The following is a 58,159-nucleotide window of genomic DNA, read 5'->3' as shown; positions in this document are numbered from 1 at the left end:
ATAATATTTGGTTCTACTAATAAAAAGTCTTGTGAAGAGTTTAGCAGGGTGATGACGCAGAAATTCGAGATGTCAATGATGGGCGAGTTGAACTACTTCCTTGGGTTCCAAGTGAAGCAACTCAAGGACGGCACCTTCATCTCTCAAATGAAGTACACGCAAGACTTGCTGAAGCAGTTTGGGATGAAGGATGCCAAGCCCGCAAAGACTCCGATGGGGACCGACGGACACACTGACCTCAACAAAGGAGGTAAGTCCGTTGATCAAAAGGCATACCGGTCAATGATAGGGTCATTACTTTACTTATGTGCTAGTAGACCGGATATTATGCTTAGTGTATGCATGTGTGCTAGATTTCAATCCGATCCTAAGGAGTGTCACTTAGTGGCGGTGAGGCGAATCCTTAGATATCTAGTTGCTACGCCTTGCTTCGGGCTCTGGTATCCAAAGGGGTCTACCTTTGACTTGATTGGATATTCAGATTCCGATTATGCTGGATGTAAGGTTGATAGGAAGAGTACATCGGGGACGTGCCAATTCTTAGGAAGGTCCCTGGTGTCGTGGAAATCTAAGAAACAAACCTCCGTTGCCCTATCCACCGCTGAGGCCGAGTATGTTGCCGCAGGGAAGTGTTGCGCGCAACTACTTTGGATGAGGCAAACCCTCCGGGACTTTGGCTACAATCTGAGCAAAGTCCCACTCCTATGTGATAATGAGAGTGCTATCCGCATGGCGGAAAATCCTGTTGAACACAGCCGCACAAAGCACATAGACATCCGGCATCACTTTTTGAGAGACCACCAGCAAAAGGGAGATATCGAAGTGTTTCATGTTAGCACCGAGAACCAGCTAGCCGATATCTTTACCAAGCCTCTAGATGAGAAGACCTTTTGCAGGCTGCGTAGTGAGCTAAATGTTTTAGATTCGCGGAACTTGGATTGAATTTTAGCATACATGTGTTTATGCCTTTGATCATGTTCATTCTGCATTTTGTTGCTTATTTTGGTGCTCAAGTTGTACAAACACCCCCTGGACCTCACAAGTCCGTTGCAAAGTGACGCACATGTTTAGGGGGAGATGTGTTACAACTTGACCCTCTGAGACTAACCATGTGCTTGAGTTTTTGATGCTTTAGTCTCAAAGAAGGATTGAAAGGAAAAAGGTGGACTTGGACCATGAAAGACTTCCACTGCACTCCGATGAGAGGGTAACTTATTCCAAGTTCATCTCACGTACTCTTATTGCCTTTGTATTCTTATTGAAGATTTTGGTGAGGCAATGGGGTTATAGGGCCAAAGTTGATCCCGTTTTGGTGCTTGATGCCAAAGGGGGAGAAAATAAAGGCCAAAGCAATAAATGGATCAGCTACCACTTGAGAGATTTGAAAATAGTAGAGTAGAGCTTTTGGTTTGTCAAAACTCTTTCATTGTCTCTTTTGTCAAAAGTTGGCTTCTTGTGGGGAGAAGTAGTGATTATGGGAAAAAGGGGGAGTTTTTGAAATCCTTGATCAATCTCTTTTGGAATGACTCTCTTTATGCTTCAACATGTGTGTTTGACTTAGAGATAGAGATTTGAGTTTGATTTGCAAAAACAAACCGAGTGGTGGCAAAGGATGATCCATATATGCCAAAATTGAATAAAACTCGAATTTATTTGAAGTGATTTTGCACTTGTTCTAGTTGCTTTATGTTGTGTTGGCATAAATCACCAAAAAGGGGGAGATTGAAAGGGAAATGTGCCCTTGGGCCATTTCTAAGTATTTTGGTGATTGAGTGCAAACACAAGTGCTTAAATGTGAATCTATGCCCATGGATGAACAAAGTGCAAATCACAAGTAAAGGTATGTTTCTAAGCCTTAGTACATTGGTTTTGTGTACTAATATACTTGTCTAAGTGTTAGAGACAGAGAGAAGAAGAAAAGAAAAGAGATGGAAAAAGACTTGGCTGTGTACAGCCAAGACTCAGCTCTGTCTGGCACACCGGGTGCACCAGGCAGACTCGGCGTGAAGTAGCCGCTCTCGGGAATTCGCCGACGGCGTACGGCTAAAATTCATCGGACTGTCCGGTGTGCACCGGACTGTCCGGTGAGCCAACGGTCGGCCGGGCCAACGGTCGGCCGCGCGATCTGCGCGAGACACGTGGCCGAGCCAACGGTCGGAAGGGGGCACCGGACTGTCCGGTGCGCCAACGGCTCCCAGATCTGCAACGGTCGGCAGCGCTGTTTAAGGAAAGAAATCGGGCACCGGACAGTGTCTGGTGTGCACCGGACTGTCCGGTGCACCCGACGACAGAAGGCAAAGATGGCCTTCCAAATTTGCTCTCAACGGCTCCTAGCTGCCTTGGGGCTATAAAAGAGACCCCTAGGCGCATGGAGGAGACACACAAGCAACCTCAGAGCATTCTTGATCATCCACACTCAGTCTCTGCGCATTCGTTTGTCATTCTCAGTGATTCGAGCTCCGTTCTAGTGAGAACTTTGAGATAGTCTTTCGAGCTCGATTCTTGGCCGTGTGTGTGCGCATTTTGCTGTGGATTTGTGTGTGTTGCTTCTCTCCCTTACTCCGTGCTTCTTTGTGAACTTCAAGTGTAAGGGTGAGAGACTCCAAGTTGTGGAGATTCCTCGCGAACGAGATAAGAAAGGAAAAGCATAACACTGTGGTATTCAAGTTGATCATTGGATCACTTGAGAGGAGTTGAGTGCAACTCTCGTCCGTTGGGACGCCACAACGTGGAGTAGGCAAGTTTTGTACTTGGCCGAACCACGGGATAAATCACTGTGTCTTCTCTGTATTGAACTTCTTGTGATTATCATATTGTGCAAGTTCTTCGCTCTAGCCACTTGGCATTAACTGTGCTAACGCTTAACAAGTTTTTGTGGCTATAAGTTGAATTTTACAGGATCACCTATTCACCCCCCTTTCTAGGTGCTCTCACCGCATCAGTAGTCTCCCTCTTAAAGATAGAGTTGTGCTCTGAGGGAGACTCTACACCCTAGAGGTCGTCCTCCGAGCGGCGAACCAAACAGGTGGCCTCCTAGCGGTCAGGGTGTCTCTCGTGAATGTACCGGTAGACCATGCCGTGAAACTCGATTGACCAAGTGTGTCGATCAAGAGCTTGGCGCAGCAGGCCGTCAAGCGCCTCGTGGAAGTGACACCAGGGGTGGTGTCACGGGTGATGGGTAGGGCGACCCACTCCTCTGGCTCTAGATCCTCCTCATCCTCCATGGGCTCAATGTTGTGGCTGGAGTCATCTCTGTCATCTTCATCGAGGTATCCTCCTCAAGCAGGGGCACCCTAAGTCTATGCAAGGGGTGCCTCTGGCTGAAGGATAGGGGTAGGGTGCCTCACGGACTCCTTCTCATGTTGAGGCGGTGAGGAAGAGCCCTATTGCTCCGTCTCCATCTGCTGAAGCTCCTACTACTCGTGCAGGTGCTGGTAGAGCCTCTCCAAGGGGCTCTACTGGCCTGACTTACGAGTAGGGTGCCTAATGAAGCCATCTACAAAAGACATCGTAAGCATAAGAGTAAGAGCAAATCTAGTAAGACAAGTAAATAAACCATAGACAGAGCTAAATGAAAATCTTTTAACAAGGTGTGGTATATATAGTAGTATAACATAGAATTAGTCGAGATGACTAACTTTTGAAATGACACCAAGGGTCAAGGTGAGCATAAGGGTCAGTAGTCCTTAAAACTGCTAATGCTACTCTATGTTAACGGTCCTACAGTCAGCACAACTTTGATACCACATATGTCAGATCTGGTTTCAGAAGGCAAACCGAATGTGAACCATGTACATGTAAGGATCATAACTCACGTACACAACAATTACATAAATGAACATCATTGCACAGTGCTTGAATAATAACATAAAGAGTATTAAACTTATTACAACTAGATGTCGAAGACATCCACATGGTCACTAACTTAACAAGTATCAAAGTGCTAGAAACGAAACATAGCTAAGATTAAGGCCTTCCTCAAGAAATTGGATGGGGGTTGCGCTAATCTAAGTATAGAACTTTTCAAAGTCATGTAACTCCATAAAATTCGCCTCATAGCCTTTGTATTCTCCTGAGCATTGGTTGCAGTGGAGACAACCTGGTGTTTTGTGTGAAAGCAAGGGTGAGTACACATCACATACTCAACAAGTGCCCATGTGGCTGAAGTGGACTAGCTTTATGTGAAGTTAGGCTATCAGTAGGTTTGTTTTACTTCATCAACTTTTAGTCATTAATATAAGCCAAGTTTTAACACAAATCCCAAGTTATTAGCCCATAGGACATCTCCTCGTAGAGGGACTATCAGAGTGTGTAACCATGATCATCATAATTAAAGCCAACATCGTAAATGTATCCAGTGTATCTCTAATCAAAGAGGATCCTAAGGCCGCTCTTAACAGTGAGTACGACTTATATACTAATTTCTAACCCTCTATAGAGGTTGCACACTTTACCCATGAGTCGTGACCCCTTTTTGCCTTGGGTCGATCAAACCCTTAAACACTTCCAAGGTGAATCAGCAAGGTTTCCCAAAGGTATAGCCGCCCGTTAGGTTTCTCAAAGTTTGATAAACACAATATCTCTTGAAAGGGAAATAGGTTTAAACCTTTTCCTATAATTAATTTTGGTGGTTGAATGCCCAACACAAATATTGGACTAACTAGTTTGCTCTAGATTATATATTCTACAGGTGCATAAAGGTTCAACACAAAACCAATAAAGGATTGAAGTTAGGGATCAAATTCAAAGGAGCAAAGAAACTGAGTATGCTCTGGTCTGGTGCACCGGACTGTCTGGTGTGCCATCGGACAGTGTCCGGTGCACCAGGATCGTACAGCGTCCAACTCTCCACTCTCGGTTTTCTCAAGGCACGCTCTGCTATAATTCACCGGACTGTCCAGTGTGCCATCGGACTGTCCGGTGCACCAGTGGAGCAACGGCTACTCGCGCAACGGTCGACTGCAAAAGCCACGCTGACCGCTGAACAGTGAAGAACAGTGCGCATAGTCAGAGCGCAGAAGTCAGAGGCACACCGGACAATCCGGTGCCACTTGAAGACAAGCCTCCAACGATCAACTGCTCTAGAACCCTAACGGTTGGGTGACGTGGCTGGCGCATCGGACAGCGTCCGGTGGCGCACCGGACTGTCCAGTGCGCCCATCGACAGCAGCCATCCCCAACGGCTATGTGGTGGTTGAGGGCTATAAATACCCCCCAACCAGCACCATTCCAAGCATCCAAGTTTCCAGCACTTCACATTCAATACAAGAGCTAGTGCATTCACTCCTAGACACAATTCAATAGAATCAAAGCCTCTCCAAGTCCCAAATCCACTCCAATCACCTAGTGACTTGAGAGAGTGTTTTGTTCGTGTTCTTTGCGCTCTTGTTTCTTGGATCGCTTTCTTCCTTCCTCATTCTTGTTCTGAAGTGACTTGTAATCAAAGCAAGAGACACCAAGTGTGTGGTGGTCCTTGCGGGGTCAAAGTGACCCGTTTGATTAAGGAGAAAGCTCACTCGGTCTAGGTGACCGTTTGAGAGAGGGAAAGGGTTGAAAGAGACCCGGTCTTTGTGACCACCTCAACGGGGACTAGGTTCTTTAGAACCGAACCTCGGTAAAACAATTCACCGTGTTCATCCACTTTATTTGTTGGTTAATTTGTTTTCCCCTCTCTCTTGGACTCGAATTCATTTCTAACGCTAACCCCGGCTTGTAGCGTGTGTTTAAGTTTATAATTTTTAGATTCCGCATATTCACCCCCCCTCTAGGCGACTTTCAATTGGTATCAGAGCCCGGTGCTTCATTAGAGTCTAACAACTCGAAGTGATGTCGAGAGGATCCGCCAAGAGGGAGATGGAAACCGGCAAGAAGGCCACAAGCCACGGGAAGGCTCCATCAAGGGAGTCCAGTGCCAAAGGCAAGGAGGAATCATCTCCTCGCATCAAGTCGCATCGGAGTGGCGACAAGAAGATGATGAAGAAAGTGGTCTACTACGAGACCGATTCTTCGTCGCCCTCCACATCCGGCTCCGACGCCGCGTCCGTCACTTCTAAGCGCCATGAGCGCAAGAAGTATAGTAAGATGCCACTTCGTTATCCCCGCATTTCTAAACACGCTCCTCTACTTTCCGTTCCATTAGGCAAACCACCATATTATGATGCTGAGGATTATTGTATGTGGAGTGATAAAATGAGGCATCGCCTAACCTCACTCCACGCAAGCATATGGGACATTGTTGAATTTGGAGCGCAGGTACCTACGTTGGGAGATGAGGACTATGACTCGAACGAGGTCGCCCAAATACGGCACTATAACTCCCAAGCCACTACTATACTCCTCACCTCTCTATGTTGAGAAGAGTATAATAAGGTGCAAGGGTTAAAGAGTGCCAAGGAGATTTAGGACGTCCTAAAGACCGCGCACGAAGGAGATGAGGTGACCAAGATCACCAAGTGCGAGACGGTCGAGGGGGAGCTCGGTCGATTCGTCCTTCACCAAGGAGAGGAGCCACAAGCGATGTACAACCGGCTCAAGACCTTGGTAAACCAAGTGCGCAACCTCGAGAGCATAAAATGGGATGACCATGAAATGGTCAAGGTTATTCTTAGATCCCTCGTATTTCGTAACCCTACTCAAGTTCAATTAATACGTGGTGATCCTAGATATAAGCTAATGTCTCCCGAGGAGGTAATTGGGAAGTTTGTGAGCTTTGAACTAATGATCAAAGGCTCCAAACACATCGTCGACTTGGAGCAAGGCGGCACCTCCACACCCGAGCTGCAACCCGTCGCATTCAAAGCGACGGAAGAGAAGAAAGAAGAGTCTACATCAAGTAGGTTTCCCATCGATGCCTCCAAGCTCGACAATGAGGAGATGGCGCTTATCATCAAAAGCTTTCGCCAAATCCTCAAGCAAAGGAGGGGGAAAGACTACAAACCTCGCTCCAAGAGGGTGTGCTACAAGTGTGGTAAGCCCGGTCATTTTATTGCTAAATGTCCTATGTCTAGTGATAGTGACAGGAGTGACGACACGAGAGGAAAGAAGAAGGAGAAGAAGAGGTACTACAAGAAGAAGGGCGGCGATGCCCGCGTGTGTCGGGAATGGGACTCCGATGAGAGCTCCATCGACTCCTCCTCCGACGAGAATGCCGCCAACATCGCCATCAACAAAGGTTTTCTCTTCCCCAACGTCGGCCACAAGTGCTTCATGGCAAAGGATGACAAAAGGAAGAAGGTACAAACTAGAACCGCTCCCAAGTATACTACATCTAGTGATGAGGGTAGTTCTAGTGAAGATGAAGATGATTTGCTTACGCTTTTTGCCAACCTTAACATGCAACAAAAAGAAAAATTAAATGAATTGATAGGTGCCATTCATGAGAAGGATGAACTCTTGGATAGCCAAGAGGAATTCCTTATTAAAGAAAACAAAAAGCATGTTAAAGTAAAAAAATGCTTATGCTCAGGAAATAGAGAAAAATGAAGACTTGATTAAGGAGCTTAGCATTTGCCATGATTCAATTACAAATCTTAGAAATGAAAATGCTAGTTTGAATGCTAAGATTGATAAATTGAATGAATAAATTTTTAGCCTTAGAACTGAAAATGATAGTTTAATTTCGAAGGCTAAATATTTAAATGTTTGCAATGATTCTATTTCATGTCTTAGAAATGAGAATGTCATTTTATATGCTAAGATAGAGGAACTAAAAACTTGCAAACCCTCTACATCTACTGTCGAACATGTTTCTATTTGTACTAGATGTAGAGATGTTAATATTGATGCTATAAATTATCACCTTGCTTTAATTAAACAACAAAATGATCATATAGCTCAATTAACTGCTAAAATCAATGAGCATGAAATTGAAAATGAAAAGTTTAAATTTGCTAGAAGCATGCTCTATAGTGGGAGACACCCTGGCATTAAGGATGGCATTGGTTTCCAACAGGGAAGCAATGTCAAGCTTAATGCCCCTAAGAAATTGTCTAGCTTTGTTAAGGGCAAAGCTCCCATAGTTCAGGATAATGAAGGCTATATTTTATATCCTGCTAATTATCCTGAGCATAAAATTAGGAGAATTCATGCTAAGAAATGTCATTCTGTTTCTCACCATGCTTTTATGTATAAGAATGAGGCTTCTAGCTCTTGGCAATCAACCCATGTTAAATTGCGTAAAAAGAAAACTCCTACTGCATCAAATGAGCCAAACATTTAATTTAAGACTTTTGATGTTTCTTATGTGCTTACTAACAAATCAGGGAAAATAGTTGCCAAATATATTGGGGCAAACACAAGGGCTCCAAGACTTGTGTTTGGGTACCCAAGGTGCTTGTTTCTAACGTGAAAGGACCCAAGACTGTTTGGGTACCTAAGAACAAGGCCTAAATTGTTTTGCAGGTTTATGCATCTAGGGGCTCAAGTTGGATAATTGATAGCGGATGCACAAACCACATGACAGGGGAGAAAAGAATGTTCTCCTCCTACGAGAAAAACGAAGATCCCCAAAGAGCTATCACATTCGGGGATGGAAATCAAGGTTTGGTCAAAGGACTTGGTAAAATTGCTATATCACCTGACCATTCTATTTCCAATGTTTTTCTTGTAGATTCTTTAGATTACAATTTGCTTTCTGTATCTCAATTATGCAAAATGGGCTACAACTGTCTCTTATAGATGTAGGTGTTACTGTCTTTAGAAGAAGTGATGATTCAGTAGCATTTAAGGGAGTGTTAGAGGGTCAGCTATATTTAGTTGATTTTAATGAAAACACAGCTGAACTCAACACTTGTTTAATTGCTAAGACTAATATGGGTTGGCTCTGGCATCGCCGACTAGCCCATGTTGGAATGAAGAATCTTCACAAGCTTCTAAAGGGAGAACACATTTTGGGACTAACAAATGTTCATTTTGAGAAAGACAGGGTTTATAGCGCATGTCAAGCAGTAAAGCAAGTTGGCACTTATCATCCACACAAGAACATAATGACAACTGACAGGCCACTCGAGCTACTCCACATGGATTTATTCGGCCCGATAGCTTACATAAGCATCGGCGGGAGTAAGTATTGTCTAGTAATTATGGATGACTATTCTCGCTTCACTTGGGTATTCTTTTTACAGGAAAAATCACAGACCCAAGAGATCTTAAAGGGATTCTTGAGACAGGCTCAAAATGAGTTTGGATTAAGGATAAAAAAGATAAGAAGCGACAACGGGACGGAGTTCAAGAACTCTCAAATTAAAGGCTTCCTTTAGCATGAGGGCATCAAGCATGAGTTCTCTTCTCCCTACACACCACAACAAAATGGTGTAGTGGAGAGGAAGAATAGAACTCTACTGGACATGGCGAAGACCATGCTTGATTAGTACAAGACTCCGAACCGGTTTTGGGCTGAGGCGATTAACACCGCCTGCTACTCCATCAACCGGCTCTACCTTCACCGAATCCTCAATAAGACATCTTATGAACTCCTTACCGGTAAAAAGCCCAATGTTTCATATTTTAGAGTCTTTGGTAGCAAATGATTTATTCTTATTAAAAGAGGTACAAAATCTAAATTTGCTCCTAAGGTTGTAGAAGGCTTTTTACTTGGTTATGACCAAACACTAGGGCATATAGAGTCTTCAACAAATCCACTGGATTAGTTGAGGTTTCTTGTGACATTGTGTTTGATGAGACTAATGGCTCCCAAGTGGAACAAGTTGATCTTGATGAATTAGATGATGAAGAGGCTCCATGCGTGGCGCTAAGGAACATGTCCATTGGGGATGTGTGTCCTAAGGAATCCGAAGAGCCCACACAAGCACAAGATCAACCGTCATCTTCCAACCAAGCATCTCCACCAACTCAAGATGAGGAACAGGCTCAAGATGATGAAGATCAAGAGGATGAGCCACCTCAAGAGGATGACACTGGTCAAGGGGGAGATGATAATGATAGAGACAAGGAAGATGATCAAGAAGTACAGGGTCAAAGATCGCCACACCCAAGAGTCCACCAAGCAATTCAAAGAGATCACCACGTCAAGTCCATTCTTGGTGATATCCATAAGGGGGTAACCACTAGATCTCGAGTTGCTCATTTTTGTGAACATTACTCTTTTGTGTCCTCTATTGAGCCATATAGGGTGGAGGATGCACTAAGAGATTCGGATTGGGTGTTTGCAATGCAAGAGGAGCTCAACAACTGCACGAGGAATAAGGTATGGCATTTAGTTCCATGTCCTAACCAAAATGTTGTAGGTACCAAGTGGGTATTCCACAACAATCAATATGAGCATGGTGTGGTGACGAGGAACAAAGCCTGACTTGTGGCCAAAGGTTATTCACAAGTCGAAGGTTTAGATTTTGATGAAACTTATGCACCCATAGCTAGGCTTGAGTCAATTTGCATATTACTTACCTATGCTACTTACCATGGCTTTAAGCTCTATCAAATGGACGTGAAGAGTGCCTTCCTCAATGGGCCAATCAAGGAAGAGGTCTATGTTGAGCAACCTCCCGGCTTTGAAGATAGTGAGTACCCTAACCATATGTATAAACTCTCAAAGGCGCTTTATGGGCTCAAGCAAGACCCAAGAGCATGGTATGAATGCCTGCGAGATTTCCTTATCACTAATGGCTTCAAAGTCGGAAAAGCCGATCCTACACTCTTTACTAAAACTATTGCAAAAGATTTGTTTATATGCCAAATTTATGTTGATGATATCATATTTGGGTCTACTAACAAATCTACTTGTGAAGAGTTTAGTAAGATCATGATCCGAAAATTCGAGATGTCTATGATGGGGGAGTTGAAGTATTTCCTAGGATTTCAAGTCAAGCAACTCCAAGACGGGACCTTCATTAGCCAAACAAAGTACATTCAAGACATACTTAACAAGTTTGGAATGAAGGATGTCAAAGCCATCAAGACACCCATGGGAACCAATGGGCATCTCGACCTCGACACGGGAGGTAAGTCTGTAGATCAAAATGTATACCAGTCGATGATAGCATCTTTACTCTATTTATGTGCATCTCGACCAGACATTATGCTTTCCGTATGCATGTGTGCAAGGTTCCAAGCCGATCCTAAGGAAGTTCACCTTAGGGCCGTAAAAAGAATCATGAGATATTTAGTTTACACTCCTAAGTTTGGACTTTGGTATCCCAAGGGATCCACTTTTGATTTAATAGGATATTCAGATGCTGATTGGACAGGGTGTAAAATTGATAGGAAGAACACATCTGGGACTTGTCAGTTTCTAGGAAGATCCCTGGTGTCATGGGCTTCAAAGAAACAAAACTCAGTAGCTCTTTCTACCGCCGAAGCCGAGTACATTGTCGCAGGCCATTGTTGTGCGCAATTACTTTGGATGAGGCAAACCCTCAGGGACTATGGCTACAAATTGAGCAAAGTCCCTCTCCTATGTGATAATGAGAGTGCAATCCGCATGGCGGATAATCCCGTTGAACACAGCCGCACTAAGCACATAGACATTCGGTATCACTTTTTGAGAGATCACCAACAAAGGGGGATATCAAGATAGCTTATGTTAGCACCAAAGAACAATTAGCCGATATCTTTACCAAGCCTTTAGATGAGAAAACCTTTTGTAAACTTAGGAATGAGCTAAATATCCTTGATTCTTGGAATTTTGATTGAAACATTGCACACATAGCTCATGTATATACCTTTGATCATATCTCTTTCATGACTATGACTAATGTGTTTTCAAGTGTATCTCTATGCTAAGTCGTAGATTGAAAGGGAAATGGAGTCTTCGGCGAAGACAAGGCTTCCACTCCACTCTATCGTATCTTTTATTCTTCGTCGTCACTCCACACCACTCTTCGATTGGTATAATATTTCACTCATATTTACTTGTACCATAGGGGAGAAAATAAAAAGGGCTCTCAATGTCTCCGTTTTTGGCGATTAATGCCAAAGGGGGAGAAAGTATTAGCCCAAAGCAAAAGGACCGCACCACCAACTTCAAAAATCTGATTTATTTACAAAAGTTTGTTTTTCCAATTGTTATCTTATGATAAGCAATTTCTTCAATTGGTATGATATTTTAAATTGGTATATTTAAAAATATAGAATTTCAAAACTAGTATCTAAGTATAGTTCCAATTGGTATCTATTAAAACCCTCTTGAAAACTAAGAGGAGAATTTTATTTAGAGGGAGTTTTGTTTAGTCAAAGGAAAAGCATTTGAAACAGGGGGAGAAAATTCAAATCTTGAAAATGCTTCTTGTAATCTTATTCATATACCTTTGACTATTTGCAAAAGACTTTGAAAAAAATTTCCAAAAATAATTTGCAAAAACAAAACAAGTGGTGCAAATGTGGTCCAAAATGTTAAATAAAAAGAAAGCAATCCATGCATATCTAGTGAAAGTTTAAATTGGTTTAATTCCAAGTAACCAATGCACTTACCTTATGCAAACTAGTTTAATTCTACACTTATATATTTGCTTTGGTTTGTGTTGGCATCAATCACAAAAAGGGGGGAGATTGAAAGGGAAATATGGTTAAACCTTTTCCTATAATTAATTTTGGTGGTTGAATGCCCAACACAAATATTAGACTAACTAGTTTGCTCTGGATTATATATTCTACAGGTGCATAAAGGTTCAACACAAAACCAATAAAAGATTGAAGTTAGGGATCAAATTCAAAGGAGCAAAGAAACCGAGTATGCCTTGGTCTGGCGCACCGGACTGTTCGGTGTGCCACCGGACAGTGTCCGGTGCACCAGGACCGTACAACGTCCAACTCTCCACTCTCGGGTTTCTCAGGGCGCGCTCTGCTATAATTCACCGGACTGTCCGGTGCACCAGCGGAGCAACGGCTACTCGCGCAACGGTCGACTGCAAAAGCCACGCTGACCGATGAACAGTGAAGAACAGTGCGCGTAGAGTCAGAGCGCAGAAGTCAGAGGCGCACCGAACAGTGAACAGTGCGTGCCCGGTGCGGCACCGGACTGTCCGGTGCCACTTGAAGACAAGCCTCCAACGGCCAACTGCTCCAGAACCCTAACGGTTGAGTGACGTGGCTGGCGCATCGGACTGTCCGGTGCGCCCATCGACAGCAGTCATCCCCAATGGCTATGTGGTGGTTGAGGGCTATAAATACCCTCCAACCACCACCACTCCAAGCATCCAAGTTTCCAGCACTTTACATTCAATACAAGAGCTAGTTCATTCACTCCTAGACACAATTCAATAGAATCAAAGCCTCTCCAAGTCCCAAATCCACTCCAATCACCTAGTGACTTGAGAGAGTGTTTTGTTCGTGTTCTTTGCGCTCTTGTTTCTTGGATCGCTTTCTTCCTTCCTCATTCTTGTTCTCAAGTGACTTGTAATCAAAGCAAGAGACACCAAGTGTGTGGTGGTCCTTGCGGGGTCTAAATGACCCGTTTGATTAAGGAGAAAGCTCACTCGGTCTAGGTGACTGTTTGAGAGAGAGAAAGGGTTGAAAGAGACTTGGTCTTTGTGACCACCTCAACGGGGACTAGGTTCTTTAGAACCGAACCTCGGTAAAACAAATCACCGTGTTCATCCGCTTTATTTGTTGGTTGATTTGTTTTCCCCTCTCTCTCGGACTCGAATTCATTTCTAACGCTAACCCGGGCTTGTAGTGTGTGCTTAAGTTTATAATTTTCAGATTTCGCCTATTCATCCCCCCTCTAGGCGACTTTCACCTCTCCCCCAAAGAGGGGTGGCTAACAAAAGCAAACGAAAGAACCCCGGCAGAGCAAGCACTGTGCCTCGGACTCCATTGATGCCACGACGGTGAAGCAACTATACATCTAGTTCCTCAAATTAATTAGCTCAGGGTATCCCATTCCACCCTCGTGGATGCACTATTTTTCCGAGTGGTCTCTCAACGAACCGGTCCTTATGGGGAAGTACTCGAGAAATGACCCGAGTGTCCTTTAATGTCAAAAGTTCATAATCATATCCAGAATATAAAAGCAACATATAATAAAGTGGTATCATCATGTTCATTGATCAAGTTAGAGCACTAGCACAAAACTGATCACCATAGCCCAACCCAACAAGTAAACAAGGAAAGGATAGATAGAAACCTAGTCGGTTCTTAGGTTGATCATGTTATGCGGGAATATGAATTCTTATGTGAATATGACATAATAAGTCAGATGACACTTGTCTTCACGAAACAGATGCTGCTCAGGGTCTTCTCCTGCTACTCCTTCGGGAAACACGGACTGCTCGTTGTCTATGCGATACAAACATTCAATCAATACACTTAGAAATGAAAAAGAACAATACACCATACAAAAGAAGAGATCATTAAGTAGTGCAAAATAAATTAATTAACATTTGCGATTATAGAGAAACGATTTCATAACACGCGAGAATGGCGCACGAAATAGCGAGCCCGAACGACGCACGAACAGTGCGCACGACACGCGCGAATGACGGCGCGCAAGGGCGCGATGCTAGACGATGGTGTGGGCGCAGTAACGTGCGCGTGGGCTGTAGTGCGTGGAGTGGACGCGCGCGCAGCGAGCACGACATGTCGACGCAGCGCGCAAGGCATGGGCAACGACGAGGTTTGGCCTCGCGAACGTGCGCACGCAGGGGTAGATGAGAGGAGGGAGAGGATTTCCCTTATTTATTTTCATTTTTTTCTCTTTTTCCTTTTGTTTTTATATACCTTTTCTTCCTATTTGATTTGGACCCGAGTGTAGCACACAAACTAAGTAAATGCACATCCAATAAATTCATCAAACAAAAATATATGCTCCAGCATTTTGATTTGGTCAGACAAAGAGAGGTGTGGCTAGGGGTGGAAATGGATCGTGATCCAAATACTTCTTCACAAAATGTCAAGGCCCTAAATAAATTATAGTTCAAAAATGATTAGAAATAAAGCCCGATCCTAACCCGCTTCGATCCTTAAATCTTATAGTGCAAAAATTATAGCCCATTGTCAACCCTAGGTGTGGCTAGATCGTGGTTGACTAGGTAGGGGCATAGGATAATAGGAAAGGAGGACGGCGAGGATGGGGCATAGGAAAGAATGTGCGGCCAGAATGGAGCACTATAGAGAAGAAATATGAGGCTAGAGGAGAAAAGGAAAAGAAAGAAGTGTACAAATATGGTGTTTATCAAATGGTAGTGGTGGGTAATTTTTTTTAACTTCACTGAAGTTGAGTTGGTGGATCCCTCGAGGAGGTCCACTAAAAAATAAATCTTACCCTAAAATTCATCGTTTTAGTAATATCCAAATTTGATAAAGTTAGAGCGTTTGAAAACTTTTATCACAGTAAATCTATATCTACTGGATCTAAAGTTAGGAGAGATGTATCAAATAGCTCCTACCAAAGCAGACCTCTTAACTACCAAGCTCTTCTTTTCATCTCAATTCTTCCCCTATTCTCTCCACCACCTCTCCGTTGTTCACAAATTCTGCGCGTCAATGTTTTTGGTTTATCGACCAAATTAAGCCTAGAGGCAATAACCATTAGCAACTTATTAGTGATACAGAAATTGGTAGACCAACCAGCGAAAAGGCATGATACAATTACAACTGAAGTAACAAAAGATCCATAAAACCGTACAGAAATAAGTAACAGTTTTCTCATAAATGTCAGATCTTCACAAGTGACATTTCACCTAATTGAATGAAATAACATGAACAAATTCATCTAAGTCCACTACAGCGTGGAGATCAGTTTGAGCTGAAGAAGACTTCAGCTCTACCATATGCAAACGCACTAGGCAAAACAATGTCAGGTGGGTTAAAACTAGACTTCCCTCAGCTACAAATGTGGCTTGTAACTTGCGGCTATAGTGGTAGTAAAACTCTGATCTAGTAACAACTTATCAAATGCGTGTCATTCTCAGAAGGATGACGTGGTGGTGCCGCCACCGTAGATTGGTACCCTGCTTCCTCTATGTACACTTGTTATTCGGTTAACAAAGTCGCAGCAATCTGGAGTGATCAATGAACTGTTGAAACATCGGCAGAGTCCTGTGGGGGGAGATTGAGATCTGGTAGCACGAAGCTGTCTCGTGCGGACTGCATAACCGACTGCTGATCAAGTTGTTGCTTTCCTTTCTGCTCCTTTAAAGTGACTTCATTCTGAGAGATTGATTGCCCTAACCTTGTCTGCACAACGAAAACAACATTATATTAGACGTCCCTATTGTTGCCAATTTGGTTTGTATACAAATACAAACAAAACATTTAAAAGCAAGGATATTGCAGCAAGTACTGAATTTTGGTTGATAACTCATGAAAAGCATTGAAACTGTTCAGAAGCATTTTTCATTTTATCATTGGATCGATTTTATCTTCAGATACTACATGTTGAACTGGAAAAAAAAGTGAAGCAAGTTGTGGCCAACATATTAGGCTATTAGAAACCTGATGAAGCTGCAATGGCTTATGTAATTGGTTTGGGTATGATGACGATACATCCAGCACAGAACTAAGAACTGAGTAAAATAGATTGGACTCCCAATAATCAACATGCAGTGAAATGTGAATAGGAAGAAACACGCCTTAGGCAGGTCAGAACGTTAGTTATTATAATAGGTGGACACAGCACTATCTCAAGGGACAAAAAAAGCAGCCCAGTTAGTTGCAACTACTTTTCAACTGAATCAGATAGGACTAGGTCAGCAGGATATTTCATCTATAGTAACCAAAGTCTATAAACATTCACTCCGTATTGATAGTTTTGCATCTATAAACATCATTCAAGAAGATGAAGGTCCAACCATTCTTGAAATCAAGGGTGGTGAAGATAATACTGAGGAATATTCATTTCGGAAAGACGGCTTAAACACGGGAATGCCTTAAAACATCTAGGAAGCTGCCAAACCATAACCCTAGGAAAAGGATTGCGTAATGTCCATTTTAAAACATTGTCTTAAGTGTGTGTTTAATGCTAACTGAATTGTGCATTTCTCCTGTGCACATACACAACTATTGAAGGAAACCATGAAGTTCAACTGACGCTGAGAAAATTCCAGGTGACATGGAGATGGTTTCTAGGTAAGCTTCCAGATTAAATAGAAAATAACAAACCTCCGGCCATGTCTAAATTTACAATCACTCCTCAATTAGGATACACAAATAAATTTGACCAAAAACAAACTTAATATTTGTATTAAGTTACTAGAGCTATGCAATGACTACCTCGTTTAAAAATCATTTTGTTAAAAATGAAAAGAGTATAATCAGCTCTATATAAAGTTCGTAAGTTCAATTCATTATCTAATATTCATAACAAAAATAAAATTACATCACATACTCTAATTCAAAGCTACAAAAAACATCTAACTAACATTATCTCTAGTTTTGTATTCTTTGTCAAGTACATGAAAGTGTGGAATGAAGTGTGATTTTAATAAATATATGGACCTTTTCGTGTCTCTATATGGGCCATTTCGTGTCTGCCTTAAACGGACCGTGCTCGTGTCCGCCCATGGGCCGCGACCTCAGCCCAAACCCGGCCCGATATATCGGGCCGTGCCGGCCCGGCACTAAAATATTTTGTGTCGTGCCGTGCCTGGGCCGTGCTTTTTTCCCGTGCTTCGGGCCGGCCCATCAGGCCCGGCCCAAATGTACACCTATAGTGAGACCACGCATATCAACCAGCTCAATTATTAGTCTGAGATGTTTAGCCACAAGCTACACATTTAGGGAATACAGGTTATTCAAAAGTTGACACATTTCCATGATGGTCCTAATCCTTCACTTAATGACTGCATACCTTGTGAGTGTCAATTCATGTAACCACAAACATACATTGAGTTTTTGAAGGTGCAAATTTTCATGAAGAAAATTGAAAACACAAATCATGATAAGCATGCTGCTATTGCTGCTCACTGGTTGTTTTTTATCTCGAACATGCAAGAGAGTAGTGTAATCTTATATTAAGAATAGAATCCATATTCATGATTCAAGATTTCCATGATACACAACGATATATAAGGGTAGTTTTGCACAGAACATTAGGTAGTACTCTACACACTTGGCCTCTTGGCATAAGATGCAGGTCCAGGGCACACACTCGTCTCATGAGTGTTCGTAAGATTGTAGGCTTTGTAATAGGATGCAGATCATGCAGTACTCTTATCTAGTTATAGGAAGAGTGGCCAGCAATCCCTTTCATATTCAGTTGAGATCGAAACATTACTCAATATTTTTTTACTAAAAAAACATGGGAAACCACAATTAATGCGTCCATTATCTATCCTACGTCCCCACCCATCAGACAGCGACAGATGAGTGGGAGAAAATAATAATAGCCACAACCTTGCATACCGTTTAGTATCTTGCGTATGGATAGCTTACAAACTAAAGAACCTAAAAATCATCGCAGGGGTATGTGGACCGCTGCCTCTGGCGGCTTAAAAAACTGGCAATATAAAAAATATATAACTTAGGCTTTAAGCCAAAAACAGGACAGCCTTTTGATAAGCCATTCCACCAACGGATACCACATGGTGGCCCACATACCAATTCAGGAGAAACAGATTTTTAACATAATCGGTGTTACCTCAAGCTTGTCGTTTTCTTTCGACAGCGCCTTGCAAGCTCTCTGTAAATCCCGCATCTCCTGCGTACATAGCCAAACAAGAACAGAAATATGGTCAACAGAACCGCCATCGAAATGCTCTCGAAGTACTTGGTGAAGGGCGATGTATAAACACCTCGCGGAGGCTCTCGTTCTCCACGGCGAGAGACTGAAGCAGCTGCTGGATCTCCGGTAGCCTCTGCATGATCCAAACGACAAATCAAGTTAAGCCACGAGGACAAGGAGGCACACACAAGGACATGCTCGGTATTTTATAGAGCTGAATTTTTTTGGCTTTTAGGTCACAGGACCATCCTGGTAGATCTTTTTGTGGCTTTGTCCTTAAGATTCCACTTTGTGTTCACGCTCGGCGCTCCTCCCCGCCCCGCCTCACCCTTTCAAAGGCAGACAGATATATAGCAGCTGCTGAGCTGCTTTATTCTAAAACCGGTGCAGGCTTAGTTGAACCACCACTAAACAAAGCCCTTTTCCCTGTGAATGGGTGGGCACTCCGACCTGGTCAGACTTCCTTTCCCTTGAGACCAGTAATAAAGCGCGTGGGAGGGAGGACTCTAATGCAAAAACACAGCTTCAAAACAGTTTACGAGTCCCTCTCGCACCAGCACAACAGTCAAGCAGCTCAAGCTGAATCAAATGCAGGTTGACGTGTTCGAGTGCAACACTTGTGAGAGATAGCAAGGGACTCACCAATTTCTTCTGTGGTCGCTGACCGGTGGGGCGTGGAAGCGGGGTCGGAAAGGTAGCATGCGGCCGCTCGTTGGCCCCCACCTGCAGTGAGAGGAAGGAAGCAACCATGAGTCCATGCTTCCCAAGACAAATCAATGAGCACGCAAATCCAACGAAAGCACACGCACACTCGAATACTCGATGGTCGATGCTGGCATGAACAGGGTACCGCAGATCACGGATTCAGAATAGGCAGCAGCTATCGCATAAAACAACACAGAACACAAGCAGCGACATATAGACATGCTTAAGGAATGGCTCCCCATCCACCGCTAGAATGAATATCCCCATCCACCAACCAATAGGGGGAACCCATATGATGAGACACGCACGACAAACCCATCCTCCTCTCCTACAGCGAGAGAAAACTTGAACGGTTTCATCCAAACGAGGAAGGGGACCACCCTCTAGCACGACCATACGACAGGTGGGGCCAGATGTCCACGCCACGCAAAAGAACCTAGCGAACTCCGCTGCCCCGCCGCGGCCATAGCCGCCACCGACGCCCACACAGACGCGGCGGCGCAGGGCAGCACCTAAGGCTCGTCGCGCTCGAGGCCGGTGGGCGCCCCACGTCACGTGTCGCGCGTGCCGTCCCTCCCCCGTCCCCACCCACCCCGTCGCGCCGCGTTTTAACTCCCGCATTTGACTCCGTCTCCACTCTCCACCTCCCGAGTACTCGGGGCCCACAGGCTCCACGCTCCCACCACACGAGCAATTGCGCCGGGGGATAAAAGGAAGGCCGAAAATGACCGGACTACCCCCCCGGGAAAACGAGCGCTCCGTGGGGCAAGCCCAGGGGCAGCTCTGGCGGCACGGAAGCCATGGAAGGCCCAGCTCCGGCCGCACCCACCGGCTTCCACTACTTGCCCTAAATTAACCCCACGTCTAAGAGTCAACCACCGGCGCATAAATGAATTAAACAAAAACACAGGCACATACACCAAGGAAGGAAAAAAAAAGCGAAGAACCTATTTTCCTTTGTAAGTACTTATCAAATGTCTAATCCAACGCAAAATTTGGAAATTCCGAAGGTAATAGAAAAAAGAGAGAGGAATGTGAATGCGGATCTGTAAAGCGAAACGTGAGATGGGACTTGACGTCCGCGTCAAGCAAACTTAGCATTGAGAGAGAAAAAAATGGAGGGGCGAGGTTAGCGGATGGCTCGTTTGGAAGTGTGTGTTTGAGAGGGAAAGAGTTGGGAGATGAGAGAAGGAAAGCGAAGATGGTGGTGGTGGTGGAGCGACGAAGGGAAAGGATTTTTTGCTGACCACTAGGGACAGTTTCGTCACGCACTCACGATAACCGGAAAAGGGGAAAAGGGCAAAAGAAAACTCGGGAAGGCAACAGCTGATAGGAGAGAGAGGGAGAGAGAAGGCGAGGAGGGTACTGGTGAAGGCATGGTGGGGGAGGGAGAAGAACCCAAAGCAGCAGGGCGGCGGCTACAGTTCAGACAGAGAAAAGGAACAGGGGGAAGTGGGCGTCGTCAGCGTGTGAAGAAGGCACGAACCTTGGTCGCCGGTCCGGGTCGGTGGGCCAGGGAGGAGAAGCCGCCGTCCTCACCGCCGCTGGTGGACGCGGCGGAACCGGAGCCGGAGCCACCGCTGTAGTCCAGCGGCGACGCCGGGCTGGCCCTGCCCCACCTCGCCTTGCCCGAGGAGCCCGCGGACGGCGAGCGGCGGCGCGAGCGTTTCCCCCGCGCCACCGCCGGCCACACCAGCTCCCCGTCCCGCGCCGGCTCCGTCCTACGCAACCACGGCGGCGTCCACCCGGCGAGGTCGGCCCCGCGCATCGAGCAGATGATGCCGGCCGCAGCGGCCACGAGCTCGTCGGCTTCCGCGTCGGCTGCCATGGTGGCTTGGCTTCCCCACGCAGCTTAGCTTAGCTTGCTCAGGTCGCAGACCGACGAAGCCTGGACGTCGGCAGGGAGAGACGGGGAGAGAGATAGGAGAGAGGGAGAGGTGGAGATGTGGGTGGAGCCGTGGAGGGAAGGAGGAGGAAGGGAGGCGAGTGGAAGGAAAGGAACGGGATGTGGGGTGAGGCGGGGCGTGGAGGTGGGAGGCGAACCAAAGCTGCGGTGCCGTGGCCGGGGGAGCCTTTTAAATGCCGGAATAATAAAACTGCGGATTAAAAAAACTGACCCACGCCCAGACGACACACACCGCTCCTTCCCTCCACCTACGAGAGCTACGGCCCTGCCCTCGGGCAACCGAGCTCCCCGCTCTCTGTTACTGGGACCCACCGTCACTGTGGCCCGCAGGTCATAGGCAGCGATGTCCGCCTGTGGCCCCGCATACCCGGTGGCCTGCCGTGGCCAGACCTGGCGCTGGCGGAGCCTTTCCGCGCCGTACCGCAGCGTGGCCGAGGGGGGTGGGGCCCCTGCGTCAGCGGGCGAAACGCCGGGGACGGCTCGAGGCTTCGGGCGCAAGCCAGTACTACGACCGCGGGCGGGCGGGACGGGATTGGAGGAACAGTGTGTCGGTCAGCGGCAAGCCTCGGGTCCCTTAGGGGGCGTTTGGTTGCCTTCTCCGGTGGTGCAGCTGCATCTACACATGCAAAAAGTAGTGTTTGTTTGGTTCGTTGTATCGTACGAGACAGGCTAGCACGGAACTTAAAGCGCCGCGAGCCAGGCCCGGCAGAAACGCATCGCGCGGCCGCACGCGCGCGGCCAGGCTCCGCTCAGCCAGCTCTTTACTCGTGCACGCATATCGAGACACGTTTTTAATTGGTTTTTTCATTATATCGTCTAATTAAAAGATTTAATCATCGAACCGATTTCATATCCGCGTTCCTGACATTTTTGCGAACGAAACTAGACCACTCATACTATATATATTTCAAATAAAAAAATTACGTGATTAAGATTAATATATAATTAGTGTATATTAACATGTAATTAGTATCTATTAAGCAATTTACCATATAATTAGTGTCTATTAATAGATTTTTTAATTTATTTAACAATTTTTTTAACTCATGCACCATGTACTCATGCAAGCAACCAAACAACGTCTCTTGTGAACCAGACTGGCCACATACACACAACCAAACACGCTATACTGCATGCACTCAGCCAGTCCAGTCTGAGCCAGGCTCACTAGATACGAGCCAGGCTCACCCATACAAGTAACCAAACGCCCCCTTATGGAAGAGGAGGACGGCGCCGGACGCGCCTGCTCTGCGCGGCGGGGCCCGCCCCGAGCTGGTGGAAAACGGTGGGACCTGCGGGAAGCGAGCGCCACACAGCGCGAGTCGCTCGCCCCTTGACTCTTGTGCGCTTGCTCAATGTGCCGCAAGCCCGCAACCGCAACTGCTCGACTGCCGCGAAGAAAATCCTCAGCGAGTGTAGCTGCGCGCCTGCGCCTTGGCCCTCGCAGAAAAGTGTGTTGCGTGCGTGCGTGCGTTCCAAGGCGCGCACGGAACGAAGAGGCAGGCGAGGCCGCTGGCCGTACGTGGCCGAAGCCGCAACAGCGGCCCTGCAGTTTGGCAGCTTCGGCGCCTCGAACTCCAGACCCGGCCGGTTCGATGAAAGTTTCTGTGTTGTGTCAGAGGTGTTCTCAGAAACTTTTACCAGCAGGCAATTACTACGGCGGTTCCTTCACGTCGTTCCAGTACTATACTAGCATAGTAGTAGCAGTTGGGTTCTTTCAAATGCTACTCCTGCAGTCCTGCTAGTAGACCCCACCTTTTAACAGTGTTCTGACATGGTAGCTGCGTTTTTTTTTTGAACTTCCAGTGACAAATGTGATCTCTTACATGATCGTGTGTTCTTAATGTATTGTCGGTAGGTTATACTCCTCCTATGCTACATAGGAGTACATGATACATGCGCATGCTTGTATAAAACGGTGGCAACTCTGAAATTAACGAACCAAACCGTCCGGCTGAAGTCGTCAGCATATATATCTCTGCATCTGCATGCTCTAGCTAACAGGGATGAAACTCGCGACCTTTCCTTAATTAGGGATCCGGTGACACCGCTTTTATTTCCGTGGATGGAAGAGGATCGAGAACGGAAGACAGCGTCGTCCATTCTGAGCTTATAGTAATACTACAACTAAACCTATCCTACATGGGATGGGGCTTGTAGATCCTGGTCCGGTCATGACCTGACCCACAGAAACGGACAGGCTGTCCATTCTGAGCTTCCGCTTCGATTCAGAATTTCAGATAGGAATACGAATATGTAATCACTTTCTGAAAACACAACCGATCGGATTTTCCAAACCAAAGACGCCAGTCGTCCTGCCCGCCCGGCTCACTCACATGCCTCCGCCAGGCGGCACAAGTCATTCCGTGGCTCCGTGCTGACTGCGCTGTTGAGCTCGGATGAGCGTGCCGGAACAAGGGGACAGCCGTTGCGGAGCTTCCCCTGACTTGGGAGTAGTAGGCACGAAGACACCAATCATAGTACTACTACGTGACTGTCGAGATTGTTGGGGTTGGGAAGAGTGATGAAGCAGGGAGCCACGGAAAAGCTACAGCGGCAGCCGCTTTTCTTACAGAGCCTAAAGTATTTTGCCGCCACTGAAAGACAACTTGATGTTGATGCAGCCGACACTTAGGGGGTGTTTGGTTTGTAGGGACTAATGTTTAGTCCCTACATTTTATTCCATTTTAGTTCCAAAATTAACAAATATAGAAACTAAAACTTTATTTTAGTTTCTATATTTAGCAATTTATAGACTAAAAAGGAATAAAATAAAGGGACTAAACATTAGTCCCTAGAAACCAAACACCCCTTTAGTAATTACAGAATTCCGGTTTATAAAATTCCAACTCGCTTTTCACTTCTCTTCAGATTCAGTGGCGTACACACAGACGGCTAGTGGGGGCCATGGCTCCACGTAATAAAAAGAAAATTTGTTTTATAGTTGTCTTTTTATGGTTAAAGTTAGGTGAGTGTCGTGCTTTACAACGGGAATATATAATAACACGATAACTTATACAAATGTGTGTTATATGAGAAAAAGTTTCGTAATCTATTTATGATTCTAGTCATACATAAATTTTGTTATTTTAATCTAGCTATTTCACCACTACATTACAATCATCAGTACCATGCAGACTTCTATATATGATAGTAGAGTGCACATACGTTGCGATGGAACATAAATCATTATTCCTCCAGAGTCCCTTGCGGACTGCTCACAACATGCTGGTTGGTCATCACGAATATCCCATCGTAGCCAATGATGATGAACTCGTCATCTTCCATCGGGATGGTCCAACGGATCTCTCGTTCAGCAATAAGACGCGATGGTGAGCCTTGAGGTAGTTTCGTGTCCTAGTCCCCCAAAGCCTAGGTCATAGACAGTATGTTGAGGTAGCCATCTTTGATGCCTTTGAAGCTCTGCATCATATGTCGGCTTGTGATCCTTTGACATCTCCACTGCTATTCCTTTCCTACACAGAACTACACGGCAATCCCCAGCATTTGCCTGCAAGATATGAACGAATATCGAAATGGTTTAAATCACGACACTGAAACAACCATTAACATCTGTCGAGGCTTGGGTTCCATTATCAACTTACCTCCCACGGACCAATGTTGTCAGCACTGTGGTACCAGAAGAACAAATATCAGATAAAAACGACAAAAAAGGAACATCAAGAAAGCATACGTGTCTCATAGTGTTGTTATGATATTACAATGCTTTCCCTGCAGTATGGTTGATGAGGCTCCTGATCAACTGCTCCTGATCAACACCTGATCTAGATTACAACAATAGAAACAACAGTGAGTTGATCAAAAGGGGGGAGAATTGAAATAGATTTTGGGTGAATCTGTGGAAACTAAACCAACAAATGATGATCAACTGCTCACCGTCAGTAGACAGATAGTGATTTAAAACTGAAGGCAACCGCACACCGATGAGGTCAATCCATTTATGGAGATTAGAGCTCACATATTCACTTCCAAGGGCTTCTCTGTTGATGTGGATGGATTCTTCAGGTTAACCCTACATTTTGTATGGATTAATCATATAGCACAAGGAAAACATTAGATGGGATAGGAAATGTATCATATATGCGAAAGCTAGCACATCATCATCGTCAAGTCATGAAGTTGGGCTACATAATAGCATGCAGAAGTTCTTCTTTGCCATGCTAAACCTATTAGGGTGGAATTTGCGAACTGAAGATGGACAAAGTTAGAAAATAAAGAAAACATTATGTGAAGTAAATTAGCCTGGAATGTTTGAGAAAATCTATTTTATATTGAGAAAGCTAGATATACCTTGTGTATCTGAGAACAGTACATGTTTTTACTAACACGATTGCAAAGCTAAATTAACCGCCATTATAAAAGCAACAGAACTATCCTGGTGGACAAAAAATCCATCATCAAGAAAACTATTATTACAAGTATAACTAACATCAAGAGGAACTATTACCTTTGCCCATGGAGGGAGAGCAACATCGCCTATAGGTTCCCCATCTTGCTTGACACCAAGATGATATTTTTAGACAATGGAACAAATTATCTGGCTTTCACCTCATTGTGAAGATAGGACCAAACTTATTACAGGACACCACGACGATATGAATTTGAATTTTCAAGAAACTTTGTGTAAAGCCCAAAATTTGTATAAAAATAAATAAATAAATAAATAGAAATATAATTATGTAGTGACTTGGGATTATGGAACCTTTGAAGATCATTTTGATTTTCTTTTAAGTTGTGCATATTCAATTAATGGAATTATATTGGTCAAATAACAAATAAATAAAAATAGAAATATGCATGTCATGCTGGAGTTTGTGTTGTGCATACTAATGTGAATATAGAACTCCATACTAAGATTTGAGAATTTGAAACAGGAATTGGAAACAAGAACTAAAATAGAAAAGGGGAGGAAATGGTATTAAAGCCATTTACTATTGCTAGAATTAAATGGTGGGAAGGAGAATAAATAATAAATAAATAAAATTACAAGATGTAAAAAAATATTCAGAAGAGAATTGTGGATTCAAAGTTCAAACATAAAATTAAATTTAGTTTGGAATTTGAAAATAGGAGAAAGAAAATAAAAAAATGGAAAAGAAAAGCTCACCTGTGCGCCTGGGCCGTTTCATCCTCGGTCGGCCCAATTGGGCACCTCACACCCCGCGCTGGCCCATTTGCGCCCTAATGGCACTCACTGCCTGTGGGACCCGCATCCCAGTGGTCAGCCCACTCCATTCGCGCTGTGCTACACCCACTGATGGGGGGGCGCTTGTCATCGTTCTCATCTGCGCTCGCACCTGAACAAAATCTGCGCGGTGCTAGCTCTCACCCCCGAGTTCGCCGTGACCACGATTAATCTTTCTGGGTCTTACTCGATCACTTGCTGGTGGGGCCCGGCCGTGTACCAACCGTGCCATCACACGTGGGGCCGTCCCTCTAGCGGTTTGGCGGGGCCGATTGGTCAGCGTTTTTCCCTCCATAGCTCAGTCAACAAACACCGCGAGCTCCACGGAGCTGGTTCCGGCCACGGCCCGGTCCACGTCTCGGGGTAACTGACCTCCTAGTCTCTCACGCCCATGGTATATTATGGGGAACCAAGCCTCGCCTCTCTGAATCCATGGCCGAGCAATCATCACCCACCGACCACCGTCGCGAGTCGAGAGGAAGGGAGGTCCGCCGCCACAGTCATCTCGCGCTCCCGTCGTCATTAGTGCCTAGGGCTTGGTTCGAGAGCTTCGGACCACACCATCGCTTGTGTATCGGGCGAATCGGAGCTCTGTATTGTCGCCGGGTCGCACGGATTGCTCATCGGAGCGCAGGGGAATTGCCGTTCCGCCATCCACCGTCGTCAGGGGGCTGCGTGACTTAATTGCCGGTATGATCCCTCTCCACGTGTTCGCCATTTTCCCCGCTAGGTTTTGTACCAGATAATTTTAGGTCGTGGTAGTGCTCGGGGCGATTCGGGTTGCGAGCGCCACCGTGGGCGCTTCTGCGCCACCGCCGGTCGTGTTCTGCCGCCGGGGGAAGAAGAAGTAGCGTGGGCCGTTGATCCGTGAATGAACGGTCCAGATTAGACCGGGTGATACCCCTTCGTCCGCTTTAGCCGTGGGCCGCTAGATCTTCTGTGGGCGGCTAGGGTTAAGTCGGCTGATTACCCTTTCACCCATTGAACTCGGATCATCGATCGTCCATCCAACGACCATGGTGGAACATTGCCTCGGGCAGTTTTCGGCCGTAGATCCCGAATCCTGTGGCCTGGGTTAAATACCGGTTCGGAGTTAGTGTGTTGTAATCGTGGATGTTCATTTTAGATCGGAGGGCCCAAGCTTTAGGATTCCCCTTCAGCCGAAATCTTTTACATAAGAGACCCCGAATGAGATAGAATTTAACCCACAGTCCCGCGCAGGTTGAGTCTGAGTCTCGTGAATTTTAGTAGATTAGCCCATGTTGTATCTGGAATTTGAGGAGCAGTCCAGACAGTGAGAAAAACATATAAAATCATTTAGAAAATGTATTTTTATATGAAAACAATTGCTAGAACTTGTATAAATCATAGAAAATTCATATGAACTCCGAATTGACCCATTCCAATTTCTATAATTTTATAATATTATTATTTATCAACTAGTGCCACTGATTTGACATGAAAGCCACTTTAAAATTTATTTACTAATTAATCTTATATCAAATACATAAAATCTTAGGAAATTCATAACTCCACCGTTTTAACTCCAATTTGATTCGTTCAAGTTGCGTTAATCTCGTATAAATATTTAATATGCAATAACAACATTTATTGTGCCATGTCACATTCTTTTATAATTAGATCTTTATTTAATGTGTGTTGGTTAGTCTTGTTAAATTGCTTACCATTATAACCTACTAGAATAAGATATGTGGTCAATTTGTAACTTAGATTAATGTTGATATAATTATTTATAGAATATTCTCCCATATGGGATATCCTAACCAATTTATAATATATCTTATTATTTTAATCACATAGATCTTCTATAAAATCATAACTCTTTACTCGTAACTCCGATCTTAGTGGTTCTCGTTTCCACGATCTCGTAGTGACGCGTAGATTATTATTATTCATTTTGTACTTATGTTTGGTGTGATGTTAATTTTGTCTATATCCAGTTTGTTTGTATTGCTACGACTAGCAGCGAGGTTATGAGTCACTTGAAGAGCAAGTGGTACCTGGAATCTCAAGTGTCAGGCAAGTTATGCCCTTGATCACATTTATTACCCAATAATGTTCTTTATTATCACTATTCAATAGATAGGTTTAATTTTGATGGGACCTAATAGGTCACCCTAGTCTGTTTATCCTTTTTACCTTGTTTACCCCTGAATCGTTTGGATAGTTTTGATATTGCTCTATATGGTTTTGGGATTAATACTACATTATGTCCATGTTCCAATTATTTTGTTATTCTATTTATGTTCATGTCAAGATCATTAATGTTAATTGGAACATGAAGCTTAACTTGAGAAATACGTGCCACCACAAGGGTGGAATGGGACACCCTTGACTGACTAATTAGGAAAGCTAGTGAAAGACTACCTTACTGGATAATTTTAGGTCGTGGTAGTGCTCGGGGTGATTCGGGTTGCAGGCACCGCCGCGGGCGCTTCTGCGCCAGCGCCGGTCGTGTTCTACCGCCGGGGGAAGAAGAAGTAGTGTGGGCCGTTGATCCGTGAATGAACGGTCCAGATTAGACCGGGTGATACCCCTTCATCCCCTTTAGCCGTGGGCCGCTAGATCTTCTGTGGGCGGCTAGGATTAAGTCGGCTGCTGTTGGGGCGAAGGCGAAGACGCTACCCTTCGCTCCAGCCTTCGTCTTTCTCGCTGCGCCAACGGAAGCAGAAGAACCGGCGAGGTCCACCCTTCGCCTTGTACACTACGAGACGAAGGCCTATGACGACGTCGCCCCGTCCCACGTCCTCACTCGGCCTGGAGGTCCACGTGGGATTCATCCCATTATAACAGGCCCCGCATGGAAAAGTGTGTTACGTGCCCGATTTGTAATGGCTTTTCTGTAATGACAGTCTGTAACCCTCCTTTATAGGAATATTTCGGGGATAGTCCAGGTGCCTGAGGGTACATGCGTCCTTACATTGAGACGTTGGACACTCAGGTACCTATAAATACCCCCGTATAGTGCCCTTGAGAGGCTGGATTAACAGAGCTATTGCCATCTCGAGTTGAAACCTTGTTTACGTTGCTTTCATTCCCCCGTTAGATCAACTTGCCCCGGAGAGCAAGTTCCAACATTTGGCGCCCACCGTTCGTGCTACGAAAAAACCACCCGCGATGGCACCCAAGAGAGCTAGCTCGAAGGCAGCCGCATCCGTTGACGAAGCAGCGAAGGCAGCGCTGCTGTCCGAGAAAAAGGGCAAGGCCCTTGTCGACACCACCCACCAAGAAGCCTGCGAGGATGACGCACTCAGCAAGAGACAGCGCAATGAACAACCCACACCCGAAGGCACCCTCCGCACTTGCAACTCCGGAGGACAACCGCAACCTCCCCCAGGCTTCGCTCCACTAGAGGGCGAGGACACCACTGAGGATGGCGAAGTCATCGACGTTTCAGCAGAGGAACAACTACAGCTGCGGGCCCTGCGCATCAAGAACCGCAACCTCCAGAAGCAAAAAGAGATCCTCGAGGCCAAGCGCCAACGTGTCTCTGCGCAAGCCAAGGTGTGCCAGATGATACGCGACGAGGAGCAGAGGGCTTAGGAGCTTGAGCAAGAGATTGTGCTCATGCAGCGCGAAGGCCAACTTGATCTGCAACACGGCCCACCCCTCCAACAGCGCGCGCCAATCGAAGACCTGTTCTTTCCTCAGCGCGGATCCGCCATCCCGCACGCCACAACATTCCAAGGTGTCAACTACCTTGACGAGCGGAGTCCTCTGGCGCCGCACTTGCAAGTGTCACCATGGCCCGCAAACTTCAGAGCAGGGACCTACCCTAAATACAACGGCAGCACTGACCCAACACAATATATCATGAGCTATCAAGTCACCGTTGCATCGTCCGGAGGGGACGACGCCACGATGGCCAAGTCATTCATCATTGCCATCGAAGGCCCAGCTCTCACCTGGTACACCAGGTTGCCCCCGTTGTCCATCGACTCCTGGAGAAGTCTCCGGGATAAATTCCTGCTCAACTTCCAAGGGTACCGCCCAGACACCGATGCATTGGCCGAATTGTCACTCTTCAAGCAGCTGGAAAGAGAAACTCTGCGGGAGTACTACCACAAGTTTCTGACCCTCAAGTCACAACTGCCTTCGGTTGATGACCAAATCGCCATTCGCTACGCCATCAGTGGCCTTCGGGCTGGCGTCCTTTACAGCCACTGCATCAGGGATCCACCCAAGAACCTCTAGGAGCTGTATCAGCTCTTCGAAAAATATGCCAGATCTGAAGAGCTCCACCAGCGCAAGGTCGAGTCCCAGAGGAAACCCAAAGACCCTCCGCAATCCAGCCGAACGTGGACGAGACCTCAGCAGTCAGACTCTGGTCGGGACGGCCGCAGTCAGCAGCAGGTACACAACATCGCCAACCAGCACCCCGCTGGTGAGGCCCCTCGCCGCCAAGATTACCCACCAGGGCCGCGGCAACGGAACTCGTAGTCGGGGCCGAGGTCGGGCGCAGCAGCCGCGCAGATTTTACTGCTTGTTCCACGGTGAAGACTGCGCGCACTCAACCAGGGACTGCCCGGAAACGAAGGCCACCAGAGACAGGATGTCTCGGGCGCAACCAGCCGACAACCCAAGAGTTGTCGCGCACACATATCAACAACCCCGACAACCATACAACCACGTCCCCGCTCAACATCCACCTAACCACGCATACCAACACCACCAGGAGGTACAAATCGTACCTCCCCCTCTCCCACCTCCACACCCGCAACAACCAAACATCCACCACCCCAACCACCCCCAAGCACCAAAACAAGAAGACTTCGCTGATCAGCCGTATCGCGGGGTCATTCACATGATCACTCGGGGGGTCCAGCGCCGACTTTGACACAAAGCGACAGAAGAGGGACCACTACCGCAGCATCAACCACGTCGCCGTCACCGGTCCAGTCGTGCAGACAAAGTGGTCCCATGTGCCAATGACCTTCGACGCCAGAGACGTCGACCTGCGAAGCGCACCCCACATCGACGCCATGGTTATCAACTGTAGCGTGGTAGGCTGGGACCTGCACAAAGTCTTAGTTGACAACGGCAGCCAGGCGGATATTATTTTCCTTCACGCCTTCGACCGCATGGGCATCAGCCACAGCTTGCTTAAACCTTCGGACAACCCACTGTATGGCTTCGGCGGCAAGGGCACCTTTCCTGTCGGCAAAATAGAGCTACCCCTCTCCTTCGGTGTAGCACCCAATGCACGAAGTGAGCAAGTCACTTTCAACATTGTCGACATGGTGTACCCGTACAACGCCATAATGGGTCGGGGCTCCATCAACAAGTTTGAGGCAGCCATTCACGGACTTTACCTGTGCATGAAGATCCCGGGTCCGCAAGGCGCGATCACAGTCTACGGCAACCAGCAGGCCGCGCGCAACATAGAAAGAGACTTTGTTCCAGGGCAAAGGAACGTACACTGCCTCACGGCGCAGCGCGAGGTCCCCGAGGCTACCAGCCCAACCGCCAAAGAGCATGAAAAGGCACAGCTGCAGAGCAACAATGGGACCAAGACTGTTCCCCTTGACCAGGCAACGCCCAAGCAAACGGTCATCATAAGCGAAGACCTTACTTCGCATGACGAGGAGAGACTCCTCTTCTGTCTGTCCAAAAATAAGGACGTCTTCGCCTGGTCTGCCCTCGACCTGGTCAGAGTCAGTCGCTCTATCATCGAGCACAGGTTGGGAATCGACCCTTCGGTGAGGCCAAAGAAGCAGCGGCTGCGCAAGATGTCTGATGAGAAGATAGAAGCCGCCAAGGCCGAGGTACACCGCCTGCTTGAGGCCAACTTCATCGAGCCAGTCGCCTACCCTACATGGCTCGCCAACGTAGTCATGGTGCAAAAGAAGAGCGGCAAGTGGCGGATGTGCATTGATTTCACGAGCCTCAACAAGGCCTGCCCCAAGGACAATTTCCCACTGCCTCGGATCGACAAGATCATCGATAGTGCGACCGGGTGCGAAGTCATGTCACTCCTCGATTGCTTCTCCGGCTACCACCAAATATATATGAAGGAGGATGACAAGGCCAACACCAGTTTCATAACACCCTTCGACACGTATTGCTTCATCAGAATGCCAGAGGGACTTAAGAACGCCGGGTCCACATTCTCTCGCCTAACCAAAATGGTGCTCGAGAGCCAAGTCGGTAGAAACATATTCACGTATGTGGACGACATCGTCGTCGCCAGCAAAAGCAAAGAAGACCATCTGGCTGACCTCGCAGAAACGTTCGCGAACATGCGGGACGCACGACTTCGCCTAAACCCCGAAAAGTGCGTCTTCGGCGTCCGCTAGGGGAAGATACTGGGCTACCTGGTGTCGCACCGAGGGATCGAAGCCAACCCGACCAAAATCCAGGCCATCATCAATATGACGCCCCCGCAGTCAGCCAGAGACATCCAACGACTGACAGGCAGACTGGCCGCCCTCAACAGATTCATTTCCAAGTCCACAGAGCGAAGCCTACCTTTTCTCAAAACGCTTCGCGGTGCAAAAGACTTCGCATGGGGACCAGAGCAAGCGGCGGTCTTCGCTTCACTAAAGCAGCACCTGTCAGAGCTGGCGGTTCTTACAAGCCCCAACCCCTCGCTACCCCTGTTACTCTACGTCGCAGCTTCGCCGCACGCGGTCAGCGCAGCACTGGTTCAAGAACAGGACAGAGAGGGCACGACCATACAGTGTCCAGTTTATTACGTCTCCGAAGTGCTCACGACATCCAAATGCAACATGACAGAACTGGAAAAAATCGCCTACGTAGTCGTTATGGCTTCGCGCAAGCTGCGCCATTATTTTGAAGCGTTCAAGGTACGGGTCACCTCGGACAGAGGACTCAGCGAATTATTCAGAAATCTGGAGGCATCTGTCCGGATCGCCAAATGGGCAGTCGAGCTTTTCGGATACCATATCACATTCGAGCCCAGAACAACCATCAAGTCACAAGTCCTAGCAGACTTCATCGTCGATTGGACTGGGCCAATAACGCAGCCGGGCACGCCTACAGAGAAGGTGTGGACCATCCACTATGACGGCGCATGGTGCCATGCGGGGGCAGGCACAGCTGCAGTCATTACTTCACCCACAGGGGTCAAGCACAGATATGCAGCTCGACTCAGCTTTGCTTTGGAGTCCGACAGGTGCACCAACAATGTAGCAGAGTACGAAGCTGTCATCCTCAGCCTTCGCAAGCTACAGGCACTTGGTGTCACCACCTGCATAATCAGAACAGACTCCAAAGTGGTTGCCGGCCAAGTCGAGAAAGACTACGCAGCAAAGGACCCCGCACTTATGCAGTATCTCGCCGCTGTCCGCAGTCTCGAGAGACAATTCAAAGGCTTTACCTTGCAGCACGTGGACCGAGCCAAGAATGAGGAGGCCGACGCATTGGCCAAAGCAGCCGCCAGAGGCGAGGCCCTGCCCTCCGACGTGTTCTACCATGTCATCAGCACGCCAGCCGTCCGTAGCCCAGAGGGCCTCCAAATCACCAACGATACCGAGGGTCACCGCATAGTCAACCTCATCATGACCGAAGACTGGCGGGCACCAATAACCCTGTTCCTACAGGGATACTACCATCCCAGCGATATCAACGAGGCCAAGCGCCTCAAACACCGAAGCCGGGACTTCGCACTCATCGAAGGACAACTTTACAAAAAGGGGGTCAGTCAACCTATGCTTAAATGCGTCACAGAGACCGAAGGCGTCCAGATCCTGCGCGAAGTCCACAGCGGAACGTGCGGCCCTCACGCAGGGCCTAGGGCCCTAGCCGCCAAGGTGATCCGACAAGGCTTCTACTGGCCTGCTATGATTTCGCCGCGAATCAGGTGACGAGGTCCTGTGAAGCCTGCTAGAAATTTTCTCCACGCTCGGGAAACCCTTCGCAGTTCACAAAGCTAATCGCCCACACGTGGCCTCTTCAGCGCTGGGGCCTGGACATTGTCGGGCCGCTACCCATGGCCCAAGGGAACCTCAAGTTCACCTTCGTCGCCGTCGAGTACTTCACCAAGTGGATCGAGGCAAGAGCAGTATCCACGATAACATCGAAGACCGCCTAGAAATTCTTCTGGCAAAACATTGTTTGCCGATTCGGAGTCTCGTCCGAGCTCACAGTTGATAATGGCAAACAATTTGACAGCCAAGACTTCAGGGACTTCTGCTTCTCCATTGGCACCAAGCTTGCCTTCGCCTCAGTGTACCACCCACAATCCAACGGCGTCGTGGAGCGCGCTAACGTCAAGATTTTCACGGCGATCAAGAAAATGCTCCTCGACGACAAGAAGGGTAAATGGGCCGATCTGTTACCTGAAGCAGTCTGGGCACTAAACACGATCGAGTGTCGGGCGACCGGATTCACTCCCTTTCGCCTGCTATACGGATCGGAGGCCATGACCCCGCAGGAAATCATACATGGGTCCCCGCGGACAAGCGCTTTAGCAGTACCCGATGTCGACGAGCTAACCTACAAAAATCTCATCGACGGAGACCGTGTCTTCGCAATCCAGGCCCTCAACAAATACCAAGCCCAAACGAAGGCCTGGCGCGACCACACAGTCGTCCCAAGAGAATTCAACGAAGGGGACCTCGTACTTGTCTGCACAACCCAGACAGAGTCACGGGGTAAGCTGGAGCCAAAGTGGGAAGGACCATTTATCGTTAAGACGAAGTCGTCTCCCAGCGCGTACAGACTAACAACGCAATCTGGCGAAGACCTGGAACATTCCTGGAATATTGACAATCTCCGTAAATTTTTTGTTTAAATCCTCAGGGCTAACACGCCCTTGTAATTCACCAAACAGTTTTATTCCGGCCCGCACTCTTTTCCTTTCGGGGGTGAGATTTTTAATGAGGCAGAGCCATGTAATATACACGTGAAAATCCCCTGCAAAAAACTAAAGCAATGTCGAAAAGACCGCATCGACGATCTTCGGCATTCGACCACATCGAAGTCACCGCGAGGGGCAGCGAAGCCTCCCTCGCGTGTGACACTCCGCGCAAAAGTCGCCTAAGGGTGCAGCCGGATTAGCACAACAAGTGCGAAACATCGGAGTCTTTTCCAAGAGACTCTCCGTGCAAAACTCGCCTAAGGGTGCAGCCGGATTAGCACAACAAGTGCGAAACATCGAAGTCTTTTCCAAGAGGCTCTCCGTGCAAAAGTCGCCCAAGGGTGCAGCTGGACTAGCACAATAAGTGCGAAAAATCGAAGCCTTTTCCAAAAGACCCTCCACGCAAAAGTCGCCTACGGGTGCAGCCGGAATACTAGTACGAAAAAATCGAAGTCTACGGGAGCGGCGTGATCAACGAAAACGCGCAGCTTCATCAGACAAGAGTATGGTTACACACATACAGCGAGGGCATCGCACATTACATTGGCTCAACCTTCGGGATGATACCCATCTCATTATAGTTGAACAACATTATCCTCAATTCCTCACCCGCAAACAGACTTCGCAGCTCCCCCTCACCCACACTCGCCCCAGCCGGCGAGGACAACAATTCCCGCTTGCCAGCCCCGTCCACACGAAGACGACCACCTCCCATCTCGCCACGAGGACGTCTATCACCTCGCGGCAACTCACTCACCCTTTGTTTCGCCACCGCCCTTCGCCGCCTATGCCCAACACTCGCACCCGGAAGATCCCCACCACCCATTCCACGCGGTGAAGCCTTTGTCGCAGCCACATCCAATGCCGCAAAGTAATCCAAATCCTCATTCGAAGACTCCTCTGTCCACACAATCGAACTCCCAGAATCATCAGACTCAAAACACTTAGACACAGAATCATTAGAATCGTCCTCAGCAACCACGGTCGAAGCCGCCACAAAATTATCATTGACAGTAGCGATTGCGTGCGTAGGCCCAAAATCCTAAACCTGCGCAGCAACCAAGGTTCAGTAACATAGCCAAAATTTACAAACTCCCCAAACTCCTACTAAGCCACCTGCGAAGGCTCGGCCGCGGCCATGGGGTCTTCGGCCACCGGCTCAGCCGCCACCTTCGACGGATCGTCGGCCGTCGGTGCAGGGGCTGGCAAAGAGCCTTCACCGGCCACATTATGTAACACCCCAGGTGTTACCTTGGCTAGAGCCTACCTTGGCACTAGAAGTTGTGATCACAAGGGGTAAAGGCTTAGGGCAACACATAAGAACTTGGAGATCAAGTGCTAATAAAGTTGCCAATGACATAAGAAGCATTACTCTAATCCTTGCACACTTACTACCTTGGATAAGAGGGGAGAAGAACCCTAGACCTCTCCTAAACCCTATCTCCCAAAACCCTAGGTAAGAAGGGAAAGAGAGTAAACAAGTGTGCAAAGCATGAGTAAATTTTACCCAAACCTTAACTAACCTAGTAACCATCAATTAGGGGAGGGAAATATTGCAAAAAGACCCCTGGAGAAACCCCAATTCAAATCTCCAAGTGGAGAGAGAGCTAGAGCTCTCTATTTCCCTCTAAGTCAAATTCTAACCCTAACCCAAAGACCAACCGTGTTCACCTTAAAGATGGCGCCAAAACCACTTAGGTTCTATACCAAAAATGTGGTATACCACCTAAGGCACCTCTTGGAAAAAGTGGAAACCGAGACTTGGACGTTTGATAGGATTTGGCATCAGTTTTGTCGCGGGGTGGGCAGTGAGACAAGCCAGATTTGGCGCCCGTCTATCTCCTGATCTAGGGCATATCATCCATTGGAACTCACACACGTGAGATAGCCCTAGGTGCCAGGAGGAGGTCTGCGCCGGATTCATGGCAAGATTCGCACGTTTGCGATCTCTGGAGACGTTTGAACACTGGAAGAAAAACACCTCCACGTGTTCGACGCTTCCTGCCCGCGCCAGAGCACGCTCGCGCGTGCCCCCGCATGCCCAGCGCCGCGCCCGAGCCAAGCCAGCGCCATGGCCCGCGCACGCGCCTATAAAACCCTCCCAGACTTAGATTGTACCCTTCCACGCACCCTCAAACCTCACCGGAGTCTAGCTCGTCGCCGTTTGCCCGTGCGCAGCGAGTCCGCGGCCGCCCAATCCCTCTGCCACCGTAGACCGGCCAGTGGAACCATTCCCAACTCCGTCCAGCCCTCGGAGAAGACTGTGCACACCTCCGTGAGGCTCCCCGAGCAAGGAATCGGAGTTTGCTTCGCCGGAGAGGCCAGTCCACGCTCGCCGGAGCTCTCAACCCCGCGGGAGTACGTGGACCGGGTAAACCACTCCACCATCCTTCGATTCCTTGTGCACACGGCCGCTATGTTACCCCGTGAAGCTCACCATGCCCTCGGATTGAACCAGTTCGCCGTGGTTTGGCCGGTATACTCGCCGCCGACGAGGACACCCGCCTGCACGCGTGGACCGGGCGATTCCGGCCATCCCCGACGTCAAGCCGTACCTCGACGTGACCGCCAGAGTCTCCCCGAGCCAACCCCACCCTTCGCCGGACCTCCCTCGCCGCCGGTAAGCCGCGCCACCCTTTTCTTTCCCACGGTTACTGTTTGCATAAGGGGAAGGACTGCGGGTGAGAGGGAGAGAAGGTCAGGGGGTTTTGTGAAATGTCAGAGACACAGGGGAATAGTGGAGTGGGGGTAGATTTGCGAAGGTGGATTTAGTTTAAACCCAGGGACCTCGGTGTAAACTGTTTTTCCAGAAAACCTTTATTAAACCTGTTTTTAAATTGGACAGAAACTTTGAAAATGCATAACTTCTGTTTAATTCATCCAAATTTGGTCAAACCAATTTTGTCAGACTCTAAATAATGTAACCTACTTAAGAAAAATATAAAACCCCCTATGTACTATAGAAAACTTTAAAGCTCTGATTTAATTATAGTTTTGACCAAAAGCTTAATAATAGGGCCAAAATTAGTTGCACTATTTGACTGGGGTTAGAAAATTTTTGAGAAGTTTGTATCTACCTACTAAACCAAATAAAAATGCTAAACCTCTCTGTCCACTCCATTAAGTTAGTTTTTACCCCTTATTCTATAATATGCTTAAGGATAAGGAAAATAGAAAATGTAATTTAATTAATGAACCAGAGAGTACCTCTATTTTTGTTAGGATACTTATTCAATATAGTTCACTGGAAAAATATATCATACCCTGTTTTAGTATAAAATAAGTAAGATCCCTTTTGTTTTAATAAAACAAGTGAAACTTAGAAAAACTCTACAAAAATAACCCCAAGGTAAAAACACCCCCACCCTTGGGATAACTAATGTTTTATTAAGGAGAATTTGGGAAAAATATGAAATCTGCTGTTTGACATTTTTCAAATAATAATGTAGTAGAAAGAGCCTTTTTGACATTAAACTTAAGAAAATCATAACTAAATAACCACCCCTTAGTTTTCTGTGATTTTTAGCACAGAAGCCTATTATTACTATGGGATGCCAGCAAAAATAACCTTTAGGACAGAACCTACCCCTAACTAAGAGATGTAGTGTAAAGTGGCCCATTTTGCATAACTCTTGTTATTTTTGTTTAAAGCCTAGCCTTTGTACTTTAAGCCTCAAATTCTTTAAACAAGCTAGAATAGCAAATGACAACCCACTGTAATTTTTACAGAATTTTTGGAAATTATTAAAATACTGTCGTAGTTCAAACCTACACTAGAAACCCTAAATGGAAATTAAAGAAAGGAAAAGGAATAATGTAAGTTAATGTCATCCTAAAACCTTTGTAATCTGTCCACTAAAATGTATCCAGGCAATACCATTCCACTATGTTATCTTCACTGAAAACCCAAACCTAAAGAGTAATAAGCCTAACCCACTGGAAGCCCCGCATGACTAAGAAACCCTAAGTTACTTCTTAACCTAGTTCTCTTTAGCATAATATTATTGAATCCTGCATAATCATAACATACATGTTCATTGCATTTCGATAGACTGTAATCTTGCTGACGGAGAGTACATCCTCATGCCGGAGCAAGGAGCTGCTCAGGAGGTAGCCCCGGATCCAGCACCCGAGCCTGCACCAGAGGACCTGCCAGCCACTGCTTTAGAAGGCAAGCCCCGGTTTTATGCATAACCGTTTATATATGCTATTTTACTACACTTATTGATTGTAGGATTTGAATGTGCACTTAAGTGTAGGAGTTGTTTGAAACCCTAGTTGCATGATCTTAGGAATCCCATTGAGATGAATACTAGTATGCTAAGTCGAGTAGCTGCTTTATTAATTAGAGATCTCGGTAGAAGACGAGTGATTTTTCTAGCACTCGCGCGAGGTCAGGACATTGATTGTACCCACTTTCATATCGTACTGATGTTGGTTGTGGGCAACAATCCATGGGGATTGGTTGTCTACGGAATAAAAATTTGAATAAGGATTAAGGTGTGGTACCGTGAGTCAAGCGTTTGAACGTACTAAACACATACCGAGAAATATGGTAAATCGGTAAGCCTAGTACCTGAGTGAACCTGCCCGCAGACATATCCCCTCACGCGACCTGAGACGAGGTCTCCCATTCCGGTTATGGTGGGTACAAGTGCGGTCACTACACGACGGCTAGTCGGGGTCAGTGGGGCATTGTACGCCAAGGCGGTGAGCCCTGATCTGTTGCCAGGGAATCGATGGGGACGGTTGATGTGTGTGGGGACGGAGTGCCCCTGCATGTCGTGTGTTTAGGTTTACCTTGCAAGGATAAAAACTCGATTCGAATCGTCTGCTTCTCCCAGCTAATGAGACTGCTTGATCCATGCTGCTACATTGAGTAACAAGTGGAAGTATGATGAGTTGAGATAAGATGTTGATTGCTAATAATGCTTGCTACCATGTATGAGTAGATAGTCCACTTTTAGCCTTAAGAGAGTCACACTTAATTTTGACTAAGTTAAAACCTTGATTTAGAAACTCAGCTAGTGCTTTTGGCAACCAAACCCCACAGCCAAACAACTGCATGTCTAGAGGTAGAGGAGTAGACTCCTCACACCGGGTAAGTCTAGCTGAGTATTAGTATACTCAGCCTTGCTTGTGGCACAATTTTTTACAGGTTCTCTGGAGGAAATGGTTGCTGGAATAACTTGGCCGTCCACCTTGCCACCGGGTTGGACTGTCGAGTGGGACCCTGCCTCGGCTGAGGAGGAGCATGAGGAGTGATGGGACAGGCTTCCCCATCTCTCTGTTTAATTACCGTTAGTTTTATTCCGCTGCACTTCGAACAATGACGGTTACTTTTGCAAAAACTCCGATGATGATGATGGTGCTGTAATAATTTAATCCTCTGACATGTATGGTTTTATGCTTTATTGTATTTGCTCTGTGACTCACCTTCGAGTGAGATTGTGGTACTTGATCCTGTCAGTGGCCCTGTCAGACTAGATCCGAGGGATTGACGGGTTATTCCCATTTAAAGTGTGGTCTAGCCTCTAAGGCGGGGCTTAGGCACTTAAGTTGGAATAATTCGGGCAGTTCCGCCACAGCTGGTATCGGAGCTTGTACCACCACAGAGGAATCAATAAAACATGAATACCATCCTTTTTCTAAAGTAAAACTTGATAGAAACAATGTTGGATAGATAGTAGGACGAGCAGGATAGACCTAGGACTTGAAGCCTTAGGATAATAGAAGGGTAGCTAGGTGGCTACGTAACTAGGCCCTACAGGCCACATTTACAGGATGGGAGTTCTTCCTTATTCCTTTTATCTTGTTGTGAGGCCGTTCAGGACGAGCATGCATGCATTCATAATTAAGCAAATGGATAACTGAGTAAAGGACTTAAAAATAAGATAACAACCAATTAGGTCCCCAGTGCCTTTTCATTTAACTAGAGAAGGGCTGAGTTTTATTTTTCCTTGTTCTTTTTATAATTCTTTTTCTTTTACTTACGCTTAACCGTACACAGATGACTTCCCACGGATCCTCCGATGACGGAAATGCACTGACCCACACTGACGGACTTGCACGAGAGGGCTTTCCCCGCATTCTGTGGGAGGTACTTCAGGGGGCCGGATACACGACACCCCCTCAGTACGCGGTACAACAGTTCGAGAAGCATCGAGTGCCTCGCTGTAGAGTGAGGATGACCTTGGAGCCTCATCCCTTGCAGCCAGGATGGCGCTCTTTGGACTCCGAGTCTTTCGGATACCGAGCAGAGGACACGATCGAGGCGATCACTCTGCATGGATTGACTACTTTCTGCGGGTTCCATCCTTTGGAGCTGGCCACCCACCCCATTGGCTTGTTCCCCGCTGAGAGGGAGGACGACCCAATGTGGAAGGATCGGGTGGAGCATGCCAAGGATATCTGGGCCATCTACCCAGGACAGACCGCACACTTGACTGTACGGTGCATGAATGCCCTGTACCGTCTGCAGGTGATGCGCGGTGAGGCAATGTCCCACCTGATGGCACTGCTGGAGGCAACAAAGATTACATTGGACAAAAGAGAGGAACTCGTGGTCGACTTGTCTCAAGAAATGGTGGAGAAGGACTTGCAGGTGGAGCAGCTATCCACTGATATTCAGGAGTTGGAGGAGCTGGTAGGCACCAGGGAGAACACCATCGAGGTTCTAGAGGATCAGCTCCTTAACACTCAGCAGCAGCTTGCTGAGGCTAACGAGCACCTGGACATGCATCACCAGGAGATCCAGGACCAGGAGGCCAACGAGGACGTCGACATCGAGGGAGGAGATGAGCCTGCCTCCAGTGTGGACACTGCTGGCTCGGGAAGACCACCTTCCCCCGAGTCGAGTGTTGCTTCGTTCGCTCATTAGGTGTTCAGGATAGGATTAGAAGTTGGATAATCGGACTCCTCGCAGCTAGCTTAGCTTTTGCACCCTTGGGATACTAGGCTAGATAGAGTTGAGTCATTTTGGGACAAATTGATGTAATCACGCTAAACTCTCTTGGGAGCTTGTTTGATGGATGCTGTCGTCAGTTTAAATTTGGAAGGAAGAATTTGTGCCTTTTTAAAGTCTTTTTGTTGAAGTCGGAGTCTATCATGTTGCTCTAACTTTTTCTCCGCGATGAAATCTTGAACTTGGAGATGTGGTGTTAAGCATGTGTATGGTTTTTCAGATGGCCGGGAGGCAGCGTCGTGGCCAGAACGAGCGCGTTCCTCCACCGCCGCCACCACCTCCCACTCTGCAGGAGCTCATGGCTCAGCAGAATGAGATCCTGAGGCAGCTGGCTCAACGTCAGCCACCACCTCAGCATTATGGTGGTGGAGACCATCAGCGTCACCCTGCGGCGGCTACATACCAGGAATTCCTTAGCACCCAGCCTCCATTGTTCACAAGGGCGGAGGACCCACTTGATGCAGATGTATGGCTGCGAGTGGTGGAATCCAAATTCCCACTGCTCCATGGAGCTTGTTCAGAGGTCACCAAAGTCAGGTTCGCCACCCAACAGCTTCGCGGACCCGCAAGGACTTGGTGGGATCATTTTCTTGCTATGCAGCCAGAGGACCGAGAGGTGGAGTGGAGGGAGTTCAAGGCAGCTTTCAGAGGACACCATATACCAGCCGGGATTATGGACAGGAAGCTCAATGAGTTTTTGGCACTCACTCAGGGCAACAGGACAGTGTTGCAGTATGCCCAGGCCTTTAATGACTTGTGCCAGTATGCTGGGTATCATGCAGATACAGATGAGAAGAAGAGAGACAGGTTCAGGAGGGGGCTCAGCACTAAGCTCCGTGATCGTCTCAACACCGTCAGGGCCAACAGCTACAATGAGTTGGTCAACATGGCTATCTCCCAAGAGGACTGCATTACAGCTAGACAGGCAGAGAAGAAGAGGAAGACCCCTGTGGCAGGACCTTCAGCTTAGCCACAACGCTTCAGGATTGTGTCCGACACCCAGAGCAGGGGACCCCAGCAGCAGCAAGGGCGATGGGTGATCCGACCGCAGCAGCAGCAGCAGCAGGCACCCAACCGCACCCAATTTCCAGCTCAGAGGGGCAATCAGCAGCAGCAGTACCGCCAGGCAAATGACAACAGATGCTTCACATGTGGCAACACTGGGCATTATGCCAAGAATTGCCCCAGGAACCAACAGAGGCAGGGGCAGAATGTCAATCAGAACCAAGGCAAGAGACAGAAGGTGCAAGTGAGGCAGGGCAGGCTGAACTTCACCACCATGGCTGATATTCCAGAGGGAGCACCCGTCATGACTGGTATCTTTACAGTTTTGAATTATCCTGCTATTATTCTTTTTGATTCTGGTGCATCACATAGTTTTATCAGTGCCAAGTTTAGTGCCAAGTGCCAATTGCCTTTTCACCACACCAATGGAGGTATCACAATTTCCACCCCCGGAGGCAGGGTTGCCACTTACCAAATTAACAAGAATGTGCCTATAAAGTTTGGTAGTCTGATAATTAAAACCAACCTCCTCATTTTGGGGTTGGATAGTGTGGATATTATATTGGGAACTGATTGGTTGACCAGAAATCAGGCTGTGATGGATATTGCAGCTAGAGCCATTGAGGTACACTCACCAACTTGTGGTGAAACCACACTATATTTGCCTGACCAGGGTTGTACTCGATCTTGTGCTTTTATTATGTTAGAATCCCCAGTGGAAAAGATCCCAGTGGTCCGTGACTACCCGGATGTTTTTTCGGAGGAATTGCCAGGGATGCCACCTGACCGAGATATTGAGTTCGCCATCGAATTGCAACCCGGGACCGCTCCTATCTCCAAGAGACCCTATAGGATGCCTCCCGCGGAATTGGCAGAATTGAAGAAGCAGTTGCAAGAGTTGTTGGACAAGGGGTTTATTCGTCCAAGCACTTCACCATGGGGATGTCCAGCATTATTTGTGAAGAAAAAGGATGAGAGTTTGAGGATGTGTGTTGACTACCGTCCTCTCAATGCGGTGACTATCAAGAACAAATACCCACTGCCCCGCATTGATGTTCTGTTCGATCAATTGGTAGGAGCCAAGGTATTCTCCAAGATAGACCTTCGCTCAGGATACCATCAGATCAAGATCCGTGCCAGCGATATTCCCAAGACGGCTTTCTCTACCAGATATGGGCTGTATGAGTTTTTGGTGATGTCTTTTGGGCTGACCAATGCCCCGGCTTATTTTATGTACCTGATGAACTCAGTGTTTATGCCAGAATTGGATAAGTTCGTGGTCGTTTTCATTGATGATATTCTGGTCTATTCCAAGAATGAAGCCGAGCACGCCAAACATTTGCATACTGTACTTCAAAGACTGCGTGACCATCAGTTGTATGCTAAGTTGTCTAAGTGTGAGTTCTGGCTAAAGGAGATTAAATTCTTGGGTCACACAATTTCTCAGGATGGGATATCAGTGGATCCTGAGAAGGTACAAGAGGTAATGGACTGGAAACCCCCGACTACAGTGAAGCAAATTCGGAGTTTTCTGGGATTGGCAGGGTATTATCGACGATTTATTCCGGATTTCTCCAGAATTGCCAAACCAATGACTGAACTGTTGAAGAAGGGAGTCAAATTTGAGTGGAGCCAAAGTGTGAAGATGCCTTTCATACCTTGAGGCAACATTTAACAACAGCCCCAGTGCTGGCCCAACCTGACAACACCAAGCCATTTGAAGTTTATTGTGATGCTTCTGGTACCGGATTGGGATGTGTCTTGATGCAAGAGAACAGAGTGATTGCTTATGCTTCTCGGGCACTCAGGCCCCATGAGCAGAACTACCCTACCCATGATCTAGAATTGGCAGCTGTGGTTCATGCTCTTAAGATATGGAGACACTACTTGATGGGAGCTCACTGTAACATCTACACTGATCACAAGAGTCTCAAGTACATTTTCACTCAGGCAGATCTGAACATGAGGCAGAGGAGATGGTTGGAGTTAATCAAGGACTATGATTTGGAGGTGCATTACCACCCAGGGAAGGCCAATGTTGTGGCAGATGCCTTGAGCAGAAAGGCCCAGTGCAATTGTATGAGCATGGATGCAAGAGTCACCACCCTGTGTGATGAGTTGTGCAGGCTGAACCTGGAAGTTGTTTCTTCGGGTAACCTAAGCTATATCTCGGTGGAGCCCACGTTGCAAGAACAGATAGTCAGGGCACATGTTGAGGATAAGGGTGTTCAGGTTATCAAGGATATGATCAAGCAAAAGGCAGAGAAATACAAGTGTTTCCGACAGGACAACAAGGGAATTCTATGGTTTGGAGATCGATTGGTTGTTCCCAAGGACCCTGAGCTCAGAAAGAAGATACTGGATGAAGCTCACCTCTCCAAATTCTCCATGCATCCTGGTAGCAACAAGATGTACCATGATCTCAGATCTCTATATTGGTGGACTAGAATGAAAAGGGAAATTGCCAAGTACATATCCGAGTGTGACACCTGCCAGAGAATTAAAGCTAGTCACTTGAAGGCAGCAGGCCCTTTGCAACCCCTTCCCATCCCATCTTGGAAATGGGAGGACATTTGCATGGACTTCATAGTGGGATTACCCAATACCTCCAGGCACCATGATTCTATTTGGGTTATCGTGGACAGGTTGACCAAGACTGCTCATTTCTTGCCAGTGCACACCACCCACAGGACAGAGAAGTACGCAGAAATTTATGTTGATCAGATAGTAAGGTTTCATGGTATTCCCAAGACCATTATATCGGACAGAGGAGCACCATTTGTGGCATGATTTTGGGAGCAATTGCAAGAGTCACTTGGGACCCATGTCATCCGAAGCTCAGCATACCACCCCCAAACCGATGGCCAGACAGAAAGGGTGAACCAGATTTTGGAAGACATGCTGCGGGCATGTGCACTACACTACGGAAAAGATTGGGACAAGTGTCTTTCTTTGGCAGAGTTTTCTTACAATAACAGCTATCAGTCCAGTCTGAAGATGGTACCCTTTGAGGCATTATATGGAAGGCGGTGTAGGACCCCACTGAATTGGTCTCAAGCAGGAGAAAGGGAAATTTGTGGGCCAGATTTGGTACTTGAGGCAGAGGCAAAGGTCAGGATCATCAAGAAGAACCTAGAAGCTGCTCAGGCTAGGCAAAAGAGCTATCATGACAAGAGGCGGAAGCCTCTACAGTTTGAGGTGGGAGATCATGTCTATCTTAAGGTATCACCCACCAAGGGTGTTCAGAGATTCGGGATCAAGGGCAAGTTAGCTCCTCGCTACATTGGGCCATACGAGGTCAAGGAAGCTTGTGGACCCGTAGCCTATCAAGTGGATTTGCCACCTCACATGTCGTCAGTTCACAATGTGTTCCATGTATCTCAATTGCGGAAATGTGTTCGTCTACCCACTGAAGTGCTGCCCGAACCAGACATTGAGATAGAACCAGACTTATCCTACCAAGAGTACCCCGTCAAGGTATTAGATCAGAAGGAAAGATCAACTCGGACAAGGTCGGTCAGAATGTATAAGGTTCAGTGGAGTCACCATTCTGCAGAAGAAGCTACATGGGAGACTGAGGATTTTCTACGCTCTCGCTTCCCCGACTTTCTGCCCAAAGGAGTCGGTACGTAACCCCAGAACCCCACCCCCACCTGCCCTTTGAATTCAATTATAAGAAAAACTTAGATAACAAGGATAGTCTAAGTTGTGGATTTAACTTAAAAAGGGCTTTCTTCTGAAGTTGCAAAGAGGATGACATTCGAAGAGCAGTTAATAAGAGAAACTTAAGTGTAAAGGAAAAACAACACCAGCACACCTTCAAGCACCCTCCAAGGGACTCTACCTAAAATCTCGGGACGAGATTCCTTTAAGGGGGGAGGGCTGTAACACCCCAGGTGTTACCTTGGCTAGAGCCCACCTTGGCACTAGAAGCTGTGATCACAAGGGGTAAAGGCTTAGGGCAACACATAAGAACTTGGAGATCAAGTGCTAATAAAGTTGCCAATGACATAAGAAGCATTACTCTAATCCTTGCACACTTACTACCTTGGATAAGAGGGGAGAAGAACCCTAGACCTCTCCTAAACCCTATCTCCCAAAACCCTAGGTAAGAAGGGAAAGAGAGTAAACAAGTGTGCAAAGCATGAGTAAATTTTACCCAAACCTTAACTAACCTAGTAACCATCAATTAGGGGAGGGAAATATTGCAAAAAGACCCCTGGAGAAACCCCAATTCAAATCTCCAAATGGAGAGAGAGCTAGAGCTCTCTATTTCCCTCTAAGTCAAATTCTAACCCTAACCCAAAGACCAACCGTGTTCACCTTAAAGATGGCGCCAAAACCACTTAGGTTCTATACCAAAAATGTGGTATACCACCTAAGGCACCCCCCTGGAAAAAATGGAAACCGAGACTTGGACGTTTGATAGGATTTGGCATCAGTTTTGTCGCGGGGTGGGCAGTGAGACAAGCCAGATTTGGCGCCCGTCTATCTCCTGATCTAGGGCATATCATCCATTGGAACTCACACACGTGAGATAGCCCTAGGTGCCAGGAGGAGGTCTGCACCGGATTCATGGCAAGATTCGCACGTTTGCGATCTCTGGAGACGTTTGAACACTGGAAGAAAAACACCTCCACGTGTTCGACGCTTCCTGCCCGCGCCAGAGCACGCTCGCGCGCGCCCCCGCATGCCCAGCGCCGCGCCCGAGCCAAGCCAGCGCCATGGCCCACGCACGCGCCTATAAAACCCTCCCAGACTTAGATTGTACCCTTCCGCGCACCCTCAAACCTCACTGGAGTCTAGCTCGTCGCCGTTTGCCCGTGCGCAGCGAGTCCGCGGCCGCCCAATCCCTCTACCACCGTAGACCGGCCAGTGGAACCATTCCCAACTCCGTCCAGCCCTCGGAGAAGACTGTGCACACCTCCGTGAGGCTCCCCGAGCAAGGAATCGGAGTTTGCTTCGCCGGAGAGGCCAGTCCACGCTCGCCGGAGCTCTCAACCCCGCCGGAGTACGTGGACCGGGTAAACCACTCCACCATCCTTCGATTCCTTGTGCACACGGCCGCTATGTTACCCCGTGAAGCTCACCATGCCCTCGGATTGAACCAGTTCGCCGTGGTTTGGCCGGTATACTCGCCGCCGACGAGGACACCCGCCTGCACGCGTGGACCGGGCGATTCCGGCCATCCCCGACGTCAAGCCGTACCTCGACGTGACCGCCAGAGTCTCCCCGAGCCAACCCCACCCTTCACCGGACCTCCCTCGCCGCCGGTAAGCCGCGCCACCCTTTTCTTTCCCGCGGTTACTGTTTGCATAAGGGGAAGAACTTCGGGTGAGAGGGAGAGAAGGTCAGGGGGTTTTGTGAAATGTCAGAGACACAGGGGAATAGTGGAGTGGGGGTAGATTTGCGAAGGTGGATTTAGTTTAAACCCAGGGACCTCGGTGTAAACTGTTTTTCCAGAAAACCTTTATTAAACCTGTTTTTAAATTGGACAGAAACTTTGAAAATGCATAACTTCTGTTTAATTCATCCAAATTTGGTCAAACCAATTTTGTCAGACTCTAAATAATGTAACCTACTTAAGAAAAATATAAAACCCCCTATGTACTATAGAAAACTTTAAAGCTCTGATTTAATTATAGTTTTGACCAAAAGCTTAATAATAGGGCCAAAATTAGTTGCACTATTTGACTGGGGTTAGAAAACTTTTTAGAAGTTTGTATCTACCTACTAAACCAAATAAAAATGCTAAACCTCTCTGTCCACTCCATTAAGTTAGTTTTTACCCCTTATTCTATAATATGCTTAAGGATAAGGAAAATAGAAAATGTAATTTAATTAATGAACCAGAGAGTACCTCTATTTTTGTTAGGATACTTATTCAATATAGTTCACTGGAAAAATATATCATACCCTGTTTTAGTATAAAATAAGTAAGATCCCTTTTGTTTTAATAAAACAAGTGAAACTTAGAAAAACTCTACAAAAATAACCCCAAGGTAAAAACACCCCCACCCTTGGGATAACTAATGTTTTATTAAGGAAAATTTGGGAAAAATATGAAATCTGCTGTTTGACATTTTTCAAATAATAATGTAGTAGAAAGAGCCTTTTTGACATTAAACTTAAGAAAATCATAACTAAATAACCACCCCTTAGTTTTCTGTGATTTTTAGCACAGAAGCCTATTATTACTATGGGATGCCAGCAAAAAGAACCTTTAGGACAGAACCTACCCCTAACTAAGAGATGTAGTGTAAAGTGGCCCATTTTGCATAACTCTTGTTATTTTTGTTTAAAGCCTAGCCTTTGTACTTTAAGCCTCAAATTCTTTAAACAAGCTAGAATAGCAAATGACAACTCACTGTAATTTTTACAGAATTTTTGGAAATTATTAAAATACTGTCGTAGTTCAAACCTACACTAGAAACCCTAAATGGAAATTAAAGAAAGGAAAAGGAATAATGTAAGTTAATGTCATCCTAAAACCTTTGTAATCTGTCCACTAAAATGTATCCAGGCAATACCATTCCACTATGTTATCTTCACTGAAAACCCAAGCCTAAAGAGTAATAAGCCTAACCCACTGGAAGCCCCGCATGACTAAGAAACCCTAAGTTACTTCTTAACCTAGTTCTCTTTAGCATAATATTATTGAATCCTGCATAATCATAACATACATGTTCATTGCATTTCGATAGACTGTAATCTTGCTGACGGAGAGTACATCCTCGTGCCGGAGCAAGGAGCTGCTCAGGAGGTAGCCCCGGATCCAGCACCCGAGCCTGCACCAGAGGACCTGCCAGCCACTGCTTTGGAAGGCAAGCCCCGGTTTTATGCATAACCGTTTATATATGCTATTTTACTACACTTATTGATTGTAGGATTTGAATGTGCACTTAAGTGTAGGAGTTGTTTGAAACCCTAGTTGCATGATCTCAGGAATCCCATTGAGATGAATACTAGTATGCTAAGTCGAGTAGCTGCTTTATTAATTAGGGATCTCGGTAGAAGACGAGTGATTTTTCTAGCACTCGCGCGAGGTCAGGACATTGATTGTACCCACTTTCATATCGTACTGATGTTGGTTGTGGGCAACAATCCATGGGGATTGGTTGTCTACGGAATAAAAATTTGAATAAGGATTAAGGTGTGGTACCGTGAGTCAAGCGTTTGAACGTACTAAACACATACCGAGAAATATGGTAAATCGGTAAGCCTAGTACCTGAGTGAACCTGCCCGCAGACATATCCCCTCACGCGACCTGAGACGAGGTCTCCCATTCCGGTTATGGTGGGTACAAGTGCGGTCACTGCACGACGGCCAGTCGGGGTCAGTGGGGCATTGTACGCCAAGGCGGCGAGCCCTGATCTGTTGCCAGGGAATCGATGTGGACGGTTGATGTGTGTGGGGACGGAGTGCCCCTGCATGTCGTGTGTTTAGGTTTACCTTGCAAGGATAAAAACTCGATTCGAATCGTCTGCTTCTCCCAGCTAATGAGACTGCTTGATCCATGCTGCTACATTGAGTAACAAGTGGAAGTATGATGAGTTGAGATAAGATGTTGATTGCTAATAATGCTTGCTACCATGTATGAGTAGATAGTCCACTTTTAGCCTTAAGAGAGTCACACTTAATTTTGACTAAGTTAAAACCTTGATTTAGAAACTCAGCTAGTGCTTTTGGCAACCAAACCCCACAGCCAAACAGCTGCATGTCTAGAGGTAGAGGAGTAGACTCCTCACACCGGGTAAGTCTAGCTGAGTATTCGTATACTCAGCCTTGCTTGTGGCACAATTTTTTACAGGTTCTCTGGAGGAAATGGTTGCTGGAATAACTTGGCCGTCCACCTTGCCACCGGGTTGGACTGTCGAGTGGGACCCTGCCTCGGCTGAGGAGGAGCATGAGGAGTGATGGGACAGGCTTCCCCATCTCTTTGTTTAATTACCGTTAGTTTTATTCCGCTGCACTTCGAACAATGACGGTTACTTTTGCAAAAACTCTGATGATGATGATGGTGCTGTAATAATTTAATCCTCTGACATGTATGGTTTTATGCTTTATTGTATTTGCTCTGTGACTCACCTTCGAGTGAGATTGTGGTACTTGATCCTGTCAGTGGCCGTGTCGGACTAGATCCGAGGGATTGACGGGTTATTCCCATTTAAAGTGTGGTCTAGCCTCTAAGGCGGGGCTTAGGCACTTAAGTTGGAATAATTCGGGCAGTTCTGCCACACATTAGGCACGGGTGCAGCAGAGGAGCCTCACCGGCATCCGAGGGCAGCCTCGGGTTGACCTCAGCCTCGGGCAGCACCGGGTTGACCTCAGCCTCGGCCGGCGCACCGACCAGACCTCCAAGGTCCTCGACATCCTCGGCACGCGCCATCAGCAGCAACACCACACTCATTCAGCAAAACCACATGTACCCACACATAACCACACAAAACAAGAGATAAACCTTTACCTGCTCTCTCACCTGGTCAGACCGCTCCCTAACTGCCTCCCGACCGTGCGGACCCCACATCTTATCGAAGAGTGCCCCCGCTGACTGCTTTATCACAGGGTCTTCGACCTTAAAAATTTCACATTCAAAATCCTCGTCTGACTGGTCGAAGACCTCGTAGTGTTTGCACCCCTCGCGGGACAACGCATTCATGGTCCCCTCGCAGGTGACGAGGGAGGCAAAGGACATGAAGCCCTGCACAATAGTCGGGAGCACCACCAGCTCCTCCTGCAACCACTCGAGGAAGCGAAGGTCTGCCTCTCGGTCGGGCACTTCAAAGTCTGCGGTCCGCGCACCCAGATCGCGGTACGTTTCCACGAGCTGCGTGCGCCCGCTCGACTTCTGAGCGCGCTGAGGCCTCGGCCTTGTCCACGCGACTGCGCAGGGCATTGAACCTCGCCTCCCACTCCTCGGCTAGCGAGACTGTGCTCCGCCCGCACCAGTTTAGCCTCCACTCGCGCAGTCTGAGCTTTAGCATCGGCCTGGTTGGCCTCCCTCCTCTCCTCCGCCATCCGGCGCCGGAGGTCCGTCTTCTCGGCCTCCAAGGCGGCCACCTTCTCCGCCAGCCTGCGGTTTTTGCTCTCCACAGCCGACTTCTCCCGGACAGCATCCGCATGCTGCGCCCGAAGCCTCTCGACTTCGGCAGCGACGTCCGCAGTCAGGACGCCTAACGCAACACGGTCGGTGAAGTCGGCCGCCTGACAAAAACACATGAGACCCAAACGTTCATGGAAATAACTAACATCGAAGTCCAGCACAACTTACTTGCTTCACCTGCTGCGTCAGCTGCTGTGACGCCTCCCTCAGCCGCTGGGACATGGTGCCCGCCACGTCCTTAGCGGCAGCGGCTGTCAGAATCTCGCCGCTCGCGCAAAAGGCGCCCCACGGGCCCTGTGCGGCTCCCTTTGCCCTTACCACTGCCGATGGCGAAGTGGTTGCCACCGGAGGCGGGACAACAACCAACTGTCCCTCACCCGACCCTACAACATATCTCGAGTTAAAAAAAAACTTACCACCAAGATAATCCTCGACACTGATATTCGTGCCGAAGTCAGCAACACGTCTCCCCGGCGAAGGCAGCTCCTGTCCTTTCGTAGGTCCGCCCAGGGGAGGCCTGCCTCCGCCAGAGGCGGCAGCCTTCGCACCCGCCGACGCCTTGCTGGGCCCGGGGGCGGCTGCCTTTGCAGGTGGCACTGGCTTGCTACTGCCGGAGGCAGCAGCCTTCGCGCTCCCCCGCGCCCTCTTCGCCTCGCGTGCAGGATCGACCATCCTGACAACAGCCCGGCGCTTCTGCGCAGCGTCTTGACGGTCCTTGTTCATCACTACCGACACAACAGCAGCAATATTCCGCCCGTAAGGAAACACCTTCAAGTCGTGAGCCATGCGGGACGTATAGAAGTCTTCGCCAGCCGCGCGGGGGATCGGAACATTCTTGGGCCATTGACCCCCGGTAAACTCCAGCATTCGCGCCGAAGACTCCCGGAGCTCGGGCGAAGACATCCTTCCCCCGAGGGCTGCGCACGTCCCCATCAAATCCACATCAAAACTATCAGACACCCCCATTCCACCCACTATAGTACCTAATTTTCTCTTCTTAGTGGCCGGGGGCAGCCTCCTGCGAAGGTCCTTCCTCGGCCACGCCCATCGGTTTCTTCTCGCGGCGGTCGGTGGCGTCTTCCCCGGGATAACCACCATATGGCAAGCGGTTCAATTCGAAGACCCTATTCAATCTGTCGTTGGACCCACGGATATCCTAGCTCCGCAGGCCCTCTGTCTTCGGCACGTAGCGCCCCACGATCCTCGCCGCACCGTCCTCCGGTTCACGCACGAATGCGGCGGGATCTCGACCACGCAAATCCAGCGTGAAGGCCAAACTTCGCATCCGCTGCCCGCCCCGGGAGGGCATCTCGCGAGGGCATACTTCGCCCAGCGCCCAGCCATGCGCCAAGGGCCATACCACATACCCGACAAACTCCTCAACTAAGTCACGCTCGCTACTCATGCGGGCAGCGCGACGAAGGGCTCATTCGTCTTCATCATCCTCTGCCACCTCAAACTATGGGTACGCCACGTAATAATGCGAGCACGTGATGGCCACGGGGAGCCCTGGGTGGTCTTCGACTGCGCCTTCGGAAACGTAAAACCAGTAATCCCACCAGTAGCCCCACTTATTGCGGGCACAGGGAACCAACTCCACGACTTCCATCGAAGTCTTCCTAGTCCTCGAGGTAAATGTGCACAATCCAAATTGTGCAATCTCATGTCCAATTTTCCTCTTTTGCCAATGCAGACAGTAATGCTTTGCGAAGACCTCCACAGAGGGCTGACCACCATACGAAGTCGTCGCCCAGACATACTTCGCCAAGGCCACCACGGCATTCGGCGTCAGCTGGTGGACCTGGACCTCGAATCTTCGCAGGACCTCCGCCACGAATCGATGTGCAGGCAGACGAAGGCCAGCGGTGAAAATAAGCTTCAAACACGACCAGCTTGCCCTCCATCTCGGGGACCTCCTCTACCCCCGGAACACGCCCCACTCCGCTGCCAAAGTACCCAAGTTGCTGCATGTCTTGAACGCGGACCAAGGAGATCCGCGACACGCCAAACTCCACTGTATCACCAGGATGTAACTCCTCCGCCGCCAAGTTGCTCATAGTGTCCTCGGACGATGCGCCGGCCGACGGTGTACTTGAAGCAGATGAGGAAGAGGATGGCATGGCTACGTATCGTCGGCGGCAGCGGGCGGTCTGCTTGACGCGGGCCAGATCTCCGACGAGTAGGAGCAAGAAGGGCAGGCGAGCGGACGAGCGGTTTCAAAAGGAGGCTAGGGTTTTGCGGCGCACAGAAAGTGCACCTGAACCGCGCTGCCCCGCCCTCCTTTTAATACACGGGACGCGACGCTTCGGGAAACCCGCAGTCCAACAGTACCGCGTCTGTCAACGGTCACATCAAAAACCCTCGCGGAACCATTTCGAGCGAGGGCAGTGTCTCCACCATCTAGCGACGTCTTCAGCACCAGATGACTTAGTCGAACTGGTCCCTCGGAGGGCAAATGTTGGGGCGAAGGCGAAGACGCTACCCTTCGCTCCAGCCTTCGTCTTTCTCGCTGCGCCAACGGAAGCAGAAGAACCGGTGAGGTCCACCCTTCGCCTTGTACACTACGAGACGAAGGCCTACGACGATGTCGCCCCGTCCCACGTCCTCACTCGGCCTGGAGGTCCACGTGGGATTTGGCCCATTATAACAGGCCCCGCATGGAAAAGTGTGTTACGGGCCTGATTTGTAATGGCTTTTTTGTAATGACAGTCTATAACCCTCCTTTATAGGAATATTTCGGGGATAGTCCAGGTGCCTGAGGGTACATGCGTCCTTACATTGAGACGTTGGGCACTCAGGTACCTATAAATACCCCCGTACAGTGCCCTTGAGAGGCTGGATTAACAGAGCTATTGCCATATCGAGTTGAAACCTTGTTTACGTTGCTTTCATTCCCCCATTGGATCAACTTGCCCTGTAGAGCAAGTTCCAACAGCTGCTTACCCTTTCACCCATTGAACTCGGATCGTCAATCGTCCATCCAACGACCATGGTTGAACATTGCCTCGGGCAATTTTTGGTCGTAGATCTCGAATCCTATGGCCTGGGTTCAATACCGCTTCGGAGTCAGTGTGTTGTAATCGTGGACGTTCATTTTAGATTGGAGGGTCCAAGCTTCAGGATTCCCCTTCAGCCGAAATCTTTTACATAAGAGACCCCGAGTGAGATAGAATTTAACCCGCAGTCCCGCGCAGGTTGAGTCTGAGTCTCGGGAATTTTAGTATATTAGCCCCTGATGTATCTGGAATTTGAGGAGCAGTCCAGATAGTGAGAAAAACATATAAAATCATTTACAAAATGTATTTTTATATGAAAACTGTTGGGGACTTGTTCTCAAATACTATGAATTAAGAACAAGGCAACACAAAAATAAGTTAATGGTTAATGCCTTCGTCCTTCGAAGCATTATTTCCCTTAGGATATAACGATCTTTGGACGAAGGTCATGAAGGACGTACCTTCATCATCGCAGTATATGTTAATGAAAGACGAAGCTTATGAAACATGAGAAATAACATGGATAATCATATGACATTATTAATATGTCTTTATTATATCATCATGGATGAATAAGAACAATATTTAATTACATTTGTACCTTCGGCTTGACAGAAGGTGAAAAGTCCAAGCACGACGCACGAGCGAATACAAGTCAACATGAACAATACGGAGGTACTGTTCACCTATTTATAGGCACGGGACGCAGCCCAGTCAAAATTACATTTATGTCCTCGACAACTGGTTACATTTATGGCACAAATTATCATGGACCAATTGGTCTTTTCCTCTTTAAGTCGGTGCAGCCCTTCGTCTCAAGGCATGTCGCTATGCCGAAGCTCCCTGGATGGTAGCTTCGGCGTGTACCTTCGCGCTTGTATTTGTTTATGTGTTGATCTTCCGAAGGTGTTTCTTCTTAAAGGACCTTCGGTGATGAAGCAGTCCCCCAATAGTATCCCCTTCGCAGTGCTAGATCGTTTTTCGTAACGAGCTTGATCCGTGAAAAAATCTCCAAGGCTTCGGAATGCCGATGGTCCGAAAAACACCTTCCCTGAGCTCGTTGCCGAGAAACGATTAAAAAATTCCGAGCGCGAGGTGACCCACCATGCGGTGGGTACGCACGATCTGGCGATTCACCTCCTACGCGCCGAGTGGTCCACAGTTCACCTGGTGCGAGTAACTGTTCAGTGGGTGCGGGCAACTTGGCGATTCACCTTCCCACCTGCAACACTATATAAACAGACGGGTAGGTGTGAAGTTACCACAGCATTCATTGCCATCACACTGTTGTGCTATTGAAAAATTTAACCATAGCCAAAGCTTTTTTACTGCATTCTTGAGCAAACCATCATCTTGAATTAGCTTCGTCAAAAGAGGGAGCATCGTCAAAAAACTGTAAAAAACATCAGCTTCGTAAAAACTACAAAAAATTCATCATCAGATGGCCAGAGTACGCTCGACTGCAAGGGTGACCCGTGAAGGAGAGGATGCCGAAGCCACCGAGACAGCCCCGATCTCCGAAGTCATGAGACAATCGGGATTGGTTGTGACGGAGGGAGCCATTGACGAAGGTGCACCTACTGCCGAAGCTGAACAAGTTGATATCGAGGAAGAAAATGTTGATGAAGAAGAGGAAGACTATAACACTCTGATCCCATCAAAACCCAACCACTTGGATTTTGAAAAATCTACTGTGTCTGAGGCCGACGTGCCCATGATGATGAAGCTGGGTTACTTCGGAGAAGCTGAGAAGAAGCTTATTCGATTTGCCAAGAAGAAACCACTCCAAAGCCGAAAGATGACGAAGTAGTAGTTTTTAAAAGTTTTTTCAGAGCGGGATTACGGTTTTCGCTTCACGAGATGATTTGAGAAGTTTTGGATAATTATGAAATCTATCTCCATCAGCTGACCCCTAACGCTATCGTTAGGCTCAGCATCTTCATCTAGGCCCTTTGAAGCCAAGGAATGGACCCAAATGCTGAAGCTTTCTGTCGAGTGCATGAATTGCATTACCAAACGAAGGCCAGAGAAGACGGGTTACATGAAAATTTCGGTTGTTATAACTTCGCGTATCGCAAGGATACGAAGGCTCCGGTGCTCAGCTATCGTACCAAGTGGCCAACCGGCTGGAAAAGTGAGTGGTTCTATATCAAGGCTGATGAGAAGAAGAGGGAGAAGTTGAAGACGATGGTCATGAGCCCACTGAGTTTAAGCTTCGGACTGACTAGGCCCCTGTGCCACATGACATCGGGGTCACCATGCCAACAAGCTGTAGCAGAATTCAGGGTGGTGGCTGAACAGATCAGCACTAGAGATCTAGTGCAAGAATATCTAGCCAACAGGGTATCTCCAACGTTGAGTGAATGGAGTATGGCGAAACTGAAGGGAACAAGGAAGAAGAATGAACTTGTTCGATTGCCTTATCGCTTCAAATTTGAGAAACAATTCAAAGAGCCTTGCCAAGAGTGGCTAGAAATGATTGAGACTATGTGCAACAAAATTTTGGGCAATTATACTAAAAAAGAAGATCAACTCATGTCTGCAGCCTTCGACACCCGACCAAAACGAAGGTTGAATCGGGTAATGGACGCTTTAAACTTTGAATACCCTGACTATGAACGACTAAACAAGGATGCCGAAGGGCAAAAGAGAAAAAGGGTTGTTAGTGTTCTGAGCAGACAAGCTGCTAGGGTGGTGAAAGAGGATGAAGAAGCTCTGAAAAAGAGAAAATCCAGTCTTGAGCCAAAGGTAGCAACTTCAAAGAAGAGACGGGCTACAACTCCAGAGCCAAAAGCAGCTGAGATAGAAGGGAAAA

At 47.5% G+C, this 58,159-nt stretch overlaps 1 protein-coding gene across 1 annotated transcript; it reads right to left on the bottom strand.

Moving 5' to 3' along the window:
• Positions 1-15,525: 15,525 nt before the first annotated feature.
• Positions 15,526-21,371, bottom strand: LOC100277660 (uncharacterized). The gene is made up of 5 exons (NM_001151168.2): positions 20,808-21,371; positions 19,259-19,339; positions 18,687-18,749; positions 18,533-18,592; positions 15,526-16,131 (listed from the first exon to the last, which is right to left on the bottom strand). Exons 1-5 carry the CDS (start codon positions 21,147-21,149, stop codon positions 15,964-15,966), a joined length of 714 nt encoding a protein of 237 aa, NP_001144640.2. The 5' UTR covers positions 21,150-21,371; the 3' UTR covers positions 15,526-15,963.
• Between the last annotated feature and the right edge of the window lie 36,788 nt (positions 21,372-58,159).

This window comes from Zea mays, chromosome 5 (genome assembly GCF_902167145.1).
Source record: "Zea mays cultivar B73 chromosome 5, Zm-B73-REFERENCE-NAM-5.0, whole genome shotgun sequence".
In the NCBI taxonomy this organism is placed as follows: domain Eukaryota; kingdom Viridiplantae; phylum Streptophyta; class Magnoliopsida; order Poales; family Poaceae; genus Zea; species Zea mays.
The sequence above is the reverse complement of the archived record's forward strand: the minus strand, read 5'-3'. Positions and strand labels throughout refer to the sequence as shown.

Bases quoted from the DNA above. Each gene is read 5' to 3' on its own strand.
- LOC100277660 (NM_001151168.2), bottom strand. From the start codon at position 21,149: ATGGCAGCCGACGCGGAAGCCGACGAGCTCGTGGCCGCTGCGGCCGGC. The intron at 18,750-19,258 runs GTGAGTCCCTTG...TGGATCATGCAG, and splicing joins AGCGACCACAGAAGAAATTG to AGGCTACCGGAGATCCAGCA. The intron at 16,132-18,532 runs GTAACACCGATT...TTCGTTGTGCAG, and splicing joins AAGAAAACGACAAGCTTGAG to ACAAGGTTAGGGCAATCAAT.